This window comes from Cebidichthys violaceus, unplaced genomic scaffold, assembly GCF_023349555.1.
Source record: "Cebidichthys violaceus isolate CVI_PGR_0920_01 unplaced genomic scaffold, fCebVio1.0.p SCAF_53, whole genome shotgun sequence".
NCBI lineage: Eukaryota > Metazoa > Chordata > Actinopteri > Perciformes > Stichaeidae > Cebidichthys > Cebidichthys violaceus.
In genome coordinates, this window is record NW_027176739.1 from 761,844 (window position 1) to 833,386 (window position 71,543).

The 71,543-nt window shown below is 41.5% G+C and overlaps 9 protein-coding genes across 9 annotated transcripts in view; 3 read left to right on the plus strand and 6 right to left on the minus strand.

Annotated features, from left to right (window-relative positions):
- Positions 1 to 3,548, minus strand: part of nup98 (nucleoporin 98 and 96 precursor) — a 15,516-nt gene extending 11,968 nt beyond the window's left edge. The window contains exons 1-8 of the mRNA XM_068731640.1: positions 3,406 to 3,548; positions 2,404 to 2,513; positions 1,786 to 1,881; positions 1,415 to 1,600; positions 986 to 1,149; positions 775 to 882; positions 196 to 379; positions 1 to 106 (exon numbers count right to left, since the gene is read on the minus strand). The exon at positions 1 to 106 is cut by the window's left edge and continues 61 nt beyond it. Coding sequence (XP_068587741.1) covers positions 1 to 106; positions 196 to 379; positions 775 to 882; positions 986 to 1,149; positions 1,415 to 1,600; positions 1,786 to 1,881; positions 2,404 to 2,482 — 923 coding nt within the window. The 5' untranslated portion in view covers positions 2,483 to 2,513; positions 3,406 to 3,548. The remainder of the gene's footprint in view (positions 107 to 195; positions 380 to 774; positions 883 to 985; positions 1,150 to 1,414; positions 1,601 to 1,785; positions 1,882 to 2,403; positions 2,514 to 3,405) is intronic.
- Positions 3,549 to 4,108: 560 nt separating this feature from the next.
- On the minus strand, positions 4,109 to 5,080 carry LOC137888273 (odorant receptor 131-2-like). Its single transcript, XM_068731633.1, has one exon. The coding sequence runs from the start codon at positions 5,078 to 5,080 to the stop codon at positions 4,109 to 4,111; it is 972 nt and encodes a 323-aa protein (XP_068587734.1).
- Positions 5,081 to 8,393: 3,313 nt separating this feature from the next.
- Positions 8,394 to 9,347, minus strand: LOC137888344 (odorant receptor 131-2-like). The gene has a single exon (XM_068731727.1). The coding sequence runs from the start codon at positions 9,345 to 9,347 to the stop codon at positions 8,394 to 8,396; it is 954 nt and encodes a 317-aa protein (XP_068587828.1).
- Positions 9,348 to 19,153: 9,806 nt separating this feature from the next.
- On the minus strand, positions 19,154 to 20,107 carry LOC137888351 (odorant receptor 131-2-like). The gene has a single exon (XM_068731735.1). The coding sequence runs from the start codon at positions 20,105 to 20,107 to the stop codon at positions 19,154 to 19,156; it is 954 nt and encodes a 317-aa protein (XP_068587836.1).
- Positions 20,108 to 29,913: 9,806 nt separating this feature from the next.
- Positions 29,914 to 30,867, minus strand: LOC137888352 (odorant receptor 131-2-like). The gene has a single exon (XM_068731736.1). It carries the CDS (start codon positions 30,865 to 30,867, stop codon positions 29,914 to 29,916), a length of 954 nt encoding a protein of 317 aa, XP_068587837.1.
- A 9,806-nt stretch (positions 30,868 to 40,673) lies between these two features.
- Positions 40,674 to 41,627, minus strand: LOC137888350 (odorant receptor 131-2-like). Its single transcript, XM_068731733.1, has one exon. It carries the CDS (start codon positions 41,625 to 41,627, stop codon positions 40,674 to 40,676), a length of 954 nt encoding a protein of 317 aa, XP_068587834.1.
- A 7,274-nt stretch (positions 41,628 to 48,901) lies between these two features.
- On the plus strand, positions 48,902 to 49,789 carry LOC137888274 (odorant receptor 131-2-like). The gene has a single exon (XM_068731634.1). It carries the CDS (start codon positions 48,902 to 48,904, stop codon positions 49,787 to 49,789), a length of 888 nt encoding a protein of 295 aa, XP_068587735.1.
- A 1,820-nt stretch (positions 49,790 to 51,609) lies between these two features.
- Positions 51,610 to 54,306, plus strand: LOC137888275 (uncharacterized). Its single transcript, XM_068731636.1, is given in 3 exon segments — positions 51,610 to 52,422; positions 52,586 to 53,885; positions 53,888 to 54,306. Coding segments are annotated over 3 exon segments (2,502 nt in total). The 3' UTR covers positions 54,277 to 54,306.
- A 4,352-nt stretch (positions 54,307 to 58,658) lies between these two features.
- Positions 58,659 to 59,600, plus strand: LOC137888348 (odorant receptor 131-2-like). Its single transcript, XM_068731731.1, has one exon. It carries the CDS (start codon positions 58,659 to 58,661, stop codon positions 59,598 to 59,600), a length of 942 nt encoding a protein of 313 aa, XP_068587832.1.
- The last annotated feature ends 11,943 nt before the right edge of the window (positions 59,601 to 71,543 follow it).

Genomic DNA, 71,543 nt, shown 5'->3' on the forward strand with positions numbered 1-71,543 from the left:
GGTGCGGTGGTGGTCTGACCGAAGGGCTTGAAGAGGCTGCTGGCCTGCGGGGGGGCCGGCTGACCGAACAGACCGCCGGCCGCTGCGCCGAAACCTCCGGCCGCCGCTGGAAGAGAAACAAAGACGGTGGAGCCGGTGATTCACCGACGCTTTCAGCGGTTTCCCGATTTGACATTTGAAGTGAGTTCTACTCACGTGCGGCTCCGAAGGTGGTCTTGTTCTGTCCGAAGGAGAAGTTGGTGTTGGGGGCCGTGGCGCCGAACAACCCGGTGGCGGCGCTGGACGTCGCCGTGGTGGCGCCGAACATGCCGCCCGCCGGCGCCGCCATCGGGTTGGTCGGGCCCTTCCTGCCCGCCTGGTAGTCCTCCAGCCTCAACTCCTGCAGGGAGACACGGGGGAGGAGGGAGGGAGTGAGAGAACGCAATCTACAAAACATAAACCTTTCAGACTGAATCCAGTTTTAACGGACGTCTCAGCCGCTCCAACAATAAGCTTCAACTTCTTTTCCCAGAATCCTTTGCTCCTCGAGAAGCGCGTCCCTTCATTTCATATCTTCTACGTCTTCATTCGTTAAGTTTTATGCCATCGTTTACATTTTCTCCTTCAAAGATTTGAAACAGGTAACTGGGAACAAACGATGGCAAGAGGGAAGTTTACAACAGCAGCTGGATATTCTCAGAGTTTACGAGGCGCACCTGAATGCACCACGAGGCGGTGGTGATTCAGACAGCTGAGCTCCGTGTTCTCTCGTCGTCCTCATAAACACACACTCACCTCCAGGGACTTGTTCTCGTACTCCTTCATGGCCGTGATGCACTGGTGCTTGGTGTTGATGCTGGTGGTCACGCCGGCCTTCACCATGGTGTCACTTCCTGTTGGAGGCTGAGGGAACAAAACAAAAATGTTTTCCTAAACTGGCCCTGGACAGACCAACATGTTCCGGGTGCAGCCCGACAGCTTTTGAATAACCTTTATATAAACTCACGTTGAACTTGACGGTGGTTCCCGGCTGCTGCTGCTGCTGCTGCTGCTGAGCGGCGGTGAACCCCGAGCCTCCGAACAGGGAGGCGACGCTGCCTCCACCGAACGGGTTGGAGGTGGTGTTGGTCGACCCAAACAGCCCGCCACTGCTGGTGCTGGTCCCAAAGCCTGGAGGACACGATGGGAGGGAGACTTCTTCAAACGTTCAGACGTTTCATAAGATAAACAAATCAAAAACGACAACGGGACTGAGCAGTGTGCAAAACACAACGGGAGCATTGAAGGTTTGGTTAGAAGGAACTTGTTTGATAAAGAACATCACGAGCATCTTGTATCACATTTGTTCTCGTCTCATCAACAACAGCAGCTGTGTGAGGTCCCTACTGGACGACCTATAAGAGACCCTAAACGGTGGCGTGCGGAGGGTTCTCACTTCCAAACGAGGTGGGTTTGTTGGCCCCGAAAGCATTGCTCGGCTGGGAGAAGAGTCCGCCGCTGGCGCCCGTTCCGGTGCTCCCAAACAGGCTGGTGGAGGTGCCGGTCGCCGCACCGAAACCAAAGCCGGTGTTGGGAGCGGAAGCCGCCGGCTGGCTGAACGTACTGGACCCGAACAGACCGCCTGCAGGAAAGAGACCGGGACCGTTAGTGTTGGAAACAGTCGCCCTGTGTTTTAGGGAATAATACACGTTAAAAGGTTCACGCAGATGTCTTTTTCAGCAGCTACAACACTGTTCTCACTGAGAACCTGAACACCACAAACATCGGTTAGCTTTTATTCTTTTCTTCAAACATGAGCAGACGAACCAGGTTTATTCTGCGCGGGACCAAACAGTCCTCCGGTGTTGGCCGTGGCCCCGAACGCCGACGTCCCGAAGCCTCCCGTCGCCCCAAAACCAGCGTCTGTAGTTCATGTGAGGAGAAGACGACACAGACGGATGATTTAAACCTTCAGTCACCAGCAACACACAGAGTCTGTTTCACCAACAGCAGACCAGATCGAATACTCAACAGGTTCAGTGTGTCCACTCCATGGAGAGCCCGATGGTGCATGATGTGTGAATGTCTACATCAGCATTAACTACGTTCTGCTAAGATGTGCTGTTAAAGAGTTTCCCGGAGGAAGAAACTACATTTATTTCTATAGCCCAAAATGTCCTCAGAGGGCTTTACAATCTGAACACACACGACATCCTCTGACCTCTGACCCGAACCCACCGGGACAGGAACCCCCCCCCCCCCCCCCAAAAAACTCTTTAACAAGGAAGAAACCTCAGAGCAACAGAGGAGGATGAAGTGTGATGGATGTCATGAGTACAGAATAGAAACAGTTACTAAAGAGATAAGTCCTTTAGAGAACCAGGGCTCCGCCTGGTGCTGCTGTAGGTTTGAATCCCAGAGTCTGAACAAATAAAAACAACTCACTTTGTTGTCCAAAGGTCGACGAGGTGCCGAACCCCCCCGTCCCTCCGCCGAAGGGAGTACCGAATGACTTGTTGAACATCTTGCCCTGCTAGCAGGACCGCATAGGTCTTCTGTGTGGAGACAAACATCTTTGACCAGCCGCCTCCATGAAGCATAAAGACATTATATCCGGCAGTAAAACAGAGAAAATATTGACAGTTTACATTCAGATTAACGGTCCTCTTTGGACGCAGATTAAACCAGATTAAATTTGTTTTGGGTTTTCTTCAGACATTTCACCTTCTAATCACAACAGCCTCTTGAAGAAACAAACGGTGTCTTCAGAAAAGACAAGATAGATTTCACTTTTCTGCATTGATGCGTTTGTTGCATGTTAACTCCTTCATATCCTGTTCAGTTTAATCCACATTAATGCATCGTATTCTATAAGATCATCATGTTTGTAGCGTCTGTCCTGTGAGAACCTCGCATTTCTAAAGAGAAAGTTTTCAGCATTTTACAGCTGAAAAAGTACATCTACCTCTGAGATGTGGTGGAGAAGTATTCCGTAGCATAAGTACCTCTAGTTTTTACTTAAATGCAGCAACCTACCTAAGTAAAAGTAAAAGTACTTAGTTACATTCCACCACTGATGTAAACTTTTGGCACTGCATCGTTTCAAACTGAAGCTAGGAAGCATTAGCACGATAAGCTAACACTGACTTAGCATAGCTAACGCGTCAGCTAACAACATGTTAGCTGACGTTATATTAATGAACACACATATCTATCAACTCTTCCACATCAATGTCTATCTTTTTAACTCAATATAAACACATTCTACTACCGGACGTCAGCCGCGTTGCGGACAGTTTGCTAGTTAGAAGTTACGTGCGTCAAGCTAACGTTTTGCTCGCTAGCTAGGTAGCTCCGTGGCTAACTACTTAGCGTTGCTACGCAAAACGTTAGCAAAACAAAAGGAAGGCGGACGGAAGAACACACGTCGGTTTCACAAACGTCTACCTGTAACAACGTTGCTGTGGGTGTTCGGTTCGTTCTCGACCTTCCTCCCACGAAGATAAAGCAGAAGAAAGCAGAACACTGGACGATAAAAGCGTCTTTAGCTAAACATCGGCATAGCCGCGATAGCTTCGTCAACGAGGAGGGAAAACTGACGGCCAGCAACGTCACTACGCACTTTCATACGTCTTACGTCATGACGTCGACGTAATTCTCCTTCTTCTTCTGTGGTGTTAAACGGCAGCTTGCCTTCTATTCGTTGCATTACTGCCACCTCCCGGTCCAGTCAGTGTTGTCCCAGCTGCTAAACTCTCCCCATAGAGTGTATTCTTTAGCTCTCATCCCTAAACTTTGCATTTCGTCCAACATGTCAGGGTTCTAAGGATCAGTTATTGTCATTATGCAGCACAGGGAAGCACACACACATGACAAACAAAAACAACAACAGGAGGACATTTGGGTACTGTATTTTTTATTTGGTTTCTGATGCTGAACCGCCATAAACTAATCTGGATTTAATTAGAGTTTAGTAAATAGTTATGACGAGGACATTTACGAGCAGTAACTGCATTTAAGCCAATATTACATGAATACATAATTACGCTTATGGAATAAACACCTGAAATCATTTCAAACATGTATTTTGAATTAGCTTCTTGTAAATGCTGACTTTAACAAACATAGAGGTTAATTCATATCATGTGTGTTAGGGTGAGACCTCAGCCTTTGCTGTGACGACTGAGACTTTCAGTCGACAACATAAGTGGTGCACGAGGGAGTATCTGATGGTCCGGTCTCTGAGGCCATAGATGAGAGAACTCAGACACTTGGGGAGGATTATCAAAAACACATAAAAAACATTCTGGATGCGCAAGAGCACGATCCTCGTGACCGTTTTTGAGACGGCTACGAGGAACAAGTTGTGCATGAACGAGGAGAGGCCGAGGCCCAGCTGAACCAGATGCAGCAGCAGTGTGTTACGAGCCTTTTGGGCTGAAGCTTTGTCTGTGGAGGCTGAGCTGGCTGCTATCATCACACCAATATAGGAGCAAGTGATCGCCACACCAGCTGACACAAACAGAAAATAAGTGTAGCCTTTATCGTACTGATCAGACATCGACCCGAGAAGAATTACAAACGGACCACAAAAATGTGTCATCTGCAGGCTCTCCAGGTCTTCAAATGGAAAATCTAACAGTAGAATAACTCGCGTGAGGGTATTTAGTGAACTGAAGGCCCAAACCGCAATGATAGCCACTGCTGTGTTTCTCATGGTGATGATGGTAGTGTGCCTCAGTGGGTAGCACACAGCCACATATCTCTCCAGAGACATCACCACCAGTGTGAGAGGGGAGATCTCATTCGTGAGAGTGGCGAACACGACGAGAACCCCACACAACGGATACGTCAGTGTTATTCTACAAACAGAAAGTAGGTAGAGTAACTGACTCAGTGCCATCTGCATAGTGTCTGCACAAAGGAGGTTAAACAGGAGGATGTAACGGGAGGTCTCACAAAACACCAGTTTACTCCTCAAGGTGAACAACATGATCCCGTTAATGAAGAGAAACACACAGCATGGTAATGTAGTCAGAGTAGACAGCATCACTTTTTCCAATAATCCCAGATACTGCAGACCAGCAGTGATGTTGGTCTGAGACTGAGTTGCATAAGACATTTCAGAGAAATTTCATGTTATCGTCACACAAAAGCAGAATAAACCTCTTCCTGTTTGTCTTGTGTAGAAAAATGAAAAACCAACATCATTTAACATCAGATGCCCGTTGAGTCACATCATCCAAGTAAGAAAGCAGAGCTGGTCTGCAGGGTTTACCTGCCCTCAAACGTTGTATATCAGCTTTGTCCTGCCCTAAACCACGTGACACCATCACGTCATTAAGGTGAACAGCTGAACAATAGGTCATGAATATCTCTCCTATTGTTTCCCAACACCCATCTGGTCGCGTCTTCCTCAGTTTAAACGTATCTATGCAAAAGTAGGTCAACTTTATTTCTATAGTGCCTCTGAGTATCGCAGTTACAAGCAGAAAATGTGAACTTGAGTTACTTACTTCTTTAGACGTGACTTGACCAAATCAAAAAAGACTTGCAACTTGACTTGTGACTTTCATTTGAGCCTTTTGACTCGAAAATAATTGATACCTTCCCCCAAACCCAAAGTGTGCCACGTATCAATACATTTCCTGAACCAACTAACATTAAAAGAAAGTCAACACTTCCTCAGATCCATTTTGTTTGAACCAATCTGACAGCATCAAATCCAGTTGCTGAAGAGAACCATGAAGACCTAACTACGTTACTGAGCGCCAGTTCAATCAGGAGAGACAAGTGAATGATTAGTAGTTAACATCTATTATGACAGATGATGTGTTAACGAGCTACACAGAAATTCTTTGGCGCTTGAAGGAGATTTGTGATCGAGTTGTGATCGCCCTGAGCAGCAACAATATAAATCCCCCCGAGGAGTCCAGACACTGGTGGTGGTGGCTGGAGGTTCTGGTGGAGTTGGCTGCAGATGCTGATGGAGTGCTGAATCTGCGAAGATGGATGGTGCTGGGGAAAGAAGGATCGAAGCATCTGGCGTTAAACTGGATCCCGGCAACCAGACCTCTAACATACTGAGGCTTGAAGCGACGCACGTCCATGCAGTGACAAATAAATGCACAAACAGCACTGATTGTTACCGGCTTTAGTGGTAAGTTCAGGGAAATGCAGAATAAGGCGAAAGTTTTTCAAGCAAAATCATAACATTTCAAAGTGGACGCTGCTAGGCCTTTTCTCATGTAGAACCTTGTGGTTTCTAGGTAAGACTGCAATGATGGCTGATTTAATAGAGTATTAGTGCTTCTAGAGGAGGAACGGCTGTTGGAGATGGGTTAGCTTCTGGGCACAGACTCTTGAAAACCTGAAATTTAAAACGGGATAAGGCATCAGCGAATAGTGTTATTATTACGAAGTTTTGAGTGACGGATAGCCATGAAATGCATCTCATGAAAGGCATGATGTCGAGGCTGGATGAGTGGCCTTTTGTTGATAATCCCTACGACTGCTTGGTTGTCGCACTGCACCGCGATGCGTTTGCGTCTCCAAAACTTCCCCCATATGTAACAAGCTACTGCGATAGGATAGATTTCGAACAGTGCGGAGGATGAATCGAGCTTGGGGAATGAATGAGGCCTGCTGCTGGCGAACCATTGGCCTTGGAAGTACCCGCCGAAACCCACAGAGGGCGCGGCATCCGTGAAAAACTTTAGAAAGTCGGAGGAATGAACCACGTCATTATAAAAGAATGTTACCCCGTTCCAACGCCTTAGCAACCGTGACCAGACACACAGATCGGAGCGGCACCCTTCGTTCAGTGTAATGACGTCGTGCAAATTTGGCACGGATGAAGCCCTGGGAGCCCTCGTGTTTGCTCCTGGTTCCTGGTTTGTGACTTTGCCTTTTTTCTACAGTTTTTGGATTTTTGGCCCGCTCCCTGTTGGAGTTGTTTTCTGTTCCTGTGTTTGATGGCTTGGAGCCCAGTAAAGTTACCTTGTTTTCCACTTCACCTCGTCTCTTGTGTCTGTGTCTGCGCCTGAGACTCTGATCTGCCCCTAAAACGTAACAGACTTTGGTGGTGCGTCAGATGAAGGCGTACAAGAGTCTAAAGGCTGACAACTATTTCATGAGCTTTTGGGTCCACGACCTCGGAACCAAAGTAGCATTGAACTACTGCCGTCTTGTTTTTTCCTAGGTAGCTAGCATCGCTAAAAACAAATCTCCCGGTAGATAATCAGCTTTCTCTCGCATAAAAACAATGACAAAAACAAAGACAAAAAAGACAGACCATGGTGGTGATATCGGCGGAAACAAAGCCAGCCATTGCTGCGATATTATCCCGTATTTGCGTTAGGTCATTCACCTCATTCCCGCCGCCCGGAAAGTTTTACATATACTCGCATCCAGTCATGTCTTTGCATTGACTTTGTATGTAATCTCGTTGAAGGAAAAATGTGTTTTGCATAATTTGGTGTGAACACAGCATTATAATTACTCAATAGAATTTGAAAGGAACAGTTTGTAGCGTTTAGGGGGATTTATTGTCAAAAATGGAATATAATATTCATAATTATGTTTTCATTAGTGTAATGAGCAGCTCAATAGTTAAAGAATAATAAAAAAACAAGACATTAAAACAAATATGTAATTAAAAAATAGAGGAATAGAATAGGAATATAGATAAGAAATAATTATGAGAATTAATGTATTTATAACAACTAAAACACAGCCACAAATCTTTGCTCCACGTGGTTTATAACTGGACTTTTAACAATATTCACTTTGTCTGTAGGCTACAGCACAGCACAGTAGGAAATAACAACAATAAACACTTGTTTCATTGTATATAATCGGCTACTCAGCATGAAACATGACAGTAATGCAATTCTATAAAAATCTCTTTCCATTTATTGACTGTAATTATCTTGTTGACAAAAGAAAAACATGACTTTCTATTGTTCTGTTATAAGTTTGTAACCAAACCTATTCAAAAACGCTGTTCTAGCACAGTTTATGTAGTCAATAATTAATGAGTTACTTCATTATTTGTTTTTCAGTAGAATAAAATCATGAATGGTTGTCTTCTGCTTTCTTCTTTATTGTTTTATTTGATTGCAGTAAGAAAGGTATGATAACACGATCCCACCCCACTGTTTTGTGGGTTTAAAATGAAATACTTCAGCGATGTTAATGTGTGTATGTTTGGATCTCTCTCTCTTCTATACACAAGGAGGGCCCCCAAAGAAAATCTTGCCATGGGCCCTATGTTCTGTAGAGCCGGCCCTCAGTGTTATAATGGTATGGATGCCCTCTGAGCGAGGCTGTTTCTGTCCTGTGGTTCTTTTGAGCCACATATACATAAACATACTACATTTACAAGCGATCACACAGTTAGATCCATGTCATAAAGTCTACGTTGAGACCTGAGCCTAGGCTGGGACGACTGAGAGTTTCAGTCGACAACATAGACGGCTGATGAGGACAGGTCTGATGGTCTGATCTCTTATGCCATAAATGAGAGAACTCAGACATCTGGGAGAGATGAAAATACACACATAAAAAACATTCTGGATTCGCACAAATATTATCCTTGTTACATTTCTCGAAAGAGCTATGATGATGGGGTTGTAAATAGTCGAGGAGAGACTGAGGCCCAGCTGCACCAGATGCAGCAGCAGTGTTTTACGAGCCTTTTGGGCTGAAGCTTTGTCTGTGGAGGCTGACCTGGCTGCTATCATCACACCAACGTAGGTGGAAATAACTACCACACTAGCTGATACAAACAGAAAATAAGTGTAGCCTTTATCATAAAGACCAGACATTTGGCCGAGAAGTATGTTTACTTTGGCACAAAAATCTGTCATCTGCAGGCTCTCCAGGTCTTCAAATGGAAAATCTAACAGTAGAATAACTCGTGTGAGGATATTTAGTGAACTGAAGGCCCAAACCGCAATGATAGCCACTGCTGTGTTTCTCATGGTGATGATGGTAGTGTGCCTCAGTGGGTAGCACACAGCCACATATCTCTCCAGAGACATCACCACCAGTGTGAGAGGGGAGATTGCAGTTGTGAGATCAGCGAGCATGGCAAGAACCCCACATAATGGATATGTCAGTGTTATTCTACAGGCAGCCAGTAGGTAGAGTAACTGACTCACTGCCATCTGCATAGTGTCTGCAAAAAGAAGGTTAAACAGGAGGATGTAACGGGAGGTCTCACGAAACACCGTTTTACTCCTCAAGGTGAACAACATGGTGATGTTAATGAAGAGAAACACACAGCATGGTAATGTAGTCAGAGTGGAAAACAACACAACCTCCAGTAACCCCTGATACTGCAGACCAGCAGTGATGTTGGTCTGAGATTGAGTTGCATAAGACATTTCAGAGAAGCAATCAAGACATTAACCGAGAGATTACACAATAAACTTATTTTTCTATTCCTGCAAAAACGAAGATCCGACATCAGCAGACAAGCTTATTGAGTTCACATGAAACATCTAAAAATCCCCCTCTGCAGACAGCCAGCAGGTTAGCGTCTTGTGATGTGGGCAGAGCTGATCTGCCAGGTATGCTTACCCTCACATTCTGTATATGCACTCTGTCCTCACACCCATTTCACGTGACACCAACACATGGCCGCATGGTTCAGGAGTAGGTAGTCTCTCTTCCATTTTTTTCCAATACCTTGGTCATGTGACGTCTTCCATACTGGACATGAGAATAGAGGAGCATCTGTTTTACCTTGTATTAGGTATAGCTGTCTTTCTTAATATCACATCATAGAAAGATTTCCACTGTCATTTCCATGTAGATTCAGTCTGTCCTGACAGTCAGCAACAAAAACTACAGGAAGTGATTTTCAAATTTGATTCAATTGCATACAGCTTAGACCTCCCCAATCATGCAATCACATAGTTACTCTAGAGCTAATAGAAAATTGCATTCTCTCTACTGACCAGGAGGAGGCAAACAGAATGACTCTACTTCTCTCTTGATTTATTCCCTCAGTAAACATTGTAAACATGAGTTTATGGTCTCAATCTCTAGTTTACAGTCTTCTTCAACACAGCATGATGTTCATTTAGTACATTATGGTCCATTTAGAGTCAAACAGACCATAAAGCAGGGGATGCTTTAGAGGCGGGGCTACACGCTGATTGACAGGTCTCTACCAGAGACGTATACGTCGTCTCTACGTCACTCCTCCTCAGTCCAGATATGGTCACTTCCTGTTCACTGGTTGCAAAAAACAACATGGTGGCGGCCGTAATCCAAGATGGCGACGACAATATCGCCGAACTCAAGGCTTCATAACAGCCGTCCACAAATCAAGCATCAGTATTGTCCTAAAGAGGCATCATTAACAGCCTTTTGTGTGGTTTGTCCTACCTTTTGGAAACAACAGTTTGCTGCACTAAATATTCTTTTTAGTATTATGTTGAAAACCAAAGCATGGAGCTTTTTCCCTTTCTTTATTCAAGAGCGTGGGCTTTTGATTTGAGAGCATGACTTGATTTAACTTCACATTTTGTCAAGCTTGATCTCAAAACCCTGTCCTCACACTCAAATATCCCCTGCTTGCGCTTGGATTTGCACTGCTTCTGCTCAAACTGTTTGCAGTCAGATATATTATTGCTTGCACATATTTCCTGCACTCCATCTTCAGTCCTTCGCCTCACACTTGAGCTGCTTCTTCATGCTCCTCAAACATCTGCTTTCAGATTTGTCCGCTGCGAATGGATTTCACCTCTGCTCACAGATGTTTTTGTACCACAACCCTCTCAAAATTGCCCAACCAATAGAATGACAGGTGTCGTGTTGACTAATGAAATGATCCCTGTCTGAGCGTGAAATCAGTAAGTCGTGCTCTCAAATTGAATGACCACGCTCTTGAATAAAGATAAGAAAAAAGCTTCATACTAAAGTAAGTGAAAATATAAGTGAAGAGTCTGCATTACCCAGTGGAAGCCAGACTAAAGTTAGTATTTTATTGTCATATACATAGGCACATATACAAAATTTGACTTCTGCATTTTACCCATCCCTAGCTACTGGTGGACAAACAGGGTTTCATGGGTATCATTACACTGAATAAGTTGTGATTATGTTTATCAATTCTGGTTCTTCGCAAATCCCGGTACCTTATCATATTGGTTAGGTAGATGAGAAGATTGAGAAGAAGCTGCCTAAAACCTAAATTTGTCATAAATAACATGCATTGTACCTCAAAAAGCACAAGTTAAATTTTGACTGTTTTACACTAAATTATTTGAGATGGACCAGATTGTATTGCAGACACACTCCACCACCATCCTAAAGTGGCTCAGAGTCTCGCTGCTTCAAGACCTGTGTTGGCACCACAATGCATGAAATCCAGGAACCTTCTATACTGTTTCTGGTGCTACGAAGACTTTCACCATTCCTTCTCCAAAGTCCAACCACCAGGCTCCTGAACCCCAGTATTGCATTCCCAGAAGACACCACTGTGTTCCACGAGTGAGCATATACAATACAACTTATTTTACGCCTCACACTGTGAAGGAAACTCATATCAGATGCTTGTATCAGTGATCTCATTCGTTCTGGCACCACCAAAGCTCATGACGATAAGTGAGGATTGGAACTTAAAACTAATGCTAAATCCAGAGTTTTGCCTTCACGCTCGGCTTCCTCTTTACCCCGATGGTCCAGTACAACGCCTGCATTAAACCGTCCCTCAATCTCATGCTCCATTTTACCAAGATACCTGAACTCTATCTCCCAACCCGAATGGCACAATCCACCATTTTCCAGAGTACCATGGCCTCAGACTTAGAGGTGCCACTTCTCATCCACATTGCTCAATTTAGCAAGACCATGAAGGAACTAGCTAATGTTAGCCAGCACAAGATGCTATGCAGTACCCAATTCACAACAGGCCTTATCTATAAATCATGAGAAGAACTCATTTGTGCGTAAATGAACATTCTTGAGCATTTTTACTGCCATAACATTCAGGTTCCCTCATGTGGCTCAAAGGTGTACTGCAGATATAAATGTTAAGAGACTATGGAATAAATGCACATTTAGTTTGCAACCTTAAAGAAATCTACAGCAACCCAACTATGGGTCCTGACACAGTCTTTGGGAAAGACTGCTTTACATTACTGTGTAAAGTGTATCTAACTGTACACTATGCTGGCAAACGTTAATTTGCAAGATGTTAATTTGTTGCAGCCAAAGACTAAGAAAACACCTATATTTTTCTAAAGTTCTAATATCTTGTGAAGTGCAGCTTTAAATGTGTAAGCACAGTTTTGAACCAACAAGTTTTGATGTCAGACATTGGAGATTAAAGTCCTGTTTTTCTCTATTTACTTTGGACTTTTCTTTTTTCAACTTAGTTAAACTTTGCCATACTTTGTCTCCACAGAGGTACATGTCATCCTGTCTCCATGAAGATTCCTGATAAACTCCTTCGGGAATCATTAATCATGCCAATATTTACTGAAAACATTAATGAGTAAAAGTTTGAATATTTAATGTGTCTTAATGAGTTATTAGGAGACTAGGTCAGATGGGAGGAGATCTCTCTGTGACTCCTCAGTGTTTTCAACAGCTGAAAGATAATGTTGCCACAACAATTACACTCAACATTTAGCAAAATACACCTGAAAAGTAAGAAAACTTCACAACCCATAACAAACAGGGACTCTAAACTTGGCAGTTGTTGGCAGAAGTCAAATGAACTACTGACACCTTAATTCTTTTGGGCAAAAAATACTTATTTCAATACACAGATGTCACCTGTATATATTCAGAATCCGAATCATTCTTATTTTCCATTTTTCTATCGTGTGCACATACAGGGAATTTGACTTTTTTTCATCTCTCTCAATGTACTTACACAGAAATAGAAACTATCAGCTGTGGACAGGGACAATGAAGCAGGACAGATAAAGGTCAAGGATAGGACTGTTATGTACACAAAAATAGGCGTTTACATAAATATGATATACAGTGCCCTCCAGAATTATTGGCACCCTTTAGTAAAAATCAGCAAAACGAGATGCAAAAAAATGTCTTTATTGTTTATCTTCATCATCTTTCATTCAAAATATTCACAAAAATCTAACCTTTAACTGAAGTAACATAATTGAAAGAAATATTACATTTTTATCATGAAACAAATATTTTTCTCAAAAATATATGTGCCACAATTATTGGCACCCCTTCATTCAATATTTGGTGCAGCCTCCCTTTACCAAGATAACAGCTGTGAGTCTTCTCCTATTTTGCGTGATGAGGTTGGTGAACACATGGCTCTGGATCTGAGACATTCCTCCATGCAGAATCTCTCCAGATCCTTCAGATTCAGAGGTCGACGCTTGTGGACTCTCCTCTTCAGCTCATCCCACAGATCTTCTCTGGGGTTTAGGTCGGGGGACTGTGATGGCCATGGCAAAACCTTTATTCTGTGGTCGGTGAACCATTTTTGTGTAGGTTTTGAGGTGTGCTTCGGATCATTGTCCTGCTGGAAGGTCCAACCACGGCCCATTTCAAGCTTCCTGGCAGAGGCTGTTAGGTTTTCATTTAGTATCTGCTGATGTTTGATGGAGTCCATGATACCATGTATCCTATCAAGATGTCCAGGGCCTCTGGAAGAAAAACAGCCCCACAACATCAAAGATCCACCACCATACTTCACAGTGGGTATGAGGTGCTTCTCTGTATGGCTATCTTTCTGTCTACACCAAACCCACCTTTGATGTTTGTTGCCAAAAAGCTCTATTTTGGTCTCATCTGACCGTATAACCCGGTCCCATTGAAAGTCCCAGTAACGTTTGGCAAACTGTAGGCGCTTTAGCTTGTTGTTGATTGACAGCAGAGGCTTTTTTCTGGCAAACTGGGTCCATATAGATGGACTGGATGATTATGTACAATATGTACATATATATGTACAACATATGTACATAAGTATTGCAGTTAATAGGGCAGAAATCAATGTTTAGGTAGTAATCATTGTGACGTTACTGTCTGTGACACTATGTGCGTGACGTAAAACCATCATACATCACATACATGAAATTACTGTGTAAACAATCGGATGTACAGTTGTGGTCAAAAGTTTACATACACTTGTAAAGAACATAATGTCATGGCTCTCTTGAGTTTCCAGTTATTTCTACAACTCTGATTTTTCTCTGATAGAGTGATTGGAACAGATACTTCTTTGTCACAAAAAACATTCATGAAGTTTGGTTCTTTCATGACTTTATTATGGGTTAACAGAAAAAGTGATCAAATCTGCTGGGTCAAAAATATACATACAGCAGTGCTAATATTTGGTTACATGTCCCTTGGCCATTTTCACTTCAATTAGGCTCTTTTGGTAGCCATCCACAAGCTTCTGGCAAGCTTCTCGTTGAATCTTTGACCACTCCTCTTGACAATATTGGTGCAGTTCAGTTAAATTTGATGCCTTTCTGACATGGACTTGTTTCTTCAGCATTGTCCACATGTTCTCAATGGGATTTAAGTCAGGACTTTGGGAAGGCCATTCTAAAACCCTAATTCTAGCCTGATTTAGCCATTCCATTACCACTTTTGATGTGTGTTTGGGGTCATTGTCCTGTTGGAACACCCAACTGCGCCCAAGACCCAACTTTCGGGCTGATGATTTTAGGTTATCTTGAAGAATTTGAAGGTAATCCTCCTTCTTCATTATCCCATTTACTCTCTGTAAAGCACCAGTTCCATTGGCAGCAAAACAGCCCCACAGCATACTACTACCACCACCGCGCTTGACGGTAGGCATGGTGTTCTTGGGGTTAAAGGCCTCACCTTTTCTCCTCCAAACATATTGCTGGGCATTGTGGCCAAACAGCTCGATTTTTGTTTCGTCTGACCACAGAACTTTCCTCCAGAAGGTCTTATCTTTGTCCACGTGATCAGCAGCAAACTTCAGTCGAGCCTTAAGGTGCCGCTTTTGGAGCAAGGGCTTCCTTCTTGCACGGCAGCCTCTCAGTCCATGGAGATGCAAAACACGCTTGACTGTGGACACTGACACCTGTGTTCCAGCAGCTTCTAATTCTTGGCAGATCTGCTTTTTGGTGGTTCTCGGTTGACTCTTCACCCTCCTGACCAATTTTCTCTCAGCAGCAGGTGATAGCTTGCATTTTCTTCCTGATCGTGGCAGTGACAAAACAGTGCCATGCACTTTATACTTACAAACAATTGTTTGCACTGTTGCTCTTGGGACCTGCAGCTGCTTTGAAATGGCTCCAAGTGACTTTCCTGACTTGTTCAAGTCAATGATACGCTTTTTCAGATCCATGCTGAGCTCCTTTGACTTTCCCATTGTAGCGTTTGTGGGCGTTTGTATCCAATGAGCCCTATTTAAATGGCCTCAGAGAAGTCACCAGCTGTAGTCACTCATAATCACTCACAAGAAGTTAAGAGGCCATGCTATGAAGCTCATTTCATTGACACAACTTTCTAAGTCACCAAAATTGCTAATTCATGTTGCTGTATGTATATTTTTGACCCAGCAGATTTTGTCACTTTTTCTGTTAACCCATAATAAAGTCATGAAAGAACCAAACTTCATGAATGTTTTTTGTGACAAAGAAGTATCTGTTCCAATCACTCTATCAGAGAAAAATCAGAGTTGTAGAAATAACTGGAAACTCAAGAGAGCCATGACATTATGTTCTTTACAAGTGTATGTAAACTTTTGACCACAACTGTATGAGAATGATGGGCCGGTCACCGGTCACGACACTGGGGTTATGACTCTATTAGCCGTGTTATTATCTGTCACTGGATGGGCTTAACACTAACTTTGTGTCCAAGGAGCACATGTGCTCGTAAGATGGAAATCAAGGAGCACAAAAAAAACTGTGGGGGGCCTTATCGTCACACAAAAGCAGAATAAACCTCTTCCTGTTTGTCTTGTGTAGAAAAATGAAAAACCAACATCATTTAACATCAGATGCCCGTTGAGTCACATCATCCAAGTAAGAAAGCAGAGCTGGTCTGCAGGGTTTACCTGCCCTCAAACGTTGTATATCAGCTTTGTCCTGCCCTAAACCACGTGACACCATCACGTCATTAAGGTGAACAGCTGAACAATAGGTCATGAATATCTCTCCTATTGTTTCCCAACACCCATCTGGTCGCGTCTTCCTCAGTTTAAACGTATCTATGCAAAAGTAGGTCAACTTTATTTCTATAGTGCCTCTGAGTATCGCAGTTACAAGCAGAAAATGTGAACTTGAGTTACTTACTTCTTTAGACGTGACTTGACCAAATCAAAAAAGACTTGCAACTTGACTTGTGACTTTCATTTGAGCCTTTTGACTCGAAAATAATTGATACCTTCCCCCAAACCCAAAGCGTGCCACGTATCAATACATTTCCTGAACCAACTAACATTAAAAGAAAGTCAACACTTCCTCAGATCCATTTTGTTTGAACCAATCTGACAGCATCAAATCCAGTTGCTGAAGAGAACCATGAAGACCTAACTACGTTACTGAGCGCCAGTTCAATCAGGAGAGACAAGTGAATGATTAGTAGTTAACATCTATTATGACAGATGATGTGTTAACGAGCTACACAGAAATTCTTTGGCGCTTGAAGGAGATTTGTGATCGAGTTGTGATCGCCCTGAGCAGCAACAATATAAATCCCCCCGAGGAGTCCAGACACTGGTGGTGGTGGCTGGAGGTTCTGGTGGAGTTGGCTGCAGATGCTGATGGAGTGCTGAATCTGCGAAGATGGATGGTGCTGGGGAAAGAAGGATCGAAGCATCTGGCGTTAAACTGGATCCCGGCAACCAGACCTCTAACATACTGAGGCTTGAAGCGACGCACGTCCATGCAGTGACAAATAAATGCACAAACAGCACTGATTGTTACCGGCTTTAGTGGTAAGTTCAGGGAAATGCAGAATAAGGCGAAAGTTTTTCAAGCAAAATCATAACATTTCAAAGTGGACGCTGCTAGGCCTTTTCTCATGTAGAACCTTGTGGTTTCTAGGTAAGACTGCAATGATGGCTGATTTAATAGAGTATTAGTGCTTCTAGAGGAGGAACGGCTGTTGGAGATGGGTTAGCTTCTGGGCACAGACTCTTGAAAACCTGAAATTTAAAACGGGATAAGGCATCAGCGAATAGTGTTATTATTACGAAGTTTTGAGTGACGGATAGCCATGAAATGCATCTCATGAAAGGCATGATGTCGAGGCTGGATGAGTGGCCTTTTGTTGATAATCCCTACGACTGCTTGGTTGTCGCACTGCACCGCGATGCGTTTGCGTCTCCAAAACTTCCCCCATATGTAACAAGCTACTGCGATAGGATAGATTTCGAACAGTGCGGAGGATGAATCGAGCTTGGGGAATGAATGAGGCCTGCTGCTGGCGAACCATTGGCCTTGGAAGTACCCGCCGAAACCCACAGAGGGCGCGGCATCCGTGAAAAACTTTAGAAAGTCGGAGGAATGAACCACGTCATTATAAAAGAATGTTACCCCGTTCCAACGCCTTAGCAACCGTGACCAGACACACAGATCGGAGCGGCACCCTTCGTTCAGTGTAATGACGTCGTGCAAATTTGGCACGGATGAAGCCCTGGGAGCCCTCGTGTTTGCTCCTGGTTCCTGGTTTGTGACTTTGCCTTTTTTCTACAGTTTTTGGATTTTTGGCCCGCTCCCTGTTGGAGTTGTTTTCTGTTCCTGTGTTTGATGGCTTGGAGCCCAGTAAAGTTACCTTGTTTTCCACTTCACCTCGTCTCTTGTGTCTGTGTCTGCGCCTGAGTCTCTGATCTGCCCCTAAAACGTAACAGACTTTGGTGGTGCGTCAGATGAAGGCGTACAAGAGTCTAAAGGCTGACAACTATTTCATGAGCTTTTGGGTCCACGACCTCGGAACCAAAGTAGCATTGAACTACTGCCGTCTTGTTTTTTCCTAGGTAGCTAGCATCGCTAAAAACAAATCTCCCGGTAGATAATCAGCTTTCTCTCGCATAAAAACAATGACAAAAACAAAGACAAAAAAGACAGACCATGGTGGTGATATCGGCGGAAACAAAGCCAGCCATTGCTGCGATATTATCCCGTATTTGCGTTAGGTCATTCACCTCATTCCCGCCGCCCGGAAAGTTTTACATATACTCGCATCCAGTCATGTCTTTGCATTGACTTTGTATGTAATCTCGTTGAAGGAAAAATGTGTTTTGCATAATTTGGTGTGAACACAGCATTATAATTACTCAATAGAATTTGAAAGGAACAGTTTGTAGCGTTTAGGGGGATTTATTGTCAAAAATGGAATATAATATTCATAATTATGTTTTCATTAGTGTAATGAGCAGCTCAATAGTTAAAGAATAATAAAAAAACAAGACATTAAAACAAATATGTAATTAAAAAATAGAGGAATAGAATAGGAATATAGATAAGAAATAATTATGAGAATTAATGTATTTATAACAACTAAAACACAGCCACAAATCTTTGCTCCACGTGGTTTATAACTGGACTTTTAACAATATTCACTTTGTCTGTAGGCTACAGCACAGCACAGTAGGAAATAACAACAATAAACACTTGTTTCATTGTATATAATCGGCTACTCAGCATGAAACATGACAGTAATGCAATTCTATAAAAATCTCTTTCCATTTATTGACTGTAATTATCTTGTTGACAAAAGAAAAACATGACTTTCTATTGTTCTGTTATAATTTGTAACCAAACCTATTCAAAAACGCTGTTCTAGCACAGTTTATGTAGTCAATAATTAATGAGTTACTTCATTATTTGTTTTTCAGTAGAATAAAATCATGAATGGTTGTCTTCTGCTTTCTTCTTTATTGTTTTATTTGATTGCAGTAAGAAAGGTATGATAACACGATCCCACCCCACTGTTTTGTGGGTTTAAAATGAAATACTTCAGCGATGTTAATGTGTGTATGTTTGGATCTCTCTCTCTTCTATACACAAGGAGGGCCCCCAAAGAAAATCTTGCCATGGGCCCTATGTTCTGTAGAGCCGGCCCTCAGTGTTATAATGGTATGGATGCCCTCTGAGCGAGGCTGTTTCTGTCCTGTGGTTCTTTTGAGCCACATATACATAAACATACTACATTTACAAGCGATCACACAGTTAGATCCATGTCATAAAGTCTACGTTGAGACCTGAGCCTAGGCTGGGACGACTGAGAGTTTCAGTCGACAACATAGACGGCTGATGAGGACAGGTCTGATGGTCTGATCTCTTATGCCATAAATGAGAGAACTCAGACATCTGGGAGAGATGAAAATACACACATAAAAAACATTCTGGATTCGCACAAATATTATCCTTGTTACATTTCTCGAAAGAGCTATGATGATGGGGTTGTAAATAGTCGAGGAGAGACTGAGGCCCAGCTGCACCAGATGCAGCAGCAGTGTTTTACGAGCCTTTTGGGCTGAAGCTTTGTCTGTGGAGGCTGACCTGGCTGCTATCATCACACCAACGTAGGTGGAAATAACTACCACACTAGCTGATACAAACAGAAAATAAGTGTAGCCTTTATCATAAAGACCAGACATTTGGCCGAGAAGTATGTTTACTTTGGCACAAAAATGTGTCATCTGCAGGCTCTCCAGGTCTTCAAATGGAAAATCTAACAGTAGAATAACTCGTGTGAGGATATTTAGTGAACTGAAGGCCCAAACCGCAATGATAGCCACTGCTGTGTTTCTCATGGTGATGATGGTAGTGTGCCTCAGTGGGTAGCACACAGCCACATATCTCTCCAGAGACATCACCACCAGTGTGAGAGGGGAGATTGCAGTTGTGAGATCAGCGAGCATGGCAAGAACCCCACATAATGGATATGTCAGTGTTATTCTACAGGCAGCCAGTAGGTAGAGTAACTGACTCACTGCCATCTGCATAGTGTCTGCAAAAAGAAGGTTAAACAGGAGGATGTAACGGGAGGTCTCACAAAACACCAGTTTACTCCTCAAGGTGAACAACATGATGATGTTAATGAAGAGAAACACACAGCATGGTAATGTAGTCAGAGTGGAAAACAACACAACCTCCAGTAACCCCTGATACTGCAGACCAGCAGTGATGTTGGTCTGAGATTGAGTTGCATAAGACATTTCAGAGAAGCAATCAAGACATTAACCGAGAGATTACACAATAAACTTATTTTTCTATTCCTGCAAAAACGAAGATCCGACATCAGCAGACAAGCTTATTGAGTTCACATGAAACATCTAAAAATCCCCCTCTGCAGACAGCCAGCAGGTTAGCGTCTTGTGATGTGGGCAGAGCTGATCTGCCAGGTATGCTTACCCTCACATTCTGTATATGCACTCTGTCCTCACACCCATTTCACGTGACACCAACACATGGCCGCATGGTTCAGGAGTAGGTAGTCTCTCTTCCATTTTTTTCCAATACCTTGGTCATGTGACGTCTTCCATACTGGACATGAGAATAGAGGAGCATCTGTTTTACCTTGTATTAGGTATAGCTGTCTTTCTTAATATCACATCATAGAAAGATTTCCACTGTCATTTCCATGTAGATTCAGTCTGTCCTGACAGTCAGCAACAAAAACTACAGGAAGTGATTTTCAAATTTGATTCAATTGCATACAGCTTAGACCTCCCCAATCATGCAATCACATAGTTACTCTAGAGCTAATAGAAAATTGCATTCTCTCTACTGACCAGGAGGAGGCAAACAGAATGACTCTACTTCTCTCTTGATTTATTCCCTCAGTAAACATTGTAAACATGAGTTTATGGTCTCAATCTCTAGTTTACAGTCTTCTTCAACACAGCATGATGTTCATTTAGTACATTATGGTCCATTTAGAGTCAAACAGACCATAAAGCAGGGGATGCTTTAGAGGCGGGGCTACACGCTGATTGACAGGTCTCTACCAGAGACGTATACGTCGTCTCTACGTCACTCCTCCTCAGTCCAGATATGGTCACTTCCTGTTCACTGGTTGCAAAAAACAACATGGTGGCGGCCGTAATCCAAGATGGCGACGACAATATCGCCGAACTCAAGGCTTCATAACAGCCGTCCACAAATCAAGCATCAGTATTGTCCTAAAGAGGCATCATTAACAGCCCTTTGTGTGGTTTGTCCTACCTTTTGGAAACAACAGTTTGCTGCACTAAATATTCTTTTTAGTATTATGTTGAAAACCAAAGCATGGAGCTTTTTCCCTTTCTTTATTCAAGAGCGTGGGCTTTTGATTTGAGAGCATGACTTGATTTAACTTCACATTTTGTCAAGCTTGATCTCAAAACCCTGTCCTCACACTCAAATATCCCCTGCTTGCGCTTGGATTTGCACTGCTTCTGCTCAAACTGTTTGCAGTCAGATATATTATTGCTTGCACATATTTCCTGCACTCCATCTTCAGTCCTTCGCCTCACACTTGAGCTGCTTCTTCATGCTCCTCAAACATCTGCTTTCAGATTTGTCCGCTGCGAATGGATTTCACCTCTGCTCACAGATGTTTTTGTACCACAACCCTCTCAAAATTGCCCAACCAATAGAATGACAGGTGTCGTGTTGACTAATGAAATGATCCCTGTCTGAGCGTGAAATCAGTAAGTCGTGCTCTCAAATTGAATGACCACGCTCTTGAATAAAGATAAGAAAAAAGCTTCATACTAAAGTAAGTGAAAATATAAGTGAAGAGTCTGCATTACCCAGTGGAAGCCAGACTAAAGTTAGTATTTTATTGTCATATACATAGGCACATATACAAAATTTGACTTCTGCATTTTACCCATCCCTAGCTACTGGTGGACAAACAGGGTTTCATGGGTATCATTACACTGAATAAGTTGTGATTATGTTTATCAATTCTGGTTCTTCGCAAATCCCGGTACCTTATCATATTGGTTAGGTAGATGAGAAGATTGAGAAGAAGCTGCCTAAAACCTAAATTTGTCATAAATAACATGCATTGTACCTCAAAAAGCACAAGTTAAATTTTGACTGTTTTACACTAAATTATTTGAGATGGACCAGATTGTATTGCAGACACACTCCACCACCATCCTAAAGTGGCTCAGAGTCTCGCTGCTTCAAGACCTGTGTTGGCACCACAATGCATGAAATCCAGGAACCTTCTATACTGTTTCTGGTGCTACGAAGACTTTCACCATTCCTTCTCCAAAGTCCAACCACCAGGCTCCTGAACCCCAGTATTGCATTCCCAGAAGACACCACTGTGTTCCACGAGTGAGCATATACAATACAACTTATTTTACGCCTCACACTGTGAAGGAAACTCATATCAGATGCTTGTATCAGTGATCTCATTCGTTCTGGCACCACCAAAGCTCATGACGATAAGTGAGGATTGGAACTTAAAACTAATGCTAAATCCAGAGTTTTGCCTTCACGCTCGGCTTCCTCTTTACCCCGATGGTCCAGTACAACGCCTGCATTAAACCGTCCCTCAATCTCATGCTCCATTTTACCAAGATACCTGAACTCTATCTCCCAACCCGAATGGCACAATCCACCATTTTCCAGAGTACCATGGCCTCAGACTTAGAGGTGCCACTTCTCATCCACATTGCTCAATTTAGCAAGACCATGAAGGAACTAGCTAATGTTAGCCAGCACAAGATGCTATGCAGTACCCAATTCACAACAGGCCTTATCTATAAATCATGAGAAGAACTCATTTGTGCGTAAATGAACATTCTTGAGCATTTTTACTGCCATAACATTCAGGTTCCCTCATGTGGCTCAAAGGTGTACTGCAGATATAAATGTTAAGAGACTATGGAATAAATGCACATTTAGTTTGCAACCTTAAAGAAATCTACAGCAACCCAACTATGGGTCCTGACACAGTCTTTGGGAAAGACTGCTTTACATTACTGTGTAAAGTGTATCTAACTGTACACTATGCTGGCAAACGTTAATTTGCAAGATGTTAATTTGTTGCAGCCAAAGACTAAGAAAACACCTATATTTTTCTAAAGTTCTAATATCTTGTGAAGTGCAGCTTTAAATGTGTAAGCACAGTTTTGAACCAACAAGTTTTGATGTCAGACATTGGAGATTAAAGTCCTGTTTTTCTCTATTTACTTTGGACTTTTCTTTTTTCAACTTAGTTAAACTTTGCCATACTTTGTCTCCACAGAGGTACATGTCATCCTGTCTCCATGAAGATTCCTGATAAACTCCTTCGGGAATCATTAATCATGCCAATATTTACTGAAAACATTAATGAGTAAAAGTTTGAATATTTAATGTGTCTTAATGAGTTATCAGGAGACTAGGTCAGATGGGAGGAGATCTCTCTGTGACTCCTCAGTGTTTTCAACAGCTGAAAGATAATGTTGCCACAACAATTACACTCAACATTTAGCAAAATACACCTGAAAAGTAAGAAAACTTCACAACCCATAACCAACAGGGACTCTAAACTTGGCAGTTGTTGGCAGAAGTCAAATGAACTACTGACACCTTAATTCTTTTGGGCAAAAAATACTTATTTCAATACACAGATGTCACCTGTATATATTCAGAATCCGAATCATTCTTATTTTCCATTTTTCTATCGTGTGCACATACAGGGAATTTGACTTTTTTTCATCTCTCTCAATGTACTTACACAGAAATAGAAACTATCAGCTGTGGACAGGGACAATGAAGCAGGACAGATAAAGGTCAAGGATAGAACTGTTATGTACACAAAAATAGGCGTTTACATAAATATGATATACAGTGCCCTCCAGAATTATTGGCACCCTTTAGTAAAAATCAGCAAAACGAGATGCAAAAAAATGTCTTTATTGTTTATCTTCATCATCTTTCATTCAAAATATTCACAAAAATCTAACCTTTAACTGAAGTAACATAATTGAAAGAAATATTACATTTTTATCATGAAACAAATATTTTTCTCAAAAATATATGTGCCACAATTATTGGCACCCCTTCATTCAATATTTGGTGCAGCCTCCCTTTACCAAGATAACAGCTGTGAGTCTTCTCCTATTTTGCGTGATGAGGTTGGTGAACACATGGCTCTGGATCTGAGACATTCCTCCATGCAGAATCTCTCCAGATCCTTCAGATTCAGAGGTCGACGCTTGTGGACTCTCCTCTTCAGCTCATCCCACAGATCTTCTCTGGGGTTTAGGTCGGGGGACTGTGATGGCCATGGCAAAACCTTTATTCTGTGGTCGGTGAACCATTTTTGTGTAGGTTTTGAGGTGTGCTTCGGATCATTGTCCTGCTGGAAGGTCCAACCACGGCCCATTTCAAGCTTCCTGGCAGAGGCTGTTAGGTTTTCATTTAGTATCTGCTGATGTTTGATGGAGTCCATGATACCATGTATCCTATCAAGATGTCCAGGGCCTCTGGAAGAAAAACAGCCCCACAACATCAAAGATCCACCACCATACTTCACAGTGGGTATGAGGTGCTTCTCTGTATGGCTATCTTTCTGTCTACACCAAACCCACCTTTGATGTTTGTTGCCAAAAAGCTCTATTTTGGTCTCATCTGACCGTATAACCCGGTCCCATTGAAAGTCCCAGTAACGTTTGGCAAACTGTAGGCGCTTTAGCTTGTTGTTGATTGACAGCAGAGGCTTTTTTCTGGCAAACTGGGTCCATATAGATGGACTGGATGATTATGTACAATATGTACATATATATGTACAACATATGTACATAAGTATTGCAGTTAATAGGGCAGAAATCAATGTTTAGGTAGTAATCATTGTGACGTTACTGTCTGTGACACTATGTGCGTGACGTAAAACCATCATACATCACATACATGAAATTACTGTGTAAACAATCGGATGTACAGTTGTGGTCAAAAGTTTACATACACTTGTAAAGAACATAATGTCATGGCTCTCTTGAGTTTCCAGTTATTTCTACAACTCTGATTTTTCTCTGATAGAGTGATTGGAACAGATACTTCTTTGTCACAAAAAACATTCATGAAGTTTGGTTCTTTCATGACTTTATTATGGGTTAACAGAAAAAGTGATCAAATCTGCTGGGTCAAAAATATACATACAGCAGTGCTAATATTTGGTTACATGTCCCTTGGCCATTTTCACTTCAATTAGGCGCTTTTGGTAGCCATCCACAAGCTTCTGGCAAGCTTCTCGTTGAATCTTTGACCACTCCTCTTGACAATATTGGTGCAGTTCAGTTAAATTTGATGCCTTTCTGACATGGACTTGTTTCTTCAGCATTGTCCACATGTTCTCAATGGGATTTAAGTCAGGACTTTGGGAAGGCCATTCTAAAACCCTAATTCTAGCCTGATTTAGCCATTCCATTACCACTTTTGATGTGTGTTTGGGGTCATTGTCCTGTTGGAACACCCAACTGCGCCCAAGACCCAACTTTCGGGCTGATGATTTTAGGTTATCTTGAAGAATTTGAAGGTAATCCTCCTTCTTCATTATCCCATTTACTCTCTGTAAAGCACCAGTTCCATTGGCAGCAAAACAGCCCCACAGCATACTACTACCACCACCGCGCTTGACGGTAGGCATGGTGTTCTTGGGGTTAAAGGCCTCACCTTTTCTCCTCCAAACATATTGCTGGGCATTGTGGCCAAACAGCTCGATTTTTGTTTCGTCTGACCACAGAACTTTCCTCCAGAAGGTCTTATCTTTGTCCACGTGATCAGCAGCAAACTTCAGTCGAGCCTTAAGGTGCCGCTTTTGGAGCAAGGGCTTCCTTCTTGCACGGCAGCCTCTCAGTCCATGGAGATGCAAAACACGCTTGACTGTGGACACTGACACCTGTGTTCCAGCAGCTTCTAATTCTTGGCAGATCTGCTTTTTGGTGGTTCTCGGTTGACTCTTCACCCTCCTGACCAATTTTCTCTCAGCAGCAGGTGATAGCTTGCATTTTCTTCCTGATCGTGGCAGTGACAAAACAGTGCCATGCACTTTATACTTACAAACAATTGTTTGCACTGTTGCTCTTGGGACCTGCAGCTGCTTTGAAATGGCTCCAAGTGACTTTCCTGACTTGTTCAAGTCAATGATACGCTTTTTCAGATCCATGCTGAGCTCCTTTGACTTTCCCATTGTAGCGTTTGTGGGCGTTTGTATCCAATGAGCCCTATTTAAATGGCCTCAGAGAAGTCACCAGCTGTAGTCACTCATAATCACTCACAAGAAGTTAAGAGGCCATGCTATGAAGCTCATTTCATTGACACAACTTTCTAAGTCACCAAAATTGCTAATTCATGTTGCTGTATGTATATTTTTGACCCAGCAGATTTTGTCACTTTTTCTGTTAACCCATAATAAAGTCATGAAAGAACCAAACTTCATGAATGTTTTTTGTGACAAAGAAGTATCTGTTCCAATCACTCTATCAGAGAAAAATCAGAGTTGTAGAAATAACTGGAAACTCAAGAGAGCCATGACATTATGTTCTTTACAAGTGTATGTAAACTTTTGACCACAACTGTATGAGAATGATGGGCCGGTCACCGGTCACGACACTGGGGTTATGACTCTATTAGCCGTGTTATTATCTGTCACTGGATGGGCTTAACACTAACTTTGTGTCCAAGGAGCACATGTGCTCGTAAGATGGAAATCAAGGAGCACAAAAAAAACTGTGGGGGGCCTTATCGTCACACAAAAGCAGAATAAACCTCTTCCTGTTTGTCTTGTGTAGAAAAATGAAAAACCAACATCATTTAACATCAGATGCCCGTTGAGTCACATCATCCAAGTAAGAAAGCAGAGCTGGTCTGCAGGGTTTACCTGCCCTCAAACGTTGTATATCAGCTTTGTCCTGCCCTAAACCACGTGACACCATCACGTCATTAAGGTGAACAGCTGAACAATAGGTCATGAATATCTCTCCTATTGTTTCCCAACACCCATCTGGTCGCGTCTTCCTCAGTTTAAACGTATCTATGCAAAAGTAGGTCAACTTTATTTCTATAGTGCCTCTGAGTATCGCAGTTACAAGCAGAAAATGTGAACTTGAGTTACTTACTTCTTTAGACGTGACTTGACCAAATCAAAAAAGACTTGCAACTTGACTTGTGACTTTCATTTGAGCCTTTTGACTCGAAAATAATTGATACCTTCCCCCAAACCCAAAGTGTGCCACGTATCAATACATTTCCTGAACCAACTAACATTAAAAGAAAGTCAACACTTCCTCAGATCCATTTTGTTTGAACCAATCTGACAGCATCAAATCCAGTTGCTGAAGAGAACCATGAAGACCTAACTACGTTACTGAGCGCCAGTTCAATCAGGAGAGACAAGTGAATGATTAGTAGTTAACATCTATTATGACAGATGATGTGTTAACGAGCTACACAGAAATTCTTTGGCGCTTGAAGGAGATTTGTGATCGAGTTGTGATCGCCCTGAGCAGCAACAATATAAATCCCCCCGAGGAGTCCAGACACTGGTGGTGGTGGCTGGAGGTTCTGGTGGAGTTGGCTGCAGATGCTGATGGAGTGCTGAATCTGCGAAGATGGATGGTGCTGGGGAAAGAAGGATCGAAGCATCTGGCGTTAAACTGGATCCCGGCAACCAGACCTCTAACATACTGAGGCTTGAAGCGACGCACGTCCATGCAGTGACAAATAAATGCACAAACAGCACTGATTGTTACCGGCTTTAGTGGTAAGTTCAGGGAAATGCAGAATAAGGCGAAAGTTTTTCAAGCAAAATCATAACATTTCAAAGTGGACGCTGCTAGGCCTTTTCTCATGTAGAACCTTGTGGTTTCTAGGTAAGACTGCAATGATGGCTGATTTAATAGAGTATTAGTGCTTCTAGAGGAGGAACGGCTGTTGGAGATGGGTTAGCTTCTGGGCACAGACTCTTGAAAACCTGAAATTTAAAACGGGATAAGGCATCAGCGAATAGTGTTATTATTACGAAGTTTTGAGTGACGGATAGCCATGAAATGCATCTCATGAAAGGCATGATGTCGAGGCTGGATGAGTGGCCTTTTGTTGATAATCCCTACGACTGCTTGGTTGTCGCACTGCACCGCGATGCGTTTGCGTCTCCAAAACTTCCCCCATATGTAACAAGCTACTGCGATAGGATAGATTTCGAACAGTGCGGAGGATGAATCGAGCTTGGGGAATGAATGAGGCCTGCTGCTGGCGAACCATTGGCCTTGGAAGTACCCGCCGAAACCCACAGAGGGCGCGGCATCCGTGAAAAACTTTAGAAAGTCGGAGGAATGAACCACGTCATTATAAAAGAATGTTACCCCGTTCCAACGCCTTAGCAACCGTGACCAGACACACAGATCGGAGCGGCACCCTTCGTTCAGTGTAATGACGTCGTGCAAATTTGGCACGGATGAAGCCCTGGGAGCCCTCGTGTTTGCTCCTGGTTCCTGGTTTGTGACTTTGCCTTTTTTCTACAGTTTTTGGATTTTTGGCCCGCTCCCTGTTGGAGTTGTTTTCTGTTCCTGTGTTTGATGGCTTGGAGCCCAGTAAAGTTACCTTGTTTTCCACTTCACCTCGTCTCTTGTGTCTGTGTCTGCGCCTGAGTCTCTGATCTGCCCCTAAAACGTAACAGACTTTGGTGGTGCGTCAGATGAAGGCGTACAAGAGTCTAAAGGCTGACAACTATTTCATGAGCTTTTGGGTCCACGACCTCGGAACCAAAGTAGCATTGAACTACTGCCGTCTTGTTTTTTCCTAGGTAGCTAGCATCGCTAAAAACAAATCTCCCGGTAGATAATCAGCTTTCTCTCGCATAAAAACAATGACAAAAACAAAGACAAAAAAGACAGACCATGGTGGTGATATCGGCGGAAACAAAGCCAGCCATTGCTGCGATATTATCCCGTATTTGCGTTAGGTCATTCACCTCATTCCCGCCGCCCGGAAAGTTTTACATATACTCGCATCCAGTCATGTCTTTGCATTGACTTTGTATGTAATCTCGTTGAAGGAAAAATGTGTTTTGCATAATTTGGTGTGAACACAGCATTATAATTACTCAATAGAATTTGAAAGGAACAGTTTGTAGCGTTTAGGGGGATTTATTGTCAAAAATGGAATATAATATTCATAATTATGTTTTCATTAGTGTAATGAGCAGCTCAATAGTTAAAGAATAATAAAAAAACAAGACATTAAAACAAATATGTAATTAAAAAATAGAGGAATAGAATAGGAATATAGATAAGAAATAATTATGAGAATTAATGTATTTATAACAACTAAAACACAGCCACAAATCTTTGCTCCACGTGGTTTATAACTGGACTTTTAACAATATTCACTTTGTCTGTAGGCTACAGCACAGCACAGTAGGAAATAACAACAATAAACACTTGTTTCATTGTATATAATCGGCTACTCAGCATGAAACATGACAGTAATGCAATTCTATAAAAATCTCTTTCCATTTATTGACTGTAATTATCTTGTTGACAAAAGAAAAACATGACTTTCTATTGTTCTGTTATAATTTGTAACCAAACCTATTCAAAAACGCTGTTCTAGCACAGTTTATGTAGTCAATAATTAATGAGTTACTTCATTATTTGTTTTTCAGTAGAATAAAATCATGAATGGTTGTCTTCTGCTTTCTTCTTTATTGTTTTATTTGATTGCAGTAAGAAAGGTATGATAACACGATCCCACCCCACTGTTTTGTGGGTTTAAAATGAAATACTTCAGCGATGTTAATGTGTGTATGTTTGGATCTCTCTCTCTTCTATACACAAGGAGGGCCCCCAAAGAAAATCTTGCCATGGGCCCTATGTTCTGTAGAGCCGGCCCTCAGTGTTATAATGGTATGGATGCCCTCTGAGCGAGGCTGTTTCTGTCCTGTGGTTCTTTTGAGCCACATATACATAAACATACTACATTTACAAGCGATCACACAGTTAGATCCATGTCATAAAGTCTACGTTGAGACCTGAGCCTAGGCTGGGACGACTGAGAGTTTCAGTCGACAACATAGACGGCTGATGAGGACAGGTCTGATGGTCTGATCTCTTATGCCATAAATGAGAGAACTCAGACATCTGGGAGAGATGAAAATACACACATAAAAAACATTCTGGATTCGCACAAATATTATCCTTGTTACATTTCTCGAAAGAGCTATGATGATGGGGTTGTAAATAGTCGAGGAGAGACTGAGGCCCAGCTGCACCAGATGCAGCAGCAGTGTTTTACGAGCCTTTTGGGCTGAAGCTTTGTCTGTGGAGGCTGACCTGGCTGCTATCATCACACCAACGTAGGTGGAAATAACTACCACACTAGCTGATACAAACAGAAAATAAGTGTAGCCTTTATCATAAAGACCAGACATTTGGCCGAGAAGTATGTTTACTTTGGCACAAAAATGTGTCATCTGCAGGCTCTCCAGGTCTTCAAATGGAAAATCTAACAGTAGAATAACTCGTGTGAGGATATTTAGTGAACTGAAGGCCCAAACCGCAATGATAGCCACTGCTGTGTTTCTCATGGTGATGATGGTAGTGTGCCTCAGTGGGTAGCACACAGCCACATATCTCTCCAGAGACATCACCACCAGTGTGAGAGGGGAGATTGCAGTTGTGAGATCAGCGAGCATGGCAAGAACCCCACATAATGGATATGTCAGTGTTATTCTACAGGCAGCCAGTAGGTAGAGTAACTGACTCACTGCCATCTGCATAGTGTCTGCAAAAAGAAGGTTAAACAGGAGGATGTAACGGGAGGTCTCACAAAACACCAGTTTACTCCTCAAGGTGAACAACATGATGATGTTAATGAAGAGAAACACACAGCATGGTAATGTAGTCAGAGTGGAAAACAACACAACCTCCAGTAACCCCTGATACTGCAGACCAGCAGTGATGTTGGTCTGAGATTGAGTTGCATAAGACATTTCAGAGAAGCAATCAAGACATTAACCGAGAGATTACACAATAAACTTATTTTTCTATTCCTGCAAAAACGAAGATCCGACATCAGCAGACAAGCTTATTGAGTTCACATGAAACATCTAAAAATCCCCCTCTGCAGACAGCCAGCAGGTTAGCGTCTTGTGATGTGGGCAGAGCTGATCTGCCAGGTATGCTTACCCTCACATTCTGTATATGCACTCTGTCCTCACACCCATTTCACGTGACACCAACACATGGCCGCATGGTTCAGGAGTAGGTAGTCTCTCTTCCATTTTTTTCCAATACCTTGGTCATGTGACGTCTTCCATACTGGACATGAGAATAGAGGAGCATCTGTTTTACCTTGTATTAGGTATAGCTGTCTTTCTTAATATCACATCATAGAAAGATTTCCACTGTCATTTCCATGTAGATTCAGTCTGTCCTGACAGTCAGCAACAAAAACTACAGGAAGTGATTTTCAAATTTGATTCAATTGCATACAGCTTAGACCTCCCCAATCATGCAATCACATAGTTACTCTAGAGCTAATAGAAAATTGCATTCTCTCTACTGACCAGGAGGAGGCAAACAGAATGACTCTACTTCTCTCTTGATTTATTCCCTCAGTAAACATTGTAAACATGAGTTTATGGTCTCAATCTCTAGTTTACAGTCTTCTTCAACACAGCATGATGTTCATTTAGTACATTATGGTCCATTTAGAGTCAAACAGACCATAAAGCAGGGGATGCTTTAGAGGCGGGGCTACACGCTGATTGACAGGTCTCTACCAGAGACGTATACGTCGTCTCTACGTCACTCCTCCTCAGTCCAGATATGGTCACTTCCTGTTCACTGGTTGCAAAAAACAACATGGTGGCGGCCGTAATCCAAGATGGCGACGACAATATCGCCGAACTCAAGGCTTCATAACAGCCGTCCACAAATCAAGCATCAGTATTGTCCTAAAGAGGCATCATTAACAGCCCTTTGTGTGGTTTGTCCTACCTTTTGGAAACAACAGTTTGCTGCACTAAATATTCTTTTTAGTATTATGTTGAAAACCAAAGCATGGAGCTTTTTCCCTTTCTTTATTCAAGAGCGTGGGCTTTTGATTTGAGAGCATGACTTGATTTAACTTCACATTTTGTCAAGCTTGATCTCAAAACCCTGTCCTCACACTCAAATATCCCCTGCTTGCGCTTGGATTTGCACTGCTTCTGCTCAAACTGTTTGCAGTCAGATATATTATTGCTTGCACATATTTCCTGCACTCCATCTTCAGTCCTTCGCCTCACACTTGAGCTGCTTCTTCATGCTCCTTAAACATCTGCTTTCAGATTTGTCCGCTGCGAATGGATTTCACCTCTGCTCACAGATGTTTTTGTACCACAACCCTCTCAAAATTGCCCAACCAATAGAATGACAGGTGTCGTGTTGACTAATGAAATGATCCCTGTCTGAGCGTGAAATCAGTAAGTCGTGCTCTCAAATTGAATGACCACGCTCTTGAATAAAGATAAGAAAAAAGCTTCATACTAAAGTAAGTGAAAATATAAGTGAAGAGTCTGCATTACCCAGTGGAAGCCAGACTAAAGTTAGTATTTTATTGTCATATACATAGGCACATATACAAAATTTGACTTCTGCATTTTACCCATCCCTAGCTACTGGTGGACAAACAGGGTTTCATGGGTATCATTACACTGAATAAGTTGTGATTATGTTTATCAATTCTGGTTCTTCGCAAATCCCGGTACCTTATCATATTGGTTAGGTAGATGAGAAGATTGAGAAGAAGCTGCCTAAAACCTAAATTTGTCATAAATAACATGCATTGTACCTCAAAAAGCACAAGTTAAATTTTGACTGTTTTACACTAAATTATTTGAGATGGACCAGATTGTATTGCAGACACACTCCACCACCATCCTAAAGTGGCTCAGAGTCTCGCTGCTTCAAGACCTGTGTTGGCACCACAATGCATGAAATCCAGGAACCTTCTATACTGTTTCTGGTGCTACGAAGACTTTCACCATTCCTTCTCCAAAGTCCAACCACCAGGCTCCTGAACCCCAGTATTGCATTCCCAGAAGACACCACTGTGTTCCACGAGTGAGCATATACAATACAACTTATTTTACGCCTCACACTGTGAAGGAAACTCATATCAGATGCTTGTATCAGTGATCTCATTCGTTCTGGCACCACCAAAGCTCATGACGATAAGTGAGGATTGGAACTTAAAACTAATGCTAAATCCAGAGTTTTGCCTTCACGCTCGGCTTCCTCTTTACCCCGATGGTCCAGTACAACGCCTGCATTAAACCGTCCCTCAATCTCATGCTCCATTTTACCAAGATACCTGAACTCTATCTCCCAACCCGAATGGCACAATCCACCATTTTCCAGAGTACCATGGCCTCAGACTTAGAGGTGCCACTTCTCATCCACATTGCTCAATTTAGCAAGACCATGAAGGAACTAGCTAATGTTAGCCAGCACAAGATGCTATGCAGTACCCAATTCACAACAGGCCTTATCTATAAATCATGAGAAGAACTCATTTGTGCGTAAATGAACATTCTTGAGCATTTTTACTGCCATAACATTCAGGTTCCCTCATGTGGCTCAAAGGTGTACTGCAGATATAAATGTTAAGAGACTATGGAATAAATGCACATTTAGTTTGCAACCTTAAAGAAATCTACAGCAACCCAACTATGGGTCCTGACACAGTCTTTGGGAAAGACTGCTTTACATTACTGTGTAAAGTGTATCTAACTGTACACTATGCTGGCAAACGTTAATTTGCAAGATGTTAATTTGTTGCAGCCAAAGACTAAGAAAACACCTATATTTTTCTAAAGTTCTAATATCTTGTGAAGTGCAGCTTTAAATGTGTAAGCACAGTTTTGAACCAACAAGTTTTGATGTCAGACATTGGAGATTAAAGTCCTGTTTTTCTCTATTTACTTTGGACTTTTCTTTTTTCAACTTAGTTAAACTTTGCCATACTTTGTCTCCACAGAGGTACATGTCATCCTGTCTCCATGAAGATTCCTGATAAACTCCTTCGGGAATCATTAATCATGCCAATATTTACTGAAAACATTAATGAGTAAAAGTTTGAATATTTAATGTGTCTTAATGAGTTATCAGGAGACTAGGTCAGATGGGAGGAGATCTCTCTGTGACTCCTCAGTGTTTTCAACAGCTGAAAGATAATGTTGCCACAACAATTACACTCAACATTTAGCAAAATACACCTGAAAAGTAAGAAAACTTCACAACCCATAACCAACAGGGACTCTAAACTTGGCAGTTGTTGGCAGAAGTCAAATGAACTACTGACACCTTAATTCTTTTGGGCAAAAAATACTTATTTCAATACACAGATGTCACCTGTATATATTCAGAATCCGAATCATTCTTATTTTCCATTTTTCTATCGTGTGCACATACAGGGAATTTGACTTTTTTTCATCTCTCTCAATGTACTTACACAGAAATAGAAACTATCAGCTGTGGACAGGGACAATGAAGCAGGACAGATAAAGGTCAAGGATAGAACTGTTATGTACACAAAAATAGGCGTTTACATAAATATGATATACAGTGCCCTCCAGAATTATTGGCACCCTTTAGTAAAAATCAGCAAAACGAGATGCAAAAAAATGTCTTTATTGTTTATCTTCATCATCTTTCATTCAAAATATTCACAAAAATCTAACCTTTAACTGAAGTAACATAATTGAAAGAAATATTACATTTTTATCATGAAACAAATATTTTTCTCAAAAATATATGTGCCACAATTATTGGCACCCCTTCATTCAATATTTGGTGCAGCCTCCCTTTACCAAGATAACAGCTGTGAGTCTTCTCCTATTTTGCGTGATGAGGTTGGTGAACACATGGCTCTGGATCTGAGACATTCCTCCATGCAGAATCTCTCCAGATCCTTCAGATTCAGAGGTCGACGCTTGTGGACTCTCCTCTTCAGCTCATCCCACAGATCTTCTCTGGGGTTTAGGTCGGGGGACTGTGATGGCCATGGCAAAACCTTTATTCTGTGGTCGGTGAACCATTTTTGTGTAGGTTTTGAGGTGTGCTTCGGATCATTGTCCTGCTGGAAGGTCCAACCACGGCCCATTTCAAGCTTCCTGGCAGAGGCTGTTAGGTTTTCATTTAGTATCTGCTGATGTTTGATGGAGTCCATGATACCATGTATCCTATCAAGATGTCCAGGGCCTCTGGAAGAAAAACAGCCCCACAACATCAAAGATCCACCACCATACTTCACAGTGGGTATGAGGTGCTTCTCTGTATGGCTATCTTTCTGTCTACACCAAACCCACCTTTGATGTTTGTTGCCAAAAAGCTCTATTTTGGTCTCATCTGACCGTATAACCCGGTCCCATTGAAAGTCCCAGTAACGTTTGGCAAACTGTAGGCGCTTTAGCTTGTTGTTGATTGACAGCAGAGGCTTTTTTCTGGCAAACTGGGTCCATATAGATGGACTGGATGATTATGTACAATATGTACATATATATGTACAACATATGTACATAAGTATTGCAGTTAATAGGGCAGAAATCAATGTTTAGGTAGTAATCATTGTGACGTTACTGTCTGTGACACTATGTGCGTGACGTAAAACCATCATACATCACATACATGAAATTACTGTGTAAACAATCGGATGTACAGTTGTGGTCAAAAGTTTACATACACTTGTAAAGAACATAATGTCATGGCTCTCTTGAGTTTCCAGTTATTTCTACAACTCTGATTTTTCTCTGATAGAGTGATTGGAACAGATACTTCTTTGTCACAAAAAACATTCATGAAGTTTGGTTCTTTCATGACTTTATTATGGGTTAACAGAAAAAGTGATCAAATCTGCTGGGTCAAAAATATACATACAGCAGTGCTAATATTTGGTTACATGTCCCTTGGCCATTTTCACTTCAATTAGGCGCTTTTGGTAGCCATCCACAAGCTTCTGGCAAGCTTCTCGTTGAATCTTTGACCACTCCTCTTGACAATATTGGTGCAGTTCAGTTAAATTTGATGCCTTTCTGACATGGACTTGTTTCTTCAGCATTGTCCACATGTTCTCAATGGGATTTAAGTCAGGACTTTGGGAAGGCCATTCTAAAACCCTAATTCTAGCCTGATTTAGCCATTCCATTACCACTTTTGATGTGTGTTTGGGGTCATTGTCCTGTTGGAACACCCAACTGCGCCCAAGACCCAACTTTCGGGCTGATGATTTTAGGTTATCTTGAAGAATTTGAAGGTAATCCTCCTTCTTCATTATCCCATTTACTCTCTGTAAAGCACCAGTTCCATTGGCAGCAAAACAGCCCCACAGCATACTACTACCACCACCGCGCTTGACGGTAGGCATGGTGTTCTTGGGGTTAAAGGCCTCACCTTTTCTCCTCCAAACATATTGCTGGGCATTGTGGCCAAACAGCTCGATTTTTGTTTCGTCTGACCACAGAACTTTCCTCCAGAAGGTCTTATCTTTGTCCACGTGATCAGCAGCAAACTTCAGTCGAGCCTTAAGGTGCCGCTTTTGGAGCAAGGGCTTCCTTCTTGCACGGCAGCCTCTCAGTCCATGGAGATGCAAAACACGCTTGACTGTGGACACTGACACCTGTGTTCCAGCAGCTTCTAATTCTTGGCAGATCTGCTTTTTGGTGGTTCTCGGTTGACTCTTCACCCTCCTGACCAATTTTCTCTCAGCAGCAGGTGATAGCTTGCGTTTTCTTCCTGATCGTGGCAGTGACAAAACAGTGCCATGCACTTTATACTTACAAACAATTGTTTGCACTGTTGCTCTTGGGACCTGCAGCTGCTTTGAAATGGCTCCAAGTGACTTTCCTGACTTGTTCAAGTCAATGATACGCTTTTTCAGATCCATGCTGAGCTCCTTTGACTTTCCCATTGTAGCGTTTGTGGGCGTTTGTATCCAATGAGCCCTATTTAAATGGCCTCAGAGAAGTCACCAGCTGTAGTCACTCATAATCACTCACAAGAAGTTAAGAGGCCATGCTATGAAGCTCATTTCATTGACACAACTTTCTAAGTCACCAAAATTGCTAATTCATGTTGCTGTATGTATATTTTTGACCCAGCAGATTTTGTCACTTTTTCTGTTAACCCATAATAAAGTCATGAAAGAACCAAACTTCATGAATGTTTTTTGTGACAAAGAAGTATCTGTTCCAATCACTCTATCAGAGAAAAATCAGAGTTGTAGAAATAACTGGAAACTCAAGAGAGCCATGACATTATGTTCTTTACAAGTGTATGTAAACTTTTGACCACAACTGTATGAGAATGATGGGCCGGTCACCGGTCACGACACTGGGGTTATGACTCTATTAGCCGTGTTATTATCTGTCACTGGATGGGCTTAACACTAACTTTGTGTCCAAGGAGCACATGTGCTCGTAAGATGGAAATCAAGGAGCACAAAAAAAACTGTGGGGGGCCTTATCGTCACACAAAAGCAGAATAAACCTCTTCCTGTTTGTCTTGTGTAGAAAAATGAAAAACCAACATCATTTAACATCAGATGCCCGTTGAGTCACATCATCCAAGTAAGAAAGCAGAGCTGGTCTGCAGGGTTTACCTGCCCTCAAACGTTGTATATCAGCTTTGTCCTGCCCTAAACCACGTGACACCATCACGTCATTAAGGTGAACAGCTGAACAATAGGTCATGAATATCTCTCCTATTGTTTCCCAACACCCATCTGGTCGCGTCTTCCTCAGTTTAAACGTATCTATGCAAAAGTAGGTCAACTTTATTTCTATAGTGCCTCTGAGTATCGCAGTTACAAGCAGAAAATGTGAACTTGAGTTACTTACTTCTTTAGACGTGACTTGACCAAATCAAAAAAGACTTGCAACTTGACTTGTGACTTTCATTTGAGCCTTTTGACTCGAAAATAATTGATACCTTCCCCCAAACCCAAAGCGTGCCACGTATCAATACATTTCCTGAACCAACTAACATTAAAAGAAAGTCAACACTTCCTCAGATCCATTTTGTTTGAACCAATCTGACAGCATCAAATCCAGTTGCTGAAGAGAACCATGAAGACCTAACTACGTTACTGAGCGCCAGTTCAATCAGGAGAGACAAGTGAATGATTAGTAGTTAACATCTATTATGACAGATGATGTGTTAACGAGCTACACAGAAATTCTTTGGCGCTTGAAGGAGATTTGTGATCGAGTTGTGATCGCCCTGAGCAGCAACAATATAAATCCCCCCGAGGAGTCCAGACACTGGTGGTGGTGGCTGGAGGTTCTGGTGGAGTTGGCTGCAGATGCTGATGGAGTGCTGAATCTGCGAAGATGGATGGTGCTGGGGAAAGAAGGATCGAAGCATCTGGCGTTAAACTGGATCCCGGCAACCAGACCTCTAACATACTGAGGCTTGAAGCGACGCACGTCCATGCAGTGACAAATAAATGCACAAACAGCACTGATTGTTACCGGCTTTAGTGGTAAGTTCAGGGAAATGCAGAATAAGGCGAAAGTTTTTCAAGCAAAATCATAACATTTCAAAGTGGACGCTGCTAGGCCTTTTCTCATGTAGAACCTTGTGGTTTCTAGGTAAGACTGCAATGATGGCTGATTTAATAGAGTATTAGTGCTTCTAGAGGAGGAACGGCTGTTGGAGATGGGTTAGCTTCTGGGCACAGACTCTTGAAAACCTGAAATTTAAAACGGGATAAGGCATCAGCGAATAGTGTTATTATTACGAAGTTTTGAGTGACGGATAGCCATGAAATGCATCTCATGAAAGGCATGATGTCGAGGCTGGATGAGTGGCCTTTTGTTGATAATCCCTACGACTGCTTGGTTGTCGCACTGCACCGCGATGCGTTTGCGTCTCCAAAACTTCCCCCATATGTAACAAGCTACTGCGATAGGATAGATTTCGAACAGTGCGGAGGATGAATCGAGCTTGGGGAATGAATGAGGCCTGCTGCTGGCGAACCATTGGCCTTGGAAGTACCCGCCGAAACCCACAGAGGGCGCGGCATCCGTGAAAAACTTTAGAAAGTCGGAGGAATGAACCACGTCATTATAAAAGAATGTTACCCCGTTCCAACGCCTTAGCAACCGTGACCAGACACACAGATCGGAGCGGCACCCTTCGTTCAGTGTAATGACGTCGTGCAAATTTGGCACGGATGAAGCCCTGGGAGCCCTCGTGTTTGCTCCTGGTTCCTGGTTTGTGACTTTGCCTTTTTTCTACAGTTTTTGGATTTTTGGCCCGCTCCCTGTTGGAGTTGTTTTCTGTTCCTGTGTTTGATGGCTTGGAGCCCAGTAAAGTTACCTTGTTTTCCACTTCACCTCGTCTCTTGTGTCTGTGTCTGCGCCTGAGTCTCTGATCTGCCCCTAAAACGTAACAGACTTTGGTGGTGCGTCAGATGAAGGCGTACAAGAGTCTAAAGGCTGACAACTATTTCATGAGCTTTTGGGTCCACGACCTCGGAACCAAAGTAGCATTGAACTACTGCCGTCTTGTTTTTTCCTAGGTAGCTAGCATCGCTAAAAACAAATCTCCCGGTAGATAATCAGCTTTCTCTCGCATAAAAACAATGACAAAAACAAAGACAAAAAAGACAGACCATGGTGGTGATATCGGCGGAAACAAAGCCAGCCATTGCTGCGATATTATCCCGTATTTGCGTTAGGTCATTCACCTCATTCCCGCCGCCCGGAAAGTTTTACATATACTCGCATCCAGTCATGTCTTTGCATTGACTTTGTATGTAATCTCGTTGAAGGAAAAATGTGTTTTGCATAATTTGGTGTGAACACAGCATTATAATTACTCAATAGAATTTGAAAGGAACAGTTTGTAGCGTTTAGGGGGATTTATTGTCAAAAATGGAATATAATATTCATAATTATGTTTTCATTAGTGTAATGAGCAGCTCAATAGTTAAAGAATAATAAAAAAACAAGACATTAAAACAAATATGTAATTAAAAAATAGAGGAATAGAATAGGAATATAGATAAGAAATAATTATGAGAATTAATGTATTTATAACAACTAAAACACAGCCACAAATCTTTGCTCCACGTGGTTTATAACTGGACTTTTAACAATATTCACTTTGTCTGTAGGCTACAGCACAGCACAGTAGGAAATAACAACAATAAACACTTGTTTCATTGTATATAATCGGCTACTCAGCATGAAACATGACAGTAATGCAATTCTATAAAAATCTCTTTCCATTTATTGACTGTAATTATCTTGTTGACAAAAGAAAAACATGACTTTCTATTGTTCCGTTATAATTTGTAACCAAACCTATTCAAAAACGCTGTTCTAGCACAGTTTATGTAGTCAATAATTAATGAGTTACTTCATTATTTGTTTTTCAGTAGAATAAAATCATGAATGGTTGTCTTCTGCTTTCTTCTTTATTGTTTTATTTGATTGCAGTAAGAAAGGTATGATAACACGATCCCACCCCACTGTTTTGTGGGTTTAAAATGAAATACTTCAGCGATGTTAATGTGTGTATGTTTGGATCTCTCTCTCTTCTATACACAAGGAGGGCCCCCAAAGAAAATCTTGCCATGGGCCCTATGTTCTGTAGAGCCGGCCCTCAGTGTTATAATGGTATGGATGCCCTCTGAGCGAGGCTGTTTCTGTCCTGTGGTTCTTTTGAGCCACATATACATAAACATACTACATTTACAAGCGATCACACAGTTAGATCCATGTCATAAAGTCTACGTTGAGACCTGAGCCTAGGCTGGGACGACTGAGAGTTTCAGTCGACAACATAGACGGCTGATGAGGACAGGTCTGATGGTCTGATCTCTTATGCCATAAATGAGAGAACTCAGACATCTGGGAGAGATGAAAATACACACATAAAAAACATTCTGGATTCGCACAAATATTATCCTTGTTACATTTCTCGAAAGAGCTATGATGATGGGGTTGTAAATAGTCGAGGAGAGACTGAGGCCCAGCTGCACCAGATGCAGCAGCAGTGTTTTACGAGCCTTTTGGGCTGAAGCTTTGTCTGTGGAGGTTGACCTGGCTGCTATCATCACACCAACGTAGGTGGAAATAACTACCACACTAGCTGATACAAACAGAAAATAAGTGTAGCCTTTATCATAAAGACCAGACATTTGGCCGAGAAGTATGTTTACTTTGGCACAAAAATGTGTCATCTGCAGGCTCTCCAGGTCTTCAAATGGAAAATCTAACAGTAGAATAACTCGTGTGAGGATATTTAGTGAACTGAAGGCCCAAACCGCAATGATAGCCACTGCTGTGTTTCTCATGGTGATGATGGTAGTGTGCCTCAGTGGGTAGCACACAGCCACATATCTCTCCAGAGACATCACCACCAGTGTGAGAGGGGAGATTGCAGTTGTGAGATCAGCGAGCATGGCAAGAACCCCACATAATGGATATGTCAGTGTTATTCTACAGGCAGCCAGTAGGTAGAGTAACTGACTCACTGCCATCTGCATAGTGTCTGCAAAAAGAAGGTTAAACAGGAGGATGTAACGGGAGGTCTCACAAAACACCAGTTTACTCCTCAAGGTGAACAACATGATGATGTTAATGAAGAGAAACACACAGCATGGTAATGTAGTCAGAGTGGAAAACAACACAACCTCCAGTAACCCCTGATACTGCAGACCAGCAGTGATGTTGGTCTGAGATTGAGTTGCATAAGACATTTCAGAGAAGCAATCAAGACATTAACCGAGAGATTACACAATAAACTTATTTTTCTATTCCTGCAAAAACGAAGATCCGACATCAGCAGACAAGCTTATTGAGTTCACATGAAACATCTAAAAATCCCCCTCTGCAGACAGCCAGCAGGTTAGCGTCTTGTGATGTGGGCAGAGCTGATCTGCCAGGTATGCTTACCCTCACATTCTGTATATGCACTCTGTCCTCACACCCATTTCACGTGACACCAACACATGGCCGCATGGTTCAGGAGTAGGTAGTCTCTCTTCCATTTTTTTCCAATACCTTGGTCATGTGACGTCTTCCATACTGGACATGAGAATAGAGGAGCATCTGTTTTACCTTGTATTAGGTATAGCTGTCTTTCTTAATATCACATCATAGAAAGATTTCCACTGTCATTTCCATGTAGATTCAGTCTGTCCTGACAGTCAGCAACAAAAACTACAGGAAGTGATTTTCAAATTTGATTCAATTGCATACAGCTTAGACCTCCCCAATCATGCAATCACATAGTTACTCTAGAGCTAATAGAAAATTGCATTCTCTCTACTGACCAGGAGGAGGCAAACAGAATGACTCTACTTCTCTCTTGATTTATTCCCTCAGTAAACATTGTAAACATGAGTTTATGGTCTCAATCTCTAGTTTACAGTCTTCTTCAACACAGCATGATGTTCATTTAGTACATTATGGTCCATTTAGAGTCAAACAGACCATAAAGCAGGGGATGCTTTAGAGGCGGGGCTACACGCTGATTGACAGGTCTCTACCAGAGACGTATACGTCGTCTCTACGTCACTCCTCCTCAGTCCAGATATGGTCACTTCCTGTTCACTGGTTGCAAAAAACAACATGGTGGCGGCCGTAATCCAAGATGGCGACGACAATATCGCCGAACTCAAGGCTTCATAACAGCCGTCCACAAATCAAGCATCAGTATTGTCCTAAAGAGGCATCATTAACAGCCTTTTGTGTGGTTTGTCCTACCTTTTGGAAACAACAGTTTGCTGCACTAAATATTCTTTTTAGTATTATGTTGAAAACCAAAGCATGGAGCTTTTTCCCTTTCTTTATTCAAGAGCGTGGGCTTTTGATTTGAGAGCATGACTTGATTTAACTTCACATTTTGTCAAGCTTGATCTCAAAACCCTGTCCTCACACTCAAATATCCCCTGCTTGCGCTTGGATTTGCACTGCTTCTGCTCAAACTGTTTGCAGTCAGATATATTATTGCTTGCACATATTTCCTGCACTCCATCTTCAGTCCTTCGCCTCACACTTGAGCTGCTTCTTCATGCTCCTTAAACATCTGCTTTCAGATTTGTCCGCTGCGAATGGATTTCACCTCTGCTCACAGATGTTTTTGTACCACAACCCTCTCAAAATTGCCCAACCAATAGAATGACAGGTGTCGTGTTGACTAATGAAATGATCCCTGTCTGAGCGTGAAATCAGTAAGTCGTGCTCTCAAATTGAATGACCACGCTCTTGAATAAAGATAAGAAAAAAGCTTCATACTAAAGTAAGTGAAAATATAAGTGAAGAGTCTGCATTACCCAGTGGAAGCCAGACTAAAGTTAGTATTTTATTGTCATATACATAGGCACATATACAAAATTTGACTTCTGCATTTTACCCATCCCTAGCTACTGGTGGACAAACAGGGTTTCATGGGTATCATTACACTGAATAAGTTGTGATTATGTTTATCAATTCTGGTTCTTCGCAAATCCCGGTACCTTATCATATTGGTTAGGTAGATGAGAAGATTGAGAAGAAGCTGCCTAAAACCTAAATTTGTCATAAATAACATGCATTGTACCTCAAAAAGCACAAGTTAAATTTTGACTGTTTTACACTAAATTATTTGAGATGGACCAGATTGTATTGCAGACACACTCCACCACCATCCTAAAGTGGCTCAGAGTCTCGCTGCTTCAAGACCTGTGTTGGCACCACAATGCATGAAATCCAGGAACCTTCTATACTGTTTCTGGTGCTACGAAGACTTTCACCATTCCTTCTCCAAAGTCCAACCACCAGGCTCCTGAACCCCAGTATTGCATTCCCAGAAGACACCACTGTGTTCCACGAGTGAGCATATACAATACAACTTATTTTACGCCTCACACTGTGAAGGAAACTCATATCAGATGCTTGTATCAGTGATCTCATTCGTTCTGGCACCACCAAAGCTCATGACGATAAGTGAGGATTGGAACTTAAAACTAATGCTAAATCCAGAGTTTTGCCTTCACGCTCGGCTTCCTCTTTACCCCGATGGTCCAGTACAACGCCTGCATTAAACCGTCCCTCAATCTCATGCTCCATTTTACCAAGATACCTGAACTCTATCTCCCAACCCGAATGGCACAATCCACCATTTTCCAGAGTACCATGGCCTCAGACTTAGAGGTGCCACTTCTCATCCACATTGCTCAATTTAGCAAGACCATGAAGGAACTAGCTAATGTTAGCCAGCACAAGATGCTATGCAGTACCCAATTCACAACAGGCCTTATCTATAAATCATGAGAAGAACTCATTTGTGCGTAAATGAACATTCTTGAGCATTTTTACTGCCATAACATTCAGGTTCCCTCATGTGGCTCAAAGGTGTACTGCAGATATAAATGTTAAGAGACTATGGAATAAATGCACATTTAGTTTGCAACCTTAAAGAAATCTACAGCAACCCAACTATGGGTCCTGACACAGTCTTTGGGAAAGACTGCTTTACATTACTGTGTAAAGTGTATCTAACTGTACACTATGCTGGCAAACGTTAATTTGCAAGATGTTAATTTGTTGCAGCCAAAGACTAAGAAAACACCTATATTTTTCTAAAGTTCTAATATCTTGTGAAGTGCAGCTTTAAATGTGTAAGCACAGTTTTGAACCAACAAGTTTTGATGTCAGACATTGGAGATTAAAGTCCTGTTTTTCTCTATTTACTTTGGACTTTTCTTTTTTCAACTTAGTTAAACTTTGCCATACTTTGTCTCCACAGAGGTACATGTCATCCTGTCTCCATGAAGATTCCTGATAAACTCCTTCGGGAATCATTAATCATGCCAATATTTACTGAAAACATTAATGAGTAAAAGTTTGAATATTTAATGTGTCTTAATGAGTTATCAGGAGACTAGGTCAGATGGGAGGAGATCTCTCTGTGACTCCTCAGTGTTTTCAACAGCTGAAAGATAATGTTGCCACAACAATTACACTCAACATTTAGCAAAATACACCTGAAAAGTAAGAAAACTTCACAACCCATAACAAACAGGGACTCTAAACTTGGCAGTTGTTGGCAGAAGTCAAATGAACTACTGACACCTTAATTCTTTTGGGCAAAAAATACTTATTTCAATACACAGATGTCACCTGTATATATTCAGAATCCGAATCATTCTTATTTTCCATTTTTCTATCGTGTGCACATACAGGGAATTTGACTTTTTTTCATCTCTCTCAATGTACTTACACAGAAATAGAAACTATCAGCTGTGGACAGGGACAATGAAGCAGGACAGATAAAGGTCAAGGATAGGACTGTTATGTACACAAAAATACGTGTTTACATAAATATGATATAAATATATATAAAAAGTACTCACCGCCAACAATCAAATCAGAAATAAAACATCTACATACAAGTCAAGTGTTCTATAAGTTGTAAACAATACAAATAGTGCAAATAAATAAATACTGGATCCATATAGACGGACTGGATGATTATGTACAATATGTACATATATATGTACAACATATGTACATATGTATTGCAGTTAATAGGGCAGAAATCAATGTTTAGGTAGTAATCATTGTGACGTTACTGTCTGTGACACTATGTGCGTGACGTAAAACCATCATACATCACATACATGAAATTACTGTGTAAACAATCGGATTTATGAGAATGATGGGCCGGTCACAGGTCACAACACTGGGGTTATGACTCTATTAGCCTTGTTATTATCTGTCACTGGATGGGCTTAACACTAACTTTGTGTCCAAGGAGCACATGTGCTAGTAAGATGGAAATCAAGGAGCACAAAAAAACTGTGGGGGGCCCAATAAAAATGTATCAAATAATGTTTTAACTTAATAAAGCGATACAAGGAGATATTCTTAACTAAAATTATCTAATTAATAAATAAATTATGTTAGGTCAATTATCTCGGCCTTAAATTGTATTTCTTTAATTAGTATGTAATTATTTATGCTTTTAACTGCTTTAACTGCATTAACGATATGAACGATGAGAACATGTCTATAATAAAGTAGTTATTTTTGGTTGTTAAACTAAGAAAGTAAAAATTCAGCTCAGTCCGTTTAGACACAAAGGATTTCACTGGTCCAGCAGCTTTTGTTAGCAGGTCGTCTAGCTCACTTTTACAACATCTTTCATTTATTCAAAAGCCATCTTCTCTAAAACACAAGTTAACGCAGGTTTTCTGAAGACGTTCCATCTGGATTCTGTTGGGCTTTTGGGAAACACTTTCTTAGTTGACTTGGAATGCCATCTTTTGATGCAGTCTAGTAAAGAGTTAGAGCCTTAAGATGTAGAGCCTTTCTGCAATTTTAATGTGTAGCATGTTCTGCATGAATAACAAGTTATGAATACATACACCCGAAAAATGCAAAATTCACTTATATGACTCATTCTAGGTAAGTACAGGACGTGCAAAACTTAAAGCTTAAGCTCTAAGGATTTTATCTGAAAAAATGAACACTCTAGCTAGTAATTCTTATTACTGACTAATAGTTTTGCTTTCAAATCACACAATGGATGTTAGAATTTTTAAGGAGAGTGCAGAGTTCAGATCTACTTTGTTGCTAGGTCCTCTCTAAGGTAGGCTAATGTAACAAGAAGTTAGGAAGCTAGTAACTAGCCAACCACGCATTTAACTTACAGGCTTTTCCAGTGTTTGCCTAATGTACCCCAGTTAATAAAAATAACCCACATGATTTGCATTACTTTGGAGCGTATACCTATATAACTATTCACTACTGTTTGTTGGTAACAGGGAAAACAGTCTGAGGCAGTGGCAACAGAGATGTTGGTATCTGTTCCTGGCTTTAGGCTTGGAGAACTGTATTATCAATAAAGTCTCATCAAGGACAGCTTGAAATAGGAAACATTATTTACATAATATGTATAAGTTTATTTACAACTACATGCAATTTCATATTTAAGTTTGAATATGAGTTCAGCCATTTAAGATTAAGTTAACTTTTGAGTACAGACATTGAAGATTGAAGTTTGCTCCATTTACATACTTTGGACTTGTTAAGACCCACCTGAGGCATTAATCGTATCAATATTTAATGAAGACATGATGCTGAGTAAGGGTTTGGATATTTAATGAGTTATCAAGGGATTGGGTCAGCTGTGGGGATTTCTCTCTGTGATACCTCAGAGTATTTCACCAAACTGAAAACAATATTTTCATAACAACAACACACAATTGGATTATTTGGAAAAGTTATCAGAAGTCAAACTTTTACTGACTTGAATCTACTGCTGTTTTTCAGTTTTGTTTTGGGCATTAGATGTTAAAGCAGAATAGTTTAAAACCTAACATAAAAATCTTTTATTAGTTTAAACTTTTTTAAGACACATGGCCATTATATGTCATATCCAAATTCTTGCAAAGGGACAGAACTGAAGTGGTAGGCCGTTTTGGATTTTTGTCCGAACTAAAAATGTTTTAGTTTGATATCACAAATGGGCATGGCACGTGTGCTCTATAGCGTCCTCAAATTACTTTAGCCTTCTAAGGCATTTCTGACGCCTTTGGTTCGTGGCAGGCCTCGGGATAAATTTGCTCCAAAATTCCCCAAATTTGGTATGCAAATTGCTCTTATCATTTCAGACATATTTCACATGGCTTTTCATTTCATTCAGTGCCATATGTCACAAAAAATTAGTCAATGGCGGTAGGGAGTGGTGCCGGTCAATTAACGTGGACTGACCGTGGATGTAATAAAAGAAGGGGCAGACCGTTGACAGATTCTCTACAGAGGTACATTTTTTTGGCCCTCTCTTTACTCACCACAGCCTCTTATACTTATAACCCCCTGATCAACCATGTGTGTCTTTATGGAGTCTCGGCAGACATCATTTTCTAGATTTTCATCCAAAGACTAATGGACAGTGGGAGTGGGAAACCAAAAATCTAGGAACTCACAAGATTCACAAAATTACATATTCAGTGCTGCTACAGGTACATCCCCATTTGAGTGCTCCCTGCGTTATCAGCCTCTTCTTTTCCCTTCTCTGGCGGACGGGATTTGTTGTCCCGTCGGTCCAGGCCCACTGGTGCGCGGTACACCGCCGCACTGTTCAGCACTGTACATTGCGACCAACACTAGACCTGATCCCAGCTCAAGCTCCCTTTTACTGCATGCGCATTCATGCCATGTTCCACGTCTTCTTTCTAAAACCTGTCTCCACCGGTACCTGGTAGATTGGCAGGGATACAGCCTTGAGGAGCACAGCAACACATCCTTGTTTGTTCCCTGATCTTCAGGAATACAGTTTGCTCACATGCCTGCCTGCCAACTCATGCCACCACGCCAAATAGTCACTATCCATTCTTACCCTCCTTCCTGCCATTCTCCTGCTATTCACTCATCCTAGTCATCTCCTGCTTCAGTAACTCCTGCAATATACAGTATATTCAATTTATACCTTGTGACAATTTCACATCTTTTTTATTTATTTATCATATAGTAATGTTCTGTTGTAGCCATTCAACAGTGAACTTATCATTTGTTTCACCTATATCGGTCAGAGAATAAGTTGAATATTATAGGGACTGAGCATCTGTCACACCCACATCAGGATCAACACACCACACCTGGTGGTGTGAAAGCCCAAATGATGACCATGCTGACGTAATGATGTACAATTAAGGTGGCTTGAGGACAAAGCATATAGGAGTTTGCAGGAATAATAACAGCACAAGATCAGCTCTGCCCTTGTGGATATGAACTTGGCCTCTAACCTCCCGACTTGACTGCTCAACATTGCTGGATAATTTGGCTTTCTGCACTCCAAATTATATTCACGGTGATGGAAATGGATGACATTTGATTTTTTGGCACGACAAGCTTTACTTTGGATGTTATATGGTCCACTAGTTCAACTGTAGGAAGCATGCATGCAAGGATCATAATGTTGTATTTGCTGCAGCCTAAGGCCAATATCACTGCTAGTCTGCTACGTCCAGACCCATATGAGACTATGTTGTTTGGCTTGTTATCCTTCGGGTCAATCTGTTCTTTCTTCTACATTAACTGTGTTTTGCTGTTCACCCTGAGGAGTAAGCAGATGTTTTGTGAGACATCCCGATTCATCCTGCTGTTCAATCTGATCTTTGCAGACATTTTTCAGCAGGTACCAAGCCTTCTGCTTTACTTACTGTCTGTTTTGCGGTTGAAAATGTCATACTATGCATGTGGTGTCCCTGTTATGCTCTTAATTTTCTTAGAGTCAATCTCCCCTCTCACACTGGCTGTAATGTCACTTGAGAGATATGTGGCTGTGTGCCATCCACTGAGGCATGCTACCATCTTCACAGTGAGAAGCACAGGCACAGCCATCGCTGTGGTGTGGACCTGCGGGTTTATCCACGTCCTCATTCGAGCTCTCTTGCTGGTATATGTGTTCACAACGATCTCTGTATATCTGCAAATGAATGACTTTTGCTCTAAAGAACACTTTTTTTTCGCCCCGATCTTTAATGATTTTGAAAAAGTGCATGCCAGCACTCTGTTTCTGTCGGTGGGTGTAGCAATCATCAGCGCCACCATTGGTGTAGCGCTTGTAGCCAGGTCGGCTTCAACAGACAAAGAGTCGGCCAAAAAGGCTCTTCACACGCTTCTGCTTCACCTGATTCATCTAAGCCTCATTCTTGCCGCATCCTTGTTCTCCACCATCATTGTAGCCATAGCCAGAACTGTGGGGAGATCTGCCCTTATACGCATTTACAATGTATTTTTTGTGTTCTTGGTTATCCTTCCAAGGTGTCTGAGTACTCTCATCTATGGACTCAGGGATCAAACAATCAGACCTGTCCTGTTGCAAAATCTGGGCTGTCGGTGGAGAAGCTCAATTTTCCTCAAAAAGTGACGATTTAAAGTGAATGCTTTTTAAATACAAACTCCAGTTTTCTGCCGGACTGCCAGCAATTTACCTAGATGGTTGTTTTCTGATCATTGTACACCTTTCTCAAAGATGCTGCTACATATTCTAAATGACAGGTACAATAATAAAAGTCTGTGTTTTTGTACCATTTCAAGAAGTGATTATTGGATATGCATTTATTAAATGTCTTTTAACTATTCACATACTAAATTAGTTAGTAATTATATGAACTGTCCTACAAACAAGGCTTCTAAAATAAATGATATACAAGAGCAGTATGTACCACAGTGCATACTATATATTCACACATATAAGACAGTTTGAGTTTGGTAACTAACATCATTAATTAAATCATATAGCACCAGTTTTGTATAAATTTGAACAATAATGCACCGTTCATGAAAATGGTAAGACTGGCCTAATTACAGCGTATTTATTGGAGGTATCAGGTCTTGATATATTTCATACTTTCAAATATTTTCCAATGTATTTTTTTCTGATCTGAAAAGGAGATTCTGTTGTTCCATTATCTGACGCACAGACATCAGAATCCCTTTATTGTCCAAGTACATGCGCACAAACAAAGAATTTTACTGTTTTCTCTCTTGATTTGCTTACATGGAAATATAAATAACAGCTAGGAACAAGGACAACAAGTCTAGAATAAAATAAATAAAACGCTATGTGAGTTGTAAACAATTAAAAAAGTGCACAAAAATAAAAGCTGAATGGATATAAACAGACTGGGTGATTATTTACAGTATAAAATGTAAAAATGTCAAGACATTTGACTGACTTAATTTTGTTCATGCTCATTTTGCTTTGTTACATTTTCAAATTGTCGAAATTACATTTTAAGTCCTGTTTATAATCTATTTATTAGTGCTGCAGTAAATAGTAATGCATCAAATAGTAATGCATTTCCTGTAGATGTCCTGTCCAGTGAAATGCTTCAACCTGTGGCTTGCAAGCTAAAGTGTTTTAGATGCCAATTACTGTTGTGCAACCTCTGGTATTAAGATGTAAATGAGGTGGTTTGAGCACTTTTGGTCAGTAACAGTTGTGTTAAACTTTGGCTACATCCATGCCAATACGTTTTCGTGTAAAAGCGGCGTTTTAAAACAAAAACGATCTCGGTCCACACGGGCGTTTCAGCAAATTATTCCCGTCCATACAAGCAAGCCTGAAAACAAACATCACATGACCATTCATGTACACTGGACATGTGGGTGCCGGTGTAAACAGGAAGTAGATTGGTTGCTTAGTTAAAACTACGACAATATGAGTAATATAGTAGTCTTTAATATTGAAAGGTTGTGCCTTGTCTTCCTCTATGAACTCAAACAGACACATTAACACTTACACATAAAAATGTACTAGATTATGGGTCAATGGCAGTGTATCCATCTCCTGGTGGACCAGCTGAACTTCTAAACTCACCTGCATTTGATAAGTATCTTGTTCCTGCTCTTTAAACTGTACTTAGGCCTGTTTTAAAGTAACCTGCTTTGAACTGTCTCGATAGCTGTACTTAGGCCTGTCTCAGTGGCCTCAGTTGTGAAGTGCTATCTGAGTTTCTGCTTGTTTGAAACGGCTTGTTTGATCAAGCCTGGTTCACTGATTGCAAAGGAGGAGCTTCCACTCCTGGCAGACGATGAGCAATCAGTAGATAGCTGTACTTAACCACTGCTGGAAGCGTCAGCTTTCAAGTGTCTGGCAAACAAAGGCTAGGGCAAACAAAGGCAACAGGCCAACTTTTTCAAGCCCGACTTCGTCAAGCTAAGACTTCTTGAGCATGTACTACCATGTGTTTGCATCCTATCTCTGTCCGGTCCTCTGCCCGGCGGTCACGTAGACATTGGGCAGCTTTCAGGAGCCGCGACCCCACTAACCTCATCTATCCTACTCTCTCAGCTCGGGGCGAGCAAGTGGTGGCGGGGGGACTCTGGAACTGCCAGTCGGCAGTGCCGAAAGCTGAGTTCATCTCGGGCTACGCTTCCTTGCTCTCCCTTAACTTTCTTGCTCTAACTGAGACCTGGATCACACCAGAAAACACCACCACACCCGCAGCGTTGTCAGATGTGTACTCTTTCTCTCACACTCCCAGAGCTGTGAGGCGGGGTGGTGGTACTGGCCTGCTAATTTCCCCAAAATGGAAATACTCTCTTGTCTCTGTTCCTCAGTTCTCCTCGTCCTCTTTCGAATTTCATGTTGTTACTGTCACTTATCCAGTCAAGCTCACCATTGCTGTTGTGTATCGCCCACCAGGGCCTCTTGGTGAGTTCCTGGAGGAGCTCGACACATTAGTCTCGCACTTCCATGACGATGGCTCGGCGCTCATCCTGCTCGGTGACTTCAACATCCAGACCAATAAGCCTGAACCTCTTCTTTCATTCCTCTCCTCCTTTGACCTTTACCACTCTTCTTCTCCTCCTACCCACAAGGCCGGCAACCAGCTGGATCTTATCTTCACTAGGCACTGTTCTACTGCTAACCTCTCTGTCACTCCCCTCCAGCTCTCCGACCACTATTTCATGTCCTACTCCCTCTCCCTATCCTCTGCTCCATCACTTCCTCCACCTACCCACATGGTTTCTACCCGGAGTCATCTCCGCTCCCTCTCCCCTGCTGACCTTTCCTCTTCTGTCACCTCTGCTCTCCCTGACCCTGAATCCTTCTCTCTCCTATCCCCTGATACTGCTACTGATCTTCTCCTCTCCACCCTAACTTCTACTTTGGACAAACTCTGTCCCTTCACCTCCAGGCCTTCTCCCTGATGATTTCGCCAACTTCTTTGACAAGAAGGTAAACGATATCAGATCCTCCTTCTCTCAGCCCCTCTCTCCCTGTCCAATCCTGCCCCCACAGCTCTCCCTCCCATCTCCACGCCCCATCTTACCCTTTCTGGCTCCTCTCTCCCCTAACGAGGTCCTCAACCTTGTTACATCTAACCGTCCCACCACGTGCTCCCTTGACCCGATCCCTTCCCCTCTTCTTCAGTCTATTGCGACTGAACTCCTTTCTTTCCTCACCCACCTCATCAACACATCTCTTGTTTCAGGATGCTTTCCCACGGCCTTCAAGGCCGCCAGAGTCACCCCCCTTCTGAAGAAACCATCACTTGACCCCTCTGATGTCAAGAACTTCAGACCGGTTTCTCTTCTACCCTTTCTATCCAAAACACTTGAACGTGCTGTCTTTAACCAACTGTCTTCCTATCTCCACCAAAACAGCTTTTTGGACCCTCACCAGTCCGGGTTCAAAGTGAGTCACTCGACAGAGACGGCCCTCCTTGCGGTGACAGAGTCGCTTCACGCCGCGAGAGCTAACTCTCTCTCCTCTGTCCTGATTCTCCTGGACTTGTCTGTGGCGTTTGACACTGTGAACCATCAAATCCTCCTCTCATCCCTCGAGGGGATGGGCGTCTCAGGCTCTGCACTCTCCCTGTTTGCATCCTACCTGACGGGTCGATCCTACCAGGTGACCTGGAGGGGGGCCGTGTCGGAACCACGCATGCTGACTACAGGGGTTCCGCAAGGGTCAGTCCTGGGCCCCCTTCTCTTCTCGCTCTACACAACATCTCTGGGTTCTGTTATTCGCTCGCATGACTTCTCCTACCATTGTTATGCCGATGACACCCAGCTGGTCTTGTCATTTCCCCCCGGTGACACCCAAGTGGAGACGCGCATCGCTGCGTGTTTGGCTGACATCTCGAAGTGGATGACGACACACCACCTCAAGCTCAACCTGGACAAAACTGAGCTACTGTTCCTCCCGGGGAAGGGTTGCCCGCACCGGGATCTGTCCATCACCATTGATGATACCGTGGTGACGCCAACTCGGACTGCGAGGAATCTGGGTGTGACCCTGGATGACCAACTGTCATTCTTGGCAAACATTTCATCCGTTACACGCTCCTGCAGATTCCTGCTCTACAACATCAGGAGGATTCGTCCCTTCCTGACTGACGAGACGGCGCAGGTTCTCATCCAGGCTCTTGTCATCTCCCGCCTGGACTACTGCAACTCTCTACTCGCCGGAGTCCCGGCGTCGGCCATCAGACCTCTGGAGCTTGTCCAGAAAGCCTGGTGTTCAATCGCCCCAAGTTCTCCCACACAACTTCCTTTCTCCGTTCTCTACACTGGCTACCTGTAAGAGCTTGCATCCAGTTTAAGACTCTGGTGCTAGCCTACAGGGCAGTGAAAGGAACAGCTCCTTCCTATCTCCAGGCCATGGTCAAGCCTTACACCCCCGCCCGACCACTTCGCTCTGCTGCCTCGGGGCGATTGGTTGCCACGTCGCTCAGAGGTCCTGGCGGCCGATCGACCCGGTCACAGCTGTTTTCTGTCCTGGCCCCACAGTGGTGGAATGAACTTCCCACTGACGTCAGGACAGCGGAGTCGCTGCCCATCTTTCGGCGCAGGCTGAAAACCCACCTCTTCAGGAAGTGCTACCCTGAGCCTTCCACTTAGCACTTATTGTTTTCATACTAGCTTGTTGCACTTATTGTATTCATACTAGCTTGTTGCACTTATTGTATTCGTATTACTTATAGCACTAACTGTTTTTCTTGTTTCTGCACTGCACTTTGGCTCTGAGTTATGCTCTGCTTCATGCTCTTAGATGCTTGTTTGGAAAAGGAAATGTACTTATGACTTCTGGTGAGGAGTAGTTCTTTTGATTACCAATGTTGATGCACTTATTGTAAGTCGCTTTGGATAAAAGCGTCTGCTAAATGACTGTAATGTAATGTAATGTAATGTACATTTGATCAACACACGTCTCTCACTCGTTTCCTCGATTTCGTTGTCTGTTTTCGCATTCGGAGCTCTGCTGGTGGCTGAAGTCTCTGTCGTACTGGAGAGCAATTACTGCTGTTTGTTCCTTTACAGTTTGTGTGAACTTCGCAATAGTTGTGAAGAACAAAATAAGCATTAAGATAGATACTTTATTCATCCCCAGGGGGAAATTTGTTTGTAGCAACAGCAAAGTTACAGAGTAAACATACAAATATTAAGTATGAAAAATGCTCAATATATACAATACAATAAAATAACAGAGCAGAACATATTACATTTAAGAAAATGAAATAATAAAGAAAATGCAAAAAATGCACAGTATATACAGTGAAATAGAATGGTATTAAATTAACTAACGAGGTAAACTTAACAGTAGTGCAAGGATCACCAACAGCAATCGGCAACAGTGTAGCGGTGTTATAGTCAATTGAATTATGATTTGGCCAGAGGTGATTATTATAGAGTGTTATAGAAGTGGGCAGGAATGTTCTCCTGTGTCTGTCCTTGTGACAGCGGCGCTGGATCAGTCTGTCCCTGCAGTAGGTGGTGGAGAGGGTGGTCCGGGTTATCCAAAAGGGATAATAGTTTCTTCAGTGTCCTCCTCTCCACCACCTGTTCCAGATAGTCCTGTTTACAGCCGATGATGGAGCCGGCCTTCTTAACCAGTTTAAGTCTGTTGGTGTCTCCAGCTCCAATGCTGCTCTCCCAGCAGACTACGGCAAAGCAAAGTGCACTGACCACAACAGACTGGTAGAACATCTCCAACATCTTGCTGCACACGTTGAAGGATCCAAGTTTCCTCAAGAAAAAGAGTCGACTCATCCCCTTCTTGTACACTGCGTTGATGTTGGTCTTCCAGTTCAGTCTGCTGTCGATGGAGACACCCAGGACCTTGTCCTCCTCCACCATGTCCACGTCCTCTCCCAGAACTCTCAGTGGCTGTGGAGCCGTCGTCCTCCTCCTGAAGTCGACCACCATCTCTCTGGTCTTGGCCACGTTCAGAAGCAGGTGATTTCTACCGGCCCACTCCACAAAGTCATCCACTATTGCCCTGTACTCCTCCTCCCGTCCGTCCCTTATACACCCGACCACTGCAGAGTCATCGGAGAACTACTGCAGATGGCATGACCCCGAGTTGTACTGGAAGTCAGTGGTGTATAAGGTGAACAGGAAGGGAGACAGAACAGTTCCCTGTGGGGCTCCAGTATCACTGACCACCTTGTCAGACAGCACACGGCCCAGTCGGACAAACTGTGGTCTGCCTGTGAGGTAGTCAGTGATCCAGGAGACGGTGGACGCGTTAACCCCCACCACCCGCAGCTTATCACTCAGTAGCACTGGTTGGATGGTGTTAAATGCACTGGAAAAGTCAAAGAAAGTGATTTTCACAGAGCCACCGGTTCCATCCAGGTGCGATTGAGCTCGTTGCAGCAGGTAGATGATGGCGTCGTCCACTCCCACATGAGGCTGGTATGCAAATTGCAGAGGGTCCAGTAATGATTTCACCTGCGGTCAGAGGTGGGCCAAGACCAGCCTCTCCAGCACCTACATCACATGTGATGTAAGGGCAACTGGTCGGTAGTCATTGAGGCCAGATGTTGTCGTCTTCTTTGGTACAGGAACCAGGCACGATGTCTTACACAGCACCGGGACTTCCTTCTGCTTCAGGCTCAGGTTGAAGAGGTGTTGCAGGACATCAGACAGCTGGATGGTGGAGGTTTTTAGGACTCTGGGGCTGATGCCAGATGTGAGACTCTGTGGAACTGTTGTTAAAAAAGAAAGGTTTAGCGAAATAGATGTTTTTAAATGATGCTTGAAAATGTCAACAGAGCTTGCCTCTAATTTTTTGGGGTCGGCTGTTCCACAGTTTTAAAGCATAAGTGAAAAAAGCTGCATCTCCAATTTTCTTTTTCGAGGGGTTTTGAGGAACCATAAACCAGAAGTGGAGGATCGTAGGGTTGGTGGAGGAACACAGAGCAACAGGGAGTCTGTGATATTGGCCGGTTGAAAGCCGTTTAGAGCTTTGTAGACAAGTAAAAGGACTTTAAAATCAATTCTGGAGGCTATAGGTAGCTAAGACTGGAGTGATGTGTTCTCTCTTTTTTGTTCTTGTTGGCAGTCTAGCAGCAGAGTTATGGGTAAGGAGTGTTGAGAGATCGTAGAAAAGTATGAAAGCATAAAAGTATAACTATTATAACCCGTAACCTTATTGATTCAAAGTATAACCATTAAACATATATACTGTTTTATTTGTTGATAGAAGTGATTAAACCTATAACCTGTTTTAATTCATAATAGAAGTGATTAACCATATAAACTGCATAGACGCCTTATATAAAATAGTCACTCAAAAAGTACTCTTCTTAACAGGACCAAACCAGTTACAACCAGTTACATTCTGTGTCTGACTTAGAAAGAGGAGGACTCATGTGAGTCTGTCTTACCCACTTATAGGAGGACAGAAGACCCTTCTGCTATCAGAGAGGGAAGCATGAGGAAGAGGAACGATAGACCCCCAAAAACGCAGGAACATCAGAGAGCTGACTGTGAGAGCCTGCAAAGAACATGCAGGAAGACAGCGGAGCAGAGAGAAGAGAAGAGGGGAGATACCAGGAGAGACCTGGATTATACAGCATCGCGAATGAGTGAAAACTGTTTAGAGGAAAGACCCCTTCAGAGTAGGAGTGTTAGAATTAGTTGTTGTAGCACAGAGACTGTTTCATTGACTTGAGATTGTAGTATGATTGTTATGTGAGAAACTTGAATAAAAACATAGCCTTACCATTTCTAAGTGTCAGAAGCCAAATAAAGTATTCTGGTTCTTTAAAACAGTTTAACCCTCTTCCCCTGTCCATAAATGGTGTGATAAGATGTGACAACTGAAACACGCAGAGGAGCTTAAGATAAGTTCCCTGGGTGAAGACATGGCAGTGTTAGTCATAAAATGGTGAGAATGTTCACAATAGGCAATAGTAAAGTACAGACAAAGTAGATAACTATTACATACAGGGTGCTAGGGTTGCATCCCATTAGGGCTTTACCGTAAAAGACTCTTAAGAAGACAATAATTCTGAAATCCTAACGATTAAGCCACGGGGTGAGATCGACGGTATTGTCCCGAAACCCAAAAAAGGAACCTAATCCTTGCCGGTGGGACAGCCAACGGAGTGACCACCGTGTTAGGTGCGTAAGACTTCCTCGCTTAGACACGGGGCAAGAGCCGCTCGCGCTTCAAGAGTTTGGAGTTTTGTTGTCTGCCGTGCCGGCATCTGATGACAAGATGTGGTCACGGTCCGCGGAGCGGGGCATCCACCAGCTGGCTCTGGGGGAACCAGCTTTGATCGGTGGCCGTAGAGATTGACCATGTGGTGCGCCGCGAGATGCTGGGGGACCTGGTGCGCTTGGAGACGATGGCTGCGAGGAGAAGGTGGGGTGGCAATCCCGTCAGCGGGGGAAAGTCCTGCTTATCCAGGATGCTGTACCGGTTTCTGAGCTGAATTTCTGCGCACTACAGCCCAGTGCGTCTGACGAGGAGTGGAGCTAGTCAGTGTCTTTGGTCTAGCACCCTGATGTAGCCAAAGGGCCTCCAAAGGATTGGCGGCGTGATTTGCCTTTGTTTGCATACTTCATACTACATTTTGGCCGAATCAGGCCACCACCAGAGAATTGAACAGCCGAGTCAAAAAAAATGCTCTTGTCACAAAGGGAAATACAATGACATGGATCACCTAAAGTGATGTAACCTTTAGGATTACATCACCCATTACTGTTTGTTTACAGATCCTATGCCTATGTGTGATGGTGTCACATGAAGTAGGTGGGAGGATTGAGTCCTTAAAATGCACAGGAGAACAAGAAAAACCTGCAGACCAGTTCTGCTCGCATGGAATGAGGAATGGCCTCCAATATGCAAATCTGGGAAAACGCATATGGATTACGTCGTACGGGTAATGTTTTTTGTTTGTTCTTCAATGCTATTTCAGATTATTCTACATTATCATCTGTCTGGATAAAACCTTTAAGATGTTCTATCTCGATATCAAGGGGATTCCATAATGTCATATGCAACTCAGACTAACATCACTGTTGGACAGCGGGGAACACTGGAAATTGTGTTGTTTTCTGCTCCAATTACATTACCATGCTGTGTGTTTCTCTTCATTAATGGGATCATGTTGTTCACCTTGAGGAGTAAACAGGTGTTTCGTGAGACCTCCCGTTACATCCTTCTGTTTAACCTCCTTTGTGCTGACACTATGCAAATGGCACTGAGTCAGTTACTCTACCTACTGGCTGCCTGTAGAATAACACTGACATATCCATTATGTGGAGTTCTTGCCATGCTCGCTGATCTCACAACTGCAATCTCCCCTCTCACACTGGTGGTGATGTCTCTGGAGAGATATGTGGTTGTGTGCTACCCACTGAGGCACACTACCATCATCACCATGAGAAACACAGCAGTGGCTATCATTGCGGTTTGGGCCTTCAGTTCACTAAATATCGTCACACAAGTTATTCTACTGTTAGATTTTCCATTTGAAGACCTGGAGAGCCTGCAGATGACAGATTTTTGTGCCAAAGTAAACATACTTCTCGGCCAAATGTCTGGTCTTTATGATAAAGGCTACTCTTATTTTCTGTTTGTATCAGCTAGTGTGGTAGTTATTTCCACCTATATTGGTGTGATGATAGCAGCCAGGTCAGCCTCCACAGACAAAGCTTCAGCCCAAAAGGCTCGTAACACACTGCTGCTGCATCTGGTGCAGCTGGGCCTCAGTCGCTCCTCGACTATTTACAACCCGCTGGTTATAGCTATCTCAAAAATCACTGACAGGTTAGCAGCCCTGCGTATCTTGAGTATTCTTTATGTGTGTATTTTCCTTTTCCCCAGATGTTTGAGCACACTCATCTATGGCATCAGAGACAGAACTATCAGATCCATCCTCATGTACAATCTATGTTGTAGACTCAGCTGTCACCCCAGCAAAGGCTGAGGTCTCACTCTTGACTACATTGAACTATTCAACCATTGCTGAATTTTTTCTTTTAATTTCGAACATAGAATATGAATAATATTTTATTAGTAGTAGTTCTCTTGTATACCTATGTAGTTCTCTTGAATACCTATGTTGAATACACTTCTTGTAAGTCGCTTTGGATAAAAGCGTCTGCTAAATGACTGTAATGTAATGTAATATATAAAAAATTAAGCTGATTTTGCTTGCTGATATTTATTCTCTATGTCTACATGTTTGATATAAATAATTACAATATAGTAAAATAAGTGTGGCTCAGTTTTGCAACAGTACTTTGATTTATATATATTTTGCACGTACTACATTTAAATGAAATGTTTTTTCTTTTATTGTGAATTGAACTCCCCATCAGAGTCCCAACACTGTTGCAAAAACCATAAGAAATAAGAGTGAAGGTAATGAATACATACAATTACTATACTTTGTAAAATGACTACACATGTTGGGGGATTGAAGTTAAAGGCCAATCAATTAAAAACAATGCCTAAACTAAATTAGGATTTTAAAGGAATATCCTACAAATGTGATACATTTGGATTTTGGTTCTGGTCGTCGGAGCTTGAGACACAGCAGTGCACAAAGATGATGAACCGGAGGAAAGGTTTTCAGAAATAAAGTATTTAGGTGGATTATCTGGCTCAATTTTATCTAAAATAAAATGATATTCATAACCATCTCTGACTGTAATGAGTTATTATTTTTTAGCAATTACAATACTTAGTTCCCCCGGTAACTGCTTTAAAATAGATTAAAAGCAAATCTATTCTATTAACTTTAAATCAAATTCCTTAAAATGCACAAAACCTTTGATCCAGAGAACAGAGGCCAATAGTTGGTATGTTTGAACTTAATGTTGAACTAAAAAGTAGTTCTACATAATCCAGGATACAAGTAGCACAGTTGCAGCTGCCAAATGCAGGAGGAAAGCTGGCAAAGATAACGGCGTCTGTGTAAATGCATAAAGAAATGTTTTTTATTTTTTATTTTTTTATTGCTGCCCCTTTCTAAAGCACGAATACATCTGACAATAAGTACATTCGTGTATTCTGTTAAGGATGAAGAAAAATTTACAAGAGCTGAAACTGCTGCAAGCTAAATAAAATGTAAAGACTTGATGTGATTGAACATGTTATGTTGCGTTAAGTAATTATGTGTCTGCTCCATTTAACATCTCACAGGGAGCTCGGGATGCCCCCCGAAACTCTAAACGACAACCGGCCCAAAGTTATCGGTTCTGCTATCGGTACTTTCAAAGTTCTGGAGTGAGACGTCCTCATCTCAAACGTCCTCTCTCAGTCTTTGCCTCCGGCTCAGTACAGCGTGAGACTCACATCATGATCAGAGAGAAGCCGTCAGGCAACATTAGTGATGTCATACAGTAGTGATTTCATACGTTAGTGATGTCATACGGAGTTTGATCAGAAGAACAGGATCAACAATGAAAGATGATCACTGAGATAATTGTTGAGCTGAGAATGTATTTTAAAGATTTTAGATCTTCTTGTGTTGCTGCTCAAGAAACACTATTTGTTTATACAAGATAAATAAAGCAATGTTGATTCTTTTCTAAATTAATTGTCTTTTTTTTACAATATAATCAAAAAGAACCGATAAGAGTATCGAGAAGAAACCGAACCGATAAGTAGTCACGATAAGAGAACTATAGTACCGATAAAATCTTAACGATACCCATCCCCACAGGGAGCTGGTCAAAAGACTGTGACCTGAATAATTCTAGAAAATATATTGACAACATACACTGCCTGGCCAAAAAAAAAGTCGCCACCAAAAAAAAAGGTCACACACTCTAATATTTCGTTGGACCGCCTTTAGCTTTGATTACGGCACGCATTCGCTGTGGCGTTGTTTCAATAAGCTTCTGCAATGTCACAAGATTTATTTCCATCCAGTGTTGCATTCATTTCTCACCAAGATCTTGTATTGATGATGGTAGAGTCTGACCGCTGCGCAAAGCCTTCTCCAGCACATCCCAAAGATTCTCAATGGGGTGAAGGTCTGGACTCTGTGGTGGCCAATCCATGTGTGAAAATGATGTCTCATGCTCCCTGAACCACTCTTTCACAATTTGAGCCCGATGAATCCTGGCATTGTCATCTTGGAATATGCCCGTGCCATCAGGGAAGAAAAAATCCATTGATGGAATAACCAGGTCATTCAGTATATTCAGGTAGTCAGCTGACCTCATTCTTTGAGCACATACTGTTGCTGAACCTAGACCTGACCAACTGCAGCAACCCCAGATCATAGCACTGCCCCCACAGGCTTGTACAGTAGGCACTAGGCATGATGATCCAGGTGGCGACTTTTTTTTGGCCAGGCAGTGTATATCGCAATCAGTCAAGCCTGCACACATTAAATATCAACTACTCTAACATCACAGCAATAAAATGAATTGTATAGTTACTCAGCACTATCCACTAAAGAAACAAACTACACTTAATCTGCGTTAATATTTCTAAAGATAATCAAGAACCTCACTGATATAAAATGAAACTAAGTTTGCCTGTCGTTAACAGATAGATCTACCTGCTTTAAAACGATGTATCTTCACTCAACTTATGTCTCGATGAATTAAATTCTGCTGCTTTTTGGTTATTAGGATGTTTCTGGCCAGTGCTTTGGTATTATTGGTATCACCAGACCTGCTGAAAAAAAGAGAAAACACACTTTGATCTCGCCGTCACATGGATCATACAGCTCTCCACAGTTACAAACAACTGTTTGAATGGTTTCCAGAAAGACAGACACTAGCAGCAACTATATGAATTTGCACCAATTTTCTGTAAATACCAACACATAATGTGCATAGATTAATATGTTGCCTACACTTATATTCATTATATATACTGTATATATGTTATTATTTTTTTCTGGGCAGTGGTGGAGAATTTTCCTCTTTAATTTTGTAAGATGGACTGATTCCATAACATAGAATACATTTACAGTACGTATGCACTCTTTTCTGAGGCTTCTATGGTCATAATTATTCACATTCTAATCTTATTCCATGTTAAGACATTCACATGCACAACAAGTGAATTTTAATGAATGCCAGTAACTGCTCAATTTGAAGAAATACATATGGACAAAAGTGTAAGGTATAAAACACAACCAAATTCTTTTCTTGAAAGAAACTCAGGCCATGTCCAACAATCTCCATCCACAAAGTGTTTCAGCCATCGTTTCCGAAATTATGTCCGTCCAGACTACACGCTTGAAAACGAATATCACGTGACTCTTCACGTACACTGCACCTGTAAACAGGAAGTAGATTGTCGTATTTTTTGTAACTAAGCAACCAGAGTAATAAAGTAGTCTTTAATGATCTTAAGTACGTGTTTGATACTTAAGATCTTCTCTAAAATCGTCCTCTATAAACTCAAACAGATACAGTTCGTGGAAAGTTTTATTTTTCAGACTTAATGTTAGTTACGGCGCTGCGGGTCTCTCTCTCTCTCTCCCTCTCTCCCTCTCTCTCTCTCCGCTCACTGATCTCTCTCTCTCTCTCAAGCCGCTCACTGATCACTCCAATAACAGCTGCTTCCTCTGCAGACATGCAGACTTTAACTGGACAACAGCTGCTAGTAAAGACAACAAGGTCAGCAACGTCTGTAATCAGTTGTCCATGTTAAATTAACCTGGTAGTCGATCGCGGGTATATACGTCATCGTTTCCAAACTTATGCGTTTACGTCCGTCCAGACGAATACGCTACCCGGAGTTTCCAAAGTTCTCCGTCTTCGGGAGCGTTTCTAAAGTTCTCCGTTTTCGGTGCTCAAAAACTCCGGCGTAGTGTGGACGCTCAGTGTAAACGTAGCAAAACATATGCGTTTTCAAATAGAAACGGAGTAGTGTGGCTGTAGCCTCATTCAACCTTCTACAGGGAGAGGAAGATGGCACAGAGAAGGATCCAGAATCCATTACATTCTTCCACCAGCTTAACATTATCAGACAAATATATGAAGTAGTTTGCTAAATGCAATTTTACTTTCTTTATATTGTGTTCATCCACATTTATGCCGCTGATCTTATCACCTGTCATTGATGCAACTCCCTAACAACAGGACTGAATTAACCAAGGAACAAACATGCTAGACACAAGCCATGTTATATAGTTGAGCTAGCTACCATTCATTGTAGTCAGATGTACTAACTTGGGCGCAACTAGTGTTGTTACCTTAGCTAACTGCAATTAGAATTTAACTAGCTATTATCTTACAGTGACAATTAACTAAAGCTGGCTACATAAAATACCACTACTGACTAGATTCATGAGGTGTCAACTAATGCATTCAAATTTCAGAAAATTGCAGTAATTTCATCAACTTACCAGCATTGGAAACTCTGAAAATGAATAGAGTTCAATGCTGGAACTATTCAGTGTTTGGAACTATTGGTTGCCCCACGACATGTGTTGCTTTTGCCTTTTCCGATTGTAATTAAAGTCTGTCTTTTCAACCTGTCTGGATATCACCGTTAGAAGAACAGTGGTGGCCATCATTGTGGTTTAGGACTGAATTAACCAAGAAAATAACAAGCTAGCCATGTTATCTAGTCGAGATAGTGAGATGTATTAATACAGTCGCAACTAGTGTTGGTAACTTTAATGATAAATCTAATAAACAAACATTAACTTTGTATGCTAACAAACAACAATAAGTGCAATACATGTGTGGTAAATGTAGGGCCTGTGTCAACTTACATTTGGTTCAGGTAGCTAGCAAAGTGTTGATACTTTAGCTACCTTTAATTAGAACTAACTAGCTATTATCTTACAATGACATTAACTAAAGCTGGCTTCATAAAATACCACTATTGTCTAGATTCATGAGCGGTCAGCTAATGCAGTAATTTCAACAACTTACCAGCGAGCTTGCTTGGGAAACTCTGAAAATGAATGGAGTTCAATGCTGGAACTATTCGATGTTCGTAGCTATTGATTGCCCCACGACAAGCGTTGCTTCCGCCTTTTCCGATTCAAGAGAAGTCCGTGGAAGTGTTGAACCTTTCTTTTTCAATGGGTCTGGATATCGCCATTAGAAGAACAGTGGTCGCCATCATTGTAGTTTAGGAATGAATTAACTAAGGGACAAACATGCTAGACACAATCTCGCCATGTTGTGTAGTTGAGCTAGCTTTCATTCATTGTAATCAGATGCACTAATACCGTCACAACTAGTGTTGGTAACTTTACCAATAAGTCTAATAGACGAAGATTAACTTTGTATGCCAACAAACGACAATAACTGTAATAACTGTGGTAAATGTAGGTCCTGTGTCAACTTACATTTGGTGAAGGTAGCTAGCAAAGTGTTGTTACTTTAGCTAACTGCAATTACAATCTAACTAGCTATTATCTTACGATGACAATTAACTAAAGCTGGCTACATAAAATGTTATCTAGTCGAGCTAGTCAGATGTATTAATACAGTCGCAATTAGTGTTGGTAACTTTAACAATAAATCTAATAAACAAACATTAACTTTGTATGCTAACAAACAACAATAAGTGCAATACATGTGTGGTAAATGTAGGACCTGTGTCAACTTACATTTGGTTCAGGTAGCTAGCAAAGTGTTGTTACTTTAGCTACCATTAATTAGAACTAACTAGCTATTATCTTACAATGACGTTAACTAAAGCTGGCTTCATAAAATACCACTACTGTCTAGATTCATGAGCGGTCAGCTAATGCAGTAATTTCTACAACTTACCAGTGAGCTTGCTTGGGAAACTCTGAAAATGAATGAAGTTCAATGCTGGAACTATTCGATGTTCGTAGCTATCGATTGCCCCATGACAAGCGTTGCTTCCGCCTTTTCCGATTCAAGAGAAGTCCGTGGAAGTGTTGAACCTTTCTTTTTCAATGGGTCTGGATATCGCCATTAGAAGAACAGTGGTCGCCATCATTGTAGTTTAGGACTGAATTAACCAAGGGACAAACATGCTAGACACAATCTCATCATGTTGTGTAGTTGTGCTAGCTTTCATTCATTGTAATCAGATGCACTAATACCGTCACAACTAGTGTTGGTAACTTTACCAATAAGGTTAATAGACGAAGATTAACTTTGTATGCCAACAAACGACAATAACTGTAATAACTGTGGTAAATGTAGGTCCTGTGTCAACTTACATTTGGTGAAGGTAGCTAGCAAAGTGTTGTTACTTTAGCTAACTGCAATTACAATCTAACTAGCTATTATCTTACAATGACAATTAACTAAAGCTGGCTACATAAAATACCACTGCTAACTAGATTGATGAGAGGTCAGCTAATGCATTAAAATGTCACAAATTGCAGTAGTTCTTATCAACTTACCAGCGAGTGTGCTTTGGAAACTCTGAAAATGAATGAAGTCTTTTCAACGAGTCTGGATATTGCCGTTAGAAGAACAGTGGTGGCCATCATTGTGGTTTAGGTTTGCGGTTCCTCAAATTGTTTTTGAATAGAACCTGGAGAGACGGCACTCTGAACCACACTTACATTTAGCTGCTATAAATTAATTTTTTAGCTTATTCATGCATTTGATTATGATTTAATATGTGTGTTTCTCTGTGTTCAATATGTGATTGTTTAATGTTGTAATTTATGTGTAATTGTCTATATATGATATTATTTCTATGTGCAATTTGCCACTCATGCTGTTTTTTCTATATGTGCAATTTGTCATTCATGCTGTTATTTCTATACGTGCAATTTGCTGTTCATACTGTTATTTCTATATGTGCAATTTGCCATTCATGCTGTTATTTCTATATGTAGAATTTGCATTTCATGCTGTTATTTCCATATGTGCAATTTTCCACTTATGCTGTTTTTTCTATATGTGCATTTTATTATTGATGCTGTTATTTCTATATGCCATTAATTTGTCATTCATGCTGTTAATTCTATATGTGCAATTTGCTATTCATGCTGTTATTTCCATATGTGCAATTTGTCATTCATGCTGTTATTTCTATATGTGCAATTTGCTATTCATGCTGTTATTTCTGTGAGTGCAATTTGCTATTATTGCTTACTGAAATATAAATCTTACTGTTGCATATCACACAATAATATGAGCATTTACTGCAGAATTTATGAACTCGTAGATTTAATAAACAATACACTTTCTGATTTGTATTGTATACATATGAGATTAAAACAATTAAATATGTGAGGTGTTATGGTGCGTTGGCCCTGAAGCTACTGATTTAAAAAAAAAAAAAAAATTGGGGGGGAGGGGCCCAAGCAGAAGGAAAGCTTTTTTTTTTTGCAAGTCGTTACCATGTAGCTCTCTTTTCATTTCCTGTTATCTCTCCAATAATGGCATACAAATACCCAAAAAACCTCAACATACAACTTTTACCTATGTACCATGTGTTGGGTGAAGAGTTTATCAATGTACTTTGAAGGATGGGTGTTTTTACCTTAAATTTTCCTGTTGTTTGTATTTGTTAATTTCCTCTTATCTTTTGTTGTTGTACACGTTATCATGTTGCATTTTTGTGCATTACTCTGTTCATGTTACCTGTTTCTGTTTGGCAGTGTGTACGTGGTTTGTGTCTATGGGGTGGTTGTATGTATTTTGGAGGGTTTTTTGTTTTTTGTTTTTCTTGTTTTTTGTATTTTTCAGTTGTCCACTTTCTCATATTGAATTGTCATTACTCTGTGCATGCTGTGCTTTTTAAGGTAAAGCACAGTGAGTTTAATGAAAGGTGCTATACTAAATGTGCCTTACCTCGCCTTGCTCACAAAGGCACTTTAATTGAATTCCTTTAATTTTTAATGCCATTACATTATTGGCATTTTATAACAATGATGTAATGTGACACTTAACTTTATTTTATATTTAAATACATCAAACCGTCAATCAGACTTTCTTCGAACAAGAAAACAGGCGGTAGACAATACTAACAAACATATGAAAATGCCAACGTAATGTCCTGATTGATTTATATTCTAATCAGCTCATGAACATAAGCCATAACCACTGAGAGCTCACCTGAGAGCTGTAGCTCCACCTGCCTCCAGTCACCTGTCACTGCAACTGCTGCTGTCACCACGACGTCCCTGATGAGATGATTCACAAACAGATACATGTCATATGGGCAGGTAACTGATGTAATGCTATCCAGTTTTTCTAGAATTAAATCTGTAATAAACATTGTGTTTTGGTTGGGTGCCTAATCAAAAGCTGAATGATTAGAGTGTATAACGGCTTATGATAGAAGTATATGACGGCCATTCACGTCCTCTGTTATGTCTCATAAGTTGTTGCAGCAATTTATGTGTTGATACCATTTGTTACGCAGATTTTGGTGCAAAGGAATTGAATAAAAGAATGATCAAAAATACCTCCTAAATACCACCTTAAGACGCCACAGATAAAGTCCCTGCACCACATTTCTCTTTTTAGAAGATGAGAATAATATGAATATTATGGCTTTTTTTGGTGACATCTCTTCACACCTGAATGAACAGAATTTAAAGCTGCAGGACAATTTAGTTCAACTCATTTTACTAAACTTAGGTACTTTACTCTAAAAGCCACATTTTCAAAAGCTTTCTGTAAAGCATTTTATTTTTTAATCCAGCCCTTATTTTACTTGAACTGAGAGAACATTTATTTATTATTAGATTATATAATTATTTATAATTCATCCCGTTTGATTTGAAATCTGACAATAAACATTGAGATATTATTTAATTGAACTTTCTTTATGTGATTTGACAGTCAGTTGTTGACTACTTCATTATGGAACTAAATCATAGAACAAATTAAACAGGTCTCAGTTTGAAGGAGCCTGATAACAGATGAGAAAAACAGGAATCGATGAGGCAGGCAAACGTGTGGCTTCTCTCATTTAACATCTTCTCAACCTATATTTATTTCACAATTATCCAAATGAAAATAATGAAAGTCTCCTGTATATTTGTCCTCATTTTGACATGATGAAGTATAGGTAAAATACACATCAAGAATACACAAACAAAATAAAATATTCAAAGTTTACACTACATTACTATGTACGTGATAGTATGAGAAGACGTATGAGACGTGAAAAGACGTATGAGGAGACTGAAAAGACGTATGAGGAGACGTATGAGGAGACGTATGAGACGTGAAAAGACGTATGAGGAGACTGAAAAGACGTATGAGGAGACGGGAAAAGACATATGAGAAGACGTATGAGGAGACGTGAAAAGACGTATGAGGAGACGCGAAAAGACGTATGAGACGTGAAAAGACGTATGAGAAGACGTATGAGGAGACGTGAAAAGACGTATGAGGAGACTGAAAAGACGTATGAGGAGACGGGAAAAGACATATGAGAAGACGTATGAGGAGACGCATGAGACGAAGACGTAGGAGGAGATGTATAAGGAGACATGAAAAGACGTATGAGGAGACGTATGAGGAGACATATGAGGAGACATATGACGAAATGTGAGAAGATGTATGAGGAGACGTATGAGACGTGAAAAGACGTATGAGGAGACTGAAAAGACGTATGAGGAGACGTATGAGGAGACGGGAAAAGACATATGAGAAGACGTATGAGGAGACGTGAAAAGACGTATGACGAGACGTATGAGGAGACGCGAAAAGACGTATGAGACGTGAAAAGACGTTTGAGAAGACGTATGAGGAGACGTGAAAAGACGTACGAGGAGACGTATGAGGAGACTGAAAAGACGTATGAGGAGACGTATGAGGAGACGGGAAAAGACATATGAGAAGACGTATGAGGAGACGTGAAAAGACGTATGAGGAGACGCATGAGACGAAGACGTAGGAGATGTATGAGGAGACATGAAAAGACGTATGAGGAGACGTATGAGGAGACGTATGAGGAGACGCGAAAAGACGTATGAGGAGACGTATGAGGAGACGCATGAGACAAAGACGTAGGAGGAGACGTATGAGGAGACATATGACGAAATGTGAGAAGATGTATGAGGAGACGTATGAGGAGACGTGAAAAGACGTATGAGAAGACGTATGAGACGTGAAAAGACGTATGAGAAGACGCATGAGACAAAGACGTATGAGGAGACGTATGAGGAGACATATGACGAGATGTGAGAAGATGTATGAGGAGACGTATGAGAAGACGTATGAGGAGACGTGAGAAGATGTATGAGGAGACGTATGAGAAGACGCATGAGACAAAGACGTATGAGGAGACGTATGAGGAGACATATGACGAGATGTGAGAAGATGTATGAGGAGACGTATGAGAAGACGTATGAGGAGACGTGAGAAGATGTATGAGGAGACGTATGAGGAGATGTGAAAAGACGTATGAGGAGACGCTGCGCATACAAGTCCAGGGTCGCGAGGCGAAACCTCAGCGCTGCACTGCCACCTACTGGGCATAGGTAGAAATACACTTCTGAGGAAGTTTTATTAGGATTATCAAAATCACAGAAATTCGTTCTATCAAATATTAATTAAACAAACAAAGATGTGACCATACATTCTGTGTGCATCACATTATTATTCATCTTCTTTGTTATTAGTACTTATATTTATTTTATATTGTTTTATGTTCCTTTCATATCTCACACTGAAAGAGGCTGTAAAAATAAATCAACTTTTCTTGCCCTGGCTAACGATGGCTAACTTATAGAAGTTATGCTAGCTAACCAAGCTAACGATAGATGTTAGCGTGAAATATAATAGTTAGCTTAACTTGGTTACAAACATCATGGCAGCTAACATGGTCTTACTTACATTTTTACTTTGGTGTGCTCCATTTTTTCAATGTTTAACCCTGTTAAACGTTGAGAATTCATCTGAATAGGACATTAGCAGCTCCGGGAAGTTTTGCTTTAGCTAGCTAGGTAGCTCATACTAACGTGGCTATTTTACAACGGTTTCACTCACAGAAGGAACAACATGGCGGCGGTGACGCAGAGTAACAGAGAAACCGATTCGCGAGGCTCGTCCGAGCCAATCACAGAGCTCCGTTTCTCTCCCGTAATCGTCGATCTGACGTCACCAACCGGCCGACACCGACGGTATTTTCCAGAGGCGGGTTGCCAGATAAGCGGAGGGTTGCCAGATGAGCGGCCGTATCCCCCATTTGACGCTGCCCTTCTTTTCTCTCTTTAAAAATACGGTTTAATTTCTATTTTTTTAAAGTTCATATTGACTAATTGCAAATGTAACAACTTAATGTGTCAATCTTGATTATTATAATTGAAATAATCGTCTGTGAAGTCACTATATGAGGTAACACTTTGGTGACTGAGCCTCTGACCTACTGATGAAAGTACTTCTGAGTATTTATACATTATTCAGCATTAATGCTGTACCGTTATTATATATACATGAACTTCTGCACTGATTATGTTTCATTGATTCTCATTCCTGCATGTGTTTCCCTCTGTGTAGTCTATAGCAGCAGCACAAATGTCTGCTTCATTGTAGTAAAGTAAAGTAAGTAAAGACTTGATTTATTGATTGTTATCAGTTACTGAGAGGCTTTGTTATCTGTCGAACAATTCATCCATTTATCGACTCCTTAATTCAAACATGTGCTGTATTAAAGTCCATAAAGAAAGGACAAATCATTAAAAAGATAAATTATTCTAAAAGACATCTCCTTCTGTGCTGTTTGTTGGTGAAATACATATTATATATTGTGTATCCTGAATCGGCCTAATATCAACAGTATTACTTTCACAATGATAACGAAGCACACAGTGATTTTATTATTATATTTATCATAATGTTTGCCATGTTGTGTTTGTACTGCATGCAATGTATTTATTATTTTATAATGATTCTAATATTACCTCTTTTGTTGATTCCGTACTACACTACCTTGTCTCCACTACAATAACATGGCCACTACGGGGCGCAAATGGTCTATTTTATTCCAT

What these genes read in the sequence shown, in the direction of transcription:
- LOC137888273 (XM_068731633.1), bottom strand. Translation starts at nt 5,080, where the DNA reads ATGTCTTATGCAACTCAGTCTCAGACCAACATCACTGCTGGTCTGCAG.
- LOC137888344 (XM_068731727.1), bottom strand. Translation starts at nt 9,347, where the DNA reads ATGTCTTATGCAACTCAATCTCAGACCAACATCACTGCTGGTCTGCAG.
- LOC137888351 (XM_068731735.1), bottom strand. Translation starts at nt 20,107, where the DNA reads ATGTCTTATGCAACTCAATCTCAGACCAACATCACTGCTGGTCTGCAG.
- LOC137888352 (XM_068731736.1), bottom strand. Translation starts at nt 30,867, where the DNA reads ATGTCTTATGCAACTCAATCTCAGACCAACATCACTGCTGGTCTGCAG.
- LOC137888350 (XM_068731733.1), bottom strand. Translation starts at nt 41,627, where the DNA reads ATGTCTTATGCAACTCAATCTCAGACCAACATCACTGCTGGTCTGCAG.
- LOC137888274 (XM_068731634.1), top strand. Translation starts at nt 48,902, where the DNA reads ATGTTGTTTGGCTTGTTATCCTTCGGGTCAATCTGTTCTTTCTTCTAC.
- LOC137888348 (XM_068731731.1), top strand. Translation starts at nt 58,659, where the DNA reads ATGTCATATGCAACTCAGACTAACATCACTGTTGGACAGCGGGGAACA.